This window comes from Pinus tabuliformis, chromosome 9 (assembly GCF_031772625.1).
Source record: "Pinus tabuliformis cultivar Carrire ecotype Pingquan chromosome 9, CPIR1, whole genome shotgun sequence".
Taxonomy (NCBI): domain Eukaryota; kingdom Viridiplantae; phylum Streptophyta; class Pinopsida; order Pinales; family Pinaceae; genus Pinus; species Pinus tabuliformis.
In genome coordinates this window covers 1,914,331,313-1,914,403,401 of record NC_142307.1, presented here as the reverse complement: position 1 = coordinate 1,914,403,401, position 72,089 = coordinate 1,914,331,313, and the positions used below count along the sequence as shown (strand labels likewise).

At 38.5% G+C, this 72,089-nt stretch overlaps 1 pseudogene; it reads left to right on the top strand.

Moving 5' to 3' along the window:
* Positions 1-24,021: 24,021 nt before the first annotated feature.
* LOC149156587 (WD repeat-containing protein LWD1-like) lies at positions 24,022-42,139 on the top strand (annotated as a pseudogene).
* The last annotated feature ends 29,950 nt before the right edge of the window (positions 42,140-72,089 follow it).

Sequence of the window (72,089 nt, the reverse complement as noted above, 5' to 3'; positions counted from 1 at the left end):
GGGACCTCTTGGATGATAACAATCTTATTAGGATCCACCTGTAATCCTTGCTGAGAAATGGTATGACCTAGCACAGTCCCTTCAGTCATCAAGAATTCAAATTTTTCGAGACTCAGGGACAGGTTCATCTCAATGCACTTGGTTAGAACTTTTCCCAGATTAGTCAATGCTTCTTAGAAGTTGGACCCATAAGGAGTAAAGCCATCCATATAGATTTCTATCGAATCATGGACCAACTCAGAAAAGATGCTCAATACTGCTCTCTGGAAAGTGGCAGGAGCGTTGCATAGCCCAAAGGGAAGGACTTGGTAGGCAAAGGTACCCCATGGGCAAGTGAAGGTGGTTTTATCTTGGTCTTTCAAGTTATTTGGATCTAGTTATACTCGCTGAACCCATCTAGGAAAGAGAAGAACTTCTTCCCTGCTAGTCCATCCAACACTTGATCTATGAAAGGCAAAGGGAAATGGTCTTTCTTGGTGGCTTTGTTAAGTTCTCGGTAATCTACATAGATTCTCCACTACCCATTCTTCTTGGGCACAAGCACTAGAGGTGAGACCCACTCACTATCGGAGATAGGGTAGATGAATCCTGCATCCAACAATTTTTGCAATTCTTCTTTGACAACGTCTTTAAGGGCTGGATTCATTCTCCTTTGAGGTTGCCTGACTAGTTTACAATCTTCTTTAATGTATATGTGATGGGTACAGACCGAAGGATGGACTCCTTTTCATCTCCTTATAACTCCAAGCGAAAGCATCTAAATGATTGTTCAGTAAGCTGCACAGCTCCTTCTCCTGGGAGGGAGATAGGGAGGAGCTGATCTTTAAACTTCTTTTGGCACCAAACTCCACATTCTTAACTTTGGGAGAGGTTGGATCAGTCACACAGAGGTCCACTAAGGTGTTGGCTTGGGTATCTTCCAGCAATTTCTCTAAGGACAGTGCACTAGGAGGTGGATTTTGAATCAAAGTCTCAATCAGATCATCCTCGGTTTGAGGGCCTCCCCTAGTGGTTTCTACTGTGCACAATGGTGCAGAGTAGACCTCATCCTCATCTCCTTCTTCCAACTTGAGTGGTAATTCATGTTCTAGCAGAGGTTGGGCAGGAGGATATAGGACTAGCTACTTGGACATAGGCCCATTCTTGATGTCATGCTTCCAGCTTGGCAACTGATGTAAGCATCCGCAGTGGCTAACCAAGGCCTTCCCAAAATGAGGGGGTATCCAGTGAGCTTTGCCTTTGGCTGAAGGACCAAGAAGTCCGTAGGGTACTCCCAAGAGTCAACAGAGACCAAGACATCTTCCACAATCCCTTCGGGAGTCACGGTGGAACGATCTGCCAACTGCAGTACTGTCAAGGTCTTCCTTAAGGAACTCTAAAGGTTGAGTTTAAGCATCGTGTCCCTGGTCATCACATTAATGGTAGCCCCTAGATCAATCAAGGTATGGGGGATTATGGTGCCATTGATGTGGACATGAACTACAGGACTCTCAGGGTCCAAATACTTTGGACAGATTACTTGCCCCAACATTAGATCGAACAGTTGTTCGATGACATTGATAGTAGAGGCATCTCTCTTTCTCCTGCCTGGGTGCATGAAACACTTCTCCTTAATCAATTTGTTGTATATAGATACATCTTTGATGGCCTGGAGAAGTGGTATTTTCACACACAACTGTTTCATTTCTCCCAAAAGTTCAGTCTCCTCTGGGTTTGGTTGCGTGGTTACTGTTAGTCACTCAGGAAAGAGTGGAATGGATTTGGGTTCACTTTCCTGTTTCACCTCCTCATCCTCTGGGGGAGGAGGTTGGCGATATGGAGGGGTCTTCCCGGATCGCAGGTTGATCTCCTGGATCTCCACAGCATAGGTAGGACATGTTGTCTCCCTAGTGTATACCTATTGGGCCTGTCGGTTGTTGGGGTTTGGGTTCGGTTGAGCAGGCATCTGGGGTTGTCTTGGAGGAGCAGGAGGTAGTGGTTGTGGCTGAACCGGTGGTGGATGCAGAATGGCGGGAGGAGAGTTGGATTGGGGCGTCCACCCCGGTTGAGGTGCATTCCACTGAGGCTGTGGTTGGACATGTGAGTGAAACGAATGAGCAGTGGGTTGAGTATGGTATTGAGGTGGATAAGACCACGGAGGAGGTGCAGACCAGGAAGGATGAGCAGGGGGACCCAAAGAAGGCATGTGAGCAGATTGGTTGGGGCTATAATAAGCTTGGGATGTCCCTTGCATCCCCTGCTGGTAAGGTCTAGGCCCATGCGGCCTCCTTTGGTTGAGGAAGTAGAGAGGTTTAGTGGTTGCCTCAGTCCCTTAGTACATGGCTTTAAATCCAGGCAAGGTTGGGCATTGGTTCGTGGGGTGGTTCTCCTCACAAACAAAACATACCTCTACTGAGTGCAATGGACACTCGTTCTTAGGGTGCTTCCTCGTACATCTGGGACAAAAAATGGACAAAGCGCTCTCAGCTTCCTCTTTCTTTTGTTTGATTTAGAAAGTATCAAGTTGCATGGCAATGGTTTGTCTCATCTCACTTTTGAGGTCTTCCATCTGATTAGCAAACTCATGCTTGGAGAAGGTAGTACTAGCTGAAAGTGGATTCCCCCTACCTCTTTTCCGGGCTGCCCTAGAGTGGTTTCTAAACACAATCTTTATGTCCTCATAAGGTAGTTGGTAGATGTCTCCTCCAGCTAGCATGTGAAGGGTATCTAGAAGGTCTTCAGGGACTCCTCATAGCAGAACCAGCTTTAGAGATTCAGGGTCAAGTGTGCACTTGGCCCGTTTATAGCTAAGTTGGAACCTTTCCTCATAGTCCTCTAAAGACTCATCATTTCCCATGGTCATCTGAAATATTTCTCCCTTGGTTTCCTTTGACCTACAGTAATCTTGGTATTTGTTGTTAAAGGCTTACTACATCTGAGCCCAAGTAGTGATACTATTTCCAGGTAGCCCCATGAACCAGCGTAATGCTGCATCCTTGAGGGTAGAGGGAAAGAGTTTCAACTTTTTCTCGTCTTTTACATGGTCATAAGTTCGACAAAGGACAACAAACTCAAACAGGAAGGTATCAGGGTCTTCAGTGGTCAATCCATGGAAATGAGGTAAGGCTGAGGGACTTATGTTCTTCATTTTCATGTCCTCGTTGGTCTCTCAGATGGGGAAGGTACCTTCTATTCTCTCGTCAATGTCTCTACTGTTTCGGTTTTCAGCCATGGTCTCAAAAGGAATGTTTTCTTGCTCTTCTTCTGTTATAGGATCTTCGTATATCTCAGGAGGTTCACCTATAGGTTCTTCTGGGTCACTGCCACCAAAGAAGAGAGAAGGGTGACTTAGTCAAGTGGTGGGGGTGTTGGGTAGGAATTTTTCGGTATTATCTCTATTCCTACGAGGCATGAAAATATTTTTGGTTGCTTTTTCTTTTTTTCTGCTTGTACCTGCAAAACTGAAACAGATGGAATTGCAACTAACTAAAATCTATCTTGCAGAAATGAAAATGCGGAATTGAAATGAAAGCAGGAAAGGACTAATCTATTTTGCTAAATCAAATTGCGAGAATGAAATGCTAGACTACGCTTGCAGAATTGAAATTGTGGAATTGAAAGGCTAATCTATGAAAGAAGGAAATGTCTAATTTACTTTTGGAGAAATGAAATTGCAGAATGGAACTGAAATAAACTACTTAGCAGAAGGTTAGAGTAGGAAAATAGGAGAAAAGCAACAATCACAAATACTCTGACGCTTCCCCGGCAACAGCGCCAAAAAGAGTGGTGAGCTCCAGTATTGTAGCAATAATGCTGCAACTCCTGGGACTCCCTTCTTTACTTTTATCAACCGGGTAGCTTGTAACAAACTTGGAAGCGACAATGCTGTATGCACAAGTACTAGCTCTTGCCACAACTGTCACTTGGTCAGCTGGCACAAGTCCGCTAGGAGCTTAAGCCAACTTCTATGAGCTATGACAAGAAGCTTTTTAACTGATGGACGAAAGCTAACTCAAAGAAGGCTAATCTACTTGTAGAAAGAAACTGGAAAGCTGAAAGAAACGTAAACCCTAGCAAACCCTAATTTTACCAGCTATCCCTACCGATGCAAGAAAGAGGATGCAAGCTAATGAAAGAGATGCCATTGACTTCTAGGAAGGTAAATACATGTATCTAAACTACTTCTACAGTAACATCTAAAAAAAACATCTTTTTCTATTTTTGAATAAGTTGACAGAATTATCATGCATGCGATTTGATTGTTTTGACTGTGCAAAGGTGGATTGGCGAGAGGAAATGCTTGGAGGAGGTCGGGAAGGTTCAGAGAGGGCCTAAGGGGTCCCTAACACCCTTCTAGAGAGTTTCAAGGAGTTTGGCTATCAATAAACCTCATTCGTGAGCTTCTATAGGAAGTCTGCAAGGGTTCTACAGGATGTCTGTAATTTTCTACAGGTTGTTCAGAAATGGGATTTTGGAGGATGGATGGAGAGAGAAATGTGCAGGAGGGAGTATGGAGGTAGGATAAGGGTTTGAGGTGGTCCAGGACTTGGTGGATGGAGTTGAGGAAAGATGTAGATGGTTGGATTTGTTTAAGGAGGACTGAAGCAATGTTGCACAAAAATTACGGTTATGTTAGAAAATGGCAAATGTAAGGCAAGAATATGATTTTAGGGATGGAGCAGATGGGTTTGATGGAGTATGGACAGATAGAGAATTGGTACAGGTGCTCTGCAAGTTGTTTTTCCAACTGAACCAACAAAGACTTGTAAAATCAGAGACCTAGTTACATTGACCTAATCTGATCTAGCTGACAGTAAAGAGAATGAACAAAAGTTTGAACTGCAATGAAACCATGTATACTAACTATGCAACTAAGAAAGTAAGAATCTAAACCTGTAACCAACTTCTGCAAATGAAAATCAAACACTAGTGATTGCATGGCAAAGAAAAGTCAGTGTTTTTGTGGGCAACAAGGTCACCTTGATCCCAGCTCCTGATCCCACTGAAGGAGAGGTTAAATCAGAGGTGTTTGATGGCCCTTTTTTGAGATTTTCCCTGTTAACAACCTATCAACTCAAAATCTAAACATCAAAAGTATTTCTAATCATCAACAGTGACCTAGATAATCAACAAGATTTAATCTACTTAACAGAAATGAGTTTGCAAATACATAAAGAACAAATAACAATACATAAAGGATGCCTTAGCACTCGGGTTGGGCCCAACCCCAAGAGTTGCAAGATCCTATAAGGAACTCAGATCTGATGCCAAGTAAAGCTTCTTCTCATTATTCAAAAATAATCATCACAAGAAAGTTATATAGCAGTAGCTAAGAAAAACGAGCTAAGAAAAGGACAGCACTATAGTGCAAATACCAACAGTTCCAAAAGTAAACTATGAAGGCTGAGGCCTTCCTATTTGTACACTACGAGGGGCCTAGCAGCCCTCCTATATTCAAGGGACTCGGCTGTTCCAACTGCTAGTAAACAGTCACTCTTCCCAAAGCTGCTCGATTGCCTTTAGAATTCGTTTTGGTGGCCTATTGAGCTAGGAGTTGAGGATGGAGATTTCGAGGAAGGGTCATTTAATGCCAAAGACAACCTTCCTACAAATCCTCACCTCAAGCTTGGTTGTCACCTGGGCCATAATTGCTTGGTTTTTCTCCAAAATTTGTCCAAAAAACCTGAAATGACCACATATTAGCCTCCTTGGTAGAGTGACCACCCTTATTCGTTCAAATAACATAAACATACTAAAAAAACATGCATAATATATTAAAAATGGAGGATTGAACAAGGACAATTAGGCAAAATGAGCCCAATAAGTTACCCAATTCATGGCTCATCAAGCTCACACCTATAAATCCTGATTTCTATATGTTTCTTGTATAGGTACCAGTCACCTATTCTGTACTGGTTGGAGAGTTGGAGGATCTTCTTTATATCACTACTGATCCTAGGAGGGGAAACTCCTGTCAACAAAGTGGTTGCAGGATGCACAAATAGATCAATGAAATCATTGTAGGTGTAAGGAGTCTCAAGGGATTTACGGGAAATGGGACTCCAAAAGATAACAGACTTTGGATTTCCTTTGGTGTCAAATTTCTTGACGCGAAAAGGGAACTTATATGGTGAAATAAAGACTGAATTTGTACTGAATTTGGCCTTTTTCTGTGAAATTTACAGTGCAAAACCAAAACTTACAGGGTTTCGGTGGAAATTGGATAAATACCTATATTTGGGGAGTGAACAGTGCAGTGACAATTGTTGATGGTGGCTAACAGGTTTCGGGCTATGTCGTCTGTGAGTTTCTTAGCGAGGCAGCAGTTAGAAGACTTGGATAATTGGCTTGGATTTCCTTTGCATGGGAACACAAGTTCGCAGTATAAAAAATGAAAACGACATTTTGTTTGTTTTATTTAACAAAGTCAAGGTTGGCGGGATATTTTGGTTATCGGGTGGATGACGTGCATGGGGGAATGGCGTTTTGTCATATGTGGAGGGTGGTAAGCGGTATGGGATCGCACCACTTTTGGGAGCGGGTGGTATTTGGCTGAGAGATAGTGATCCCACTGATTGTATGATGCGTGTTGGAGTTATGGAGTGAAAACCGCTTGGTGATCATGCGTTAACGTGCGGTCACCAAAGGGGGCGCGATATGAATAACAATCATCGGATGATGGGGGCGCAATCGAATGGTGGATGGGCGACGTGATACAGTGGAGCTTTAACTGTGGCAGGCCCAATATAATTAGCAAGTTAATGAATTGTATCGGGGGTGATAGGATTGGTTGGGGAGGTTCTTAATTAACCATGAGGGTTAATTAATCCCTTGCTAATGTAGCAGGAGATCAGGGCTATTAACTAGTTACAAGTTAACTAGTTAATCCCAGTTAACATGTACTTATGGTTATAACTTAACCAATGGGGCGGGATACATAGTAATTTGGGGGTTTTAATATATTTAAATATTTACGAGAAAGGGTAAAATTGTGCGGGATTTATATAATATAAGTTAGAAATTAATATGAAACAATGTAATGAAAAAGCGCTAAGTAAAACATTAGAGTGTACATTTAACTTAGGCTTAAGTGAAAAAGGGGTTTTTATGTGATATTGTGTATTTTTCCTAAGTAAAATAGGATTTTACTTAGGAAAAGACTTATGAGAGTGAATGAATGATGGTTTTAAGTACTTAGGCTTTTGAAATTATTGGGTCGAGGGTTCGGTCCCTCCAGAAGTCAGAGAAATGCTCTGAGCCCCTCCAATTTAGCAAATACCTTAGTGCTTAGGGGAAATTAGTGAATAATTAGGGAAAATGAGAAGGGGAGTTAATCATTGTGACTTTGCTTTGCTTGTGATGTCTTCAATGTAGTGTATGCCTTGGCCTTGCAATGAAAAATGAAAGATTAACACCTTCAGAGACATTATTCAACACATGTATCATTCTGCAACATCATCTACCTACGCTATCTACTTTAACCTAACATTTTTTCTTCTTTATTTGGGTACACTTAGACTGGCTCACCCTCTTCAACTTCCTTTTCTTTTACATAATTATTTCTGTCTAAATCTACACTTATTACATTCAAGGGCTTAGATTAAACTATTGAGCTCCTTTTATTTACTCTACCTATCTACTTATCTGCCAAGATTACACTGTTTGGTCAGATATTTATTCTCTATTTCTACAACATGAAATTGAAAAATGAATGAGCCAAGTTTAAACAATTTGACTATTCATGAATTGTGGCATAAGTGACAAGCTACACACAATTGTTTATTACAGAAAATGAAAAAGTAGTGGCATTTAGACTTGCACACTTTCCTGGTCTATTTTTGTTTGGGGTTCATTTTTTCTCATTTTTGACCATCTTTATTCTTTTTTACCCTTTGATTTTTCTTTTAGGGTATACCCTCTTTACATTTTTTAAATTTTTTTATTTTTTTGAAAATATGGAAAACCTTTGCAACAAGAAAAGGTATGAACATATTACATAGCTCATCAAGCCAATCATGACATATGACACCTATTGGTATAGGTTTCTCTGAATTTTTAAATGCAAAATTAAACAAGAGGTATGATTTTAGGCCTAGGCCTAGTCCTGGGAGACCTCCAAAGTAAACTCCAATCATTGAACCACGTACCAAAATTGCTGAAGCTCAAACAATTTTTATTCAACCCTTAGAGCAATCATTGATACTACCCAAACTGGTAAAAACATTTTGACTACATTTAGTGTTGAAAAATAATTAGAGAGGGTTATGATCCAAATTCCACTGTTAGAACTTTCTAAAAGCACGAGTTATAAAAGCCAAGTCTCAAAATGGATACAAAATACCTCGGTTGATGCTGAAGGTGATGTCATAAGTCTGCAAGATGAAATACCAGCAGTAGTTTTTGGCCCTAGTTCAGACATGATAGATGAGATAGTGCCTCCTTTCTATGTAAATCTTAAAACAAATGATTCCATGTTGTATAATTGTATGCTTGATTCAGGGGCATCACACAACCTTATGCAAAAATCCATCATGGAACATTTGAAGCTCGACATAACTAAATCCTACCATGACTTGTACACCTTTGATTCTAAAAGGGTGCCCTGTTTAGGACTTATCAAGGATCTAGTGGTTACCCTTGCCCAAATTCCAGTGAAAAGTGTAGTACTTGATATTATTGTCACAAATATCCCTGCCAAGTTTGGAATGCTCCTTTCTAGGTCTTGTTGTGCCAAATTAGGGGGAACTCTATAGATGGATATGTCATATGCTACTATTCCTGTTTATGGAGGAGAGAAATTAATATTATATAGAGAGGTAACATTTGTACATACTATTTATAAGACTGACCAACCAATGTTAGGCCCCTATACTACTAGTGTAACCCCTTATTGTTATTAGTACAACCCACTTATTATATTGATGTACCCATGTAGTGCCCATATTGTCAGTATTGTGCCCTGTAGAAGCCCACTATTGTTATTATTGTGCCCTTACATTATTATTGTTATGTCGGCTCTAATTATGTTATGACCCCTTAGACTCCTATATATAGAAAGGAGGTCTTTTCATTTGTATCATCCAAGAATTGTTCATTTATGTAATGTAAAGGAGGTTTCCCCTTTGAAGAGGCTGAATTCTAAGGTGTTGATCTATCTTTTCTATCTCTTCTTGAGCTGGTTTCATAACATTTGATATCAGAGCTTTGGATTCTAGGGTTTCGCTGCTCCAAATAGGTCATCATGGAATTTTTGCTATAAATTTTTTCTACGACGTTTCAGAAGCTAAAAAAAAACCCATTTGAGAATAAATCACGTTGAATCTCGAGTCCAAATTTTAGAGCTTTTTGTGCTACATTTGTGGAGATATGATCTGAGGAATTTGGTCTTTTTGTAGACTCTTGAATTACATTCCAAACAGGTGACCTGGGGAAAATCGTCATAACTTTTTCTCTGAGCATCGGATTGAAATTTCGTAAGAAGGTATAGAAAGAGGACGGACTATAGTTTCTTTTATATATGTTTCAGAGCCAAAGGTCGAAACATTGACACTTGGCACTTCATACAAGTTCGCTCTTCTAGAAAGGTCTATAATCAGGTCATCTTGGGAGATTGTGCATAACTCTTTCTTGGAGAATTCAATTTGGGTCAGACTGGTGGCATTGGAAAGAGGACATAGAGGGCTACTACATAATGCAATTTCAAAACTTAAAGGTTCGAAAGTACAAATTTATAGTCATTTCAAGATTGAGCTCCTAAAATCAAGAAAAAGCAAGATGAGGAAGTTTGATGCCAAGGATCCGGTAAAATGGATACTCCAGATGGACCAATACTTTGATCTACATGGTGTACCATTGTTACAAAAGGTATGTATTGCATCTTCATATTTATATCTAGATCAATTTTTATGGTATGAAGGGCTTTGTTCTTGTAAACAAGTTGTTACGTGGTCAATTTTCACGAAGGAAATGATAGCACAATATGAGGATACAAAGAGTAACACCTTCTTTAGAGCAACACCACAACAATTGGAAAGAGGAAAAGGGCTTTGTGACATAGTGGAAAGCAAAATTATGAAAACCAGGAAGCATACCCCTCACAACTATAAAGATGGAAGTGTTGTTTCTCCTAGCCTTCCACAACCTACAAGGGTTACACCACAACAATTGGAAGAAAAAATAGAAAAAGGGCTTTGTTACAATTGTGATAGCAAATGCACTAAAAGTCATAACTGTGCTGAGAAGAAATTATTTTACATAGAATATGAAGAGGAGGAAGAAAAGGATCAAGAAACATCGAAAGAAGAAGATATATGCTAGGACCCCATCCCAAAGAAAGAAGAAATGAATCAAACCATATCTTGTAAAGCATTGGCAATAATTATGACTCCTCAAACTCTCAAGATAGAAGGACATATCAAGAAGAAAAACGTGCAAGAAGTGAAAGATCACATCGAGAAAGAAGAAATGAATCCAAACATATCTTGTAATTCATTGGTTGAAATTAGCACTCCTCAAACTATCAAGATAGAAGGACATATCAAGAAGAAAAATGTTCAAGAAGTGAAAGATCACATCGAGCATCAAGAATGAATCCGACCATATCTTGTAAGGATTGGAAGAAATTACCACTCCTCAAACTCTAGAGATAGAAGGACATATCAAGAAGAAAAATGTTCAAGCAGTGAAAAATCACATCGAGCATCAACAACAAGTTCTCCAACTTTTAAAGGATAACGCCACTTCGGTGCAAAATCAAACAAAACAACAGGTAGATAAACATTGTAGTGAAAATTTTTTTGATGTAGGTGATTGGGTATTTTTACTGCTACATCTCAAGCAAGCTATTTATGAGAAGGAAATGTTGGCAATACTACATGCACTTAAAAAATGGCAACCTTACCGAATGGGAAGACTCTTCAAGGATGAGGATGTAGAAGCATTGTTTTGTGCTATTTATATTATCCAACCAGATTGAATAAACGAAGCAAGGGATGAATGGAAGAAAAATGAAGAAGTATGGCCACTTATTCAAAAGTTGCAAAAGATCCAATTCAAACAATATTGCTAGAAATTGAAGAGGAAGGAAAAATCATATTGGAACCTGGAGCAGTCACAAAAAAAGAACCCGACAGCTACGAAATCGATCAATGTCAAAGTATCTCATCAAGTGGAAGAACTTGCACACTGAAGATTCTACATGGGAGGTCAAGAATTTTATACAAAAGCATCAAGAACTACTCAAGCATTGAGGACAACACTTTTTGAAGGAGAGGGGCATGTTAGGCCCCTATACTACTAGTGTAACCCCTTATTTTTATTATTACAACCCACTTATTATATTGACGTACCAATGTAGTGCCCATATTGTTAGTATTGTGCCCCCTAGAAGCCCACTATTGTTATTATTGTGCCCTTACATTATTATTGTCATGTCAGCTCTGATTATGTTATGACCCCTTAGACTCGTATATATAGAAAGGAGGTCTTTTCATTTGTATCATCCAAGAATTATTCATTTATGTAATGTAAACGAGGTTGTCCCCTCGAAGAGGCTGAATTCTAAGGCGTTGATCTATCTTTTCTATCTCTTCTTGAGCTGGTTTCATAACAGCCAAGGAACCATCCAATTTATGCAATAGATCAAGACTTTAGTGTTTTCAACTCACTTCAAACGAACACAAAACTCAAGTCAAAATTGAAGAGGTAGTTGAAAACCCTGAACCAAACCAAACTGATATTTGGAAACTGTTCTTTGATGGCTCTTGCATGAAATATGGGGCAGGAGTTGGAGTAGTTTTAATTTCACATAAAAACGAAAATATAACCCAATCATGTAAATTAGACTTCGAAGTTACAGATAATGTGGTTGAATATGAAGCTTTCCTTTTAGGATTGCAATTAGCCAAAAGGTTAAAAGTTCAAAACTTAAGTGTTTTTGCTGATTCAAAACTTGTTGTTAAGCAAGTAAGAAATTCTTGCCAGACCAAGCACCCTAGACTTAGGTCATACTGAAATGAAGTATGGAATTTAGTTGAAAACTTCTTTGATGCTTTTAGTTTGACTCATATTCCTAGAGATCAGAATATTCATGCAGATGCCTTAGCTGTCTCTGCTAGCTCTTTTAAAATTCTTGATCATACTAATGTACTCTATCAAATAGAAGTCAAATATAGGCCATCTATCCCAGATAATCTAAAACATTGACAAATATTCGAATATGATGAACAATTGAAATCATTTCTGCAGGTAATAGATGATTTTTCATTTCTACAAATTGATGAAGATAGAACTAAAACAAATGAAAATGAAGATGGAAATGATACTTCCGATTTTAAAACTGAAATTGTTAATCATGACATTATTCAATTATCTTTATTCCAAAAGGACTCATTCCTTTAGAAAGATTGTTTGATCAAAATGATGTCCTCCGAAACCCTTAGTCAATTTCTTCAGAAGATGACATAGAAGATACTAACATTGGAACTGATGAAGATATCAAAAACATCAAAATATGTACATCTCCAGACCCTGAGTTCAAAGCTCAATATCTTAAGTTACTGCAAAATTATATGGATGTTTTTTTCTTTGACTTATGCTAATCTAAATACTTATGATACCTCATTAATACAACATAAGATTCCTCTGAAGCTAGAAGAAAAACCTTATCAACAGAAAATTAGAAGGATAAATCCAGCCCTTCTACCAACTGTAGAAAGGGAGATTAAGAAAATGCTAGATGCTCAGATCATCCTCCCTCTTAGATACTCTAATTGGTTTGCAAATCTAGTTCCTATTAGAAAGAAAAATGGATAAATAAGACTCTGTGTGGATTTTAGAAATTTGAACAAGGCATAATTAAAAGATAATTATACTTTGCCCAAGATGGATTTGTTACTTCAAATGGTTTAAGGAGCACAAAGACTTTCTATGCTTGATGGTTTTTCAGGTTACAACTAGGTAAATGTTGATATAGCAGACAAAGAGAAGACAACCTTTACTACACCCTGGGATACATTCATGTACGCTAGGATGCCATTTGGCTTGACCAATGCTGGAGCAACATTTCAGAGAGTTACGGACATAGCTTTTGTGGGTCATGTAAATAAATTTGTGGTTATTTATCTTGATGACATAACTGTTTTTTCTAAATCTGATTAGAAACATCTAAAGCAGTTGATGAAGGTTTTTGACAGGTGTAGAAAATTTGGAATATCATTCAACCCTAAGAAGTCCGTGTTTGCTGTTAAAGAAGGAAAACTGTTGGGCCATATAATTTCAAGGTAGGGAGTAGTAATTGATCCCAAATGAGTATCTGCCATTGAAACATTGACCTTACCAAGAAACAAGAAGGAGATTCAAGCCTTTCTAGGCAAGATTAATTTTCTAAGGAGGTTTATTCCAAATTATGCAGAGATTGTAAAGGATATAAATGACATGCTCCGAAAGGACCATGAATTCAAATGGACTCCCACATCTAGACATGCATTTGAACAAATAAAAAAGGCTATCTCTGAACCTCCAACCTTAGCCAGCCATGATTATACTAAACCATTTAGTATTTTCTCTTTTGCCTCTGAAACAGCCCTTGGTGTTGTTCTATTATAGAAAAATGAAGATTTCCATGACCAACCCATAGCCTTTTTCAGTAAGGTTATGAGAGATGCTAAGCTTAAGTATGACATCAATGAGAAGCAAGCATATGCCCTCATTCAGGCCCTAAAATCATTTAGGATGTATGTCTTACATTCACCTATTACTCCTTATGTCCCTAATAGTGCTATGAAAATTGTCCTAACCCAACCAGACACTGATGGGGAAAGAGGTAAATGGATCACTCAAATTCTGGAGTTTGAATGTATGGTCAGTATTGATGATTGGTGTATGGTCAGTATTAAAATCTACATTCCAATCAAATACCATTTTATTAGAGAGAAGGTGCTTGAAAAAAAAGTTACAAATCCACTTCCACGTGATTCCTTTGAATATCTCACACAAAAATTAGGAATGATTCTTGCTTCATCACACAATTAATCGTTCTAACATTTATATCATATTTAGGGGGAGCTATAACTGTAAATTACTACGTTTTACTTTCTATATGTCGATGGTGTGATGGATAGTCATGTATATACGTGATTCCCGAGTTAGACATACGCGCATGCATATTAGTGATGTGTAAAGAGGCACAGATTCAGGGGGAGCTTCCTATATGCACTCATCATTTCATGTTTGGTATTCTAGTTCTAACATTGGTTTCTTGTATTTTTTTGGTTTAGGGGTAGCATATTTTATGGACATATAATTCCTTGTTGTAATTATGGTTTCCTGAGAATGTCTTGTTGCATATCTTTACTAATGTTTGGATGTTTCTATTGTTACTTTTAAAGATTTTTATGTTGTTGTTATGTTAGAGTTTATCAATGATGCATGGATTCCAAATGATGAATGTATGGTCAGTACTGATGATTGTTGGTTGGAGATTCTTGGTATTTGATGCTACATTTCCCTACCTTACATCTATGTTGCTGCAATCAAATGTTCATGTTGGAAGACCCTATATGGTGTATGGTGGTTTCTAATGACTATCATAATATTACTACCTCATTTTTTAGGTCCTGGTTTTCATTATAAATGTCATGTATGTCTCTTAATGTAAATTTCATGTAAAGACCCATGTTGTAAATCTTTGTAAAATTCAGTCTTATATGGGCTATTGGGTTCAAGTCATTTATGTATGTAATCCCATTATTTTGTGAAATTGATGTAATGTTGGGTAAAATATGTAACGCTAGTGTGTTGGGTGTTTGATGTAATCTTGAGCCATTGGTTATAGGAAAGATCATAATTGCTTGAGTAAAAAATCCTTATGCTTTTATTGTATATCTTTAGAGGGTCCAACATATGCTCAAGGGGGAGCATGGTGAGTATGCAGTTTTCATATTCAATAGATCAGACCTACACTGATCCTCTATACAAAAGGGGAGAGAAGCCTTCTTTCAAAATTGGTCGCCATTTACCCTTGATGTCAAAGGTGGAGAGAATATTGGTTTTTGGAGAATAATTCTTTTTTAGGAGACTCTATATTTCTAGGTGTGTTTGCAAGTATTTACAGGTGATGAACACACACCAAAGTGGTTTCCATCCAGTCCAAAGGGGGATATTGTTGGCATTATGGCTAATGTTTTGTCCTTGATGGAAACCTACCTGATAAATATGTCAACATAATTATAATAGCATGTTATATAGAGTGATACAAATGGTACAAGTGATATGGACAAAGGAACGTTAGTTTGGAGATAGATAGATCGTAAAGGAAAATCTTGAGAAAGTATACGCAGGTTCTGAGAAGCAAGGTTGTGTACATACATAGGTATTATGAAGAAAATTTATGCACTGAATCCGCACCATGGTAATCTGGATACCATAGGTCTTTATCATGGTATTGGCCCATAGTAATGGAAGCGACAATGGTTATTTGATCTCATCAAAGAATACCATCGACATTAGTAAGGGATTGGCCTCAATTATTGGTTAAGGCTAAAGATATATAAGGAGATGGAGATCAAGGTGTGAAGTGTTCAAGTAATGAATTATGTATGAATGATTTGATCTGAAACAAATGTCAATTATGGAGTAGGGAGAAGACTCAGATCTGAAATATCTGAAAATATTTTGGCATATATGCTTGATTGAATTAGTTATCAAAATAGATAATTGTTATTATATTGATGTTGTGATCTAAATGAATTATTCAGAAGTCTGTAGTATTGACAATAAAGGTTGCAGATGTTGAAATTGTGTTTGCAACGAAATTTTCCATATTTTTACACAGGTGTGTTTGGGAATCATCGCATACATACACAGATTCATCTTTGTAATATCACATATATTTCTATGAAATGGTTTGTAGTATGTGAATATTTGTACATGGGTGGTGTGTATGGTAAGTGTGTACATATGCAAATATTCCTTGTGGAAACAAAATATACAAACTAGGGTTTCAACTGATGCTTGATGTTTACAGTTGATGATGTCTAGTTTATTTGGTAATGATGTTATAGTATGATCTATGATTGGTTCAGTGATTAATTCAGTAATAGTGACTGCTTCAGTAAATGATTCAATGGTTGATTAAGTGTTATAGTGATTCAGATTCAGTATTCAGTAAATTGCGATATGTACGTGGAATTTGTATAGAGGAACCATGTACATATGTGAGAATTCTTCAGAATAGTAGTACATACATTCTGATGTATGTCTGATCAGGGTTTACAGGAACAACATTTTGTTTCCGTGATGGTGAATAGTGTATTGTTTAGTATAGTGATAAATGGTTGTGCATTGGCATGATCTAATATCTTATATATTTTATGGATTGGTATTGGTTGATTGAGATTCAACGTTTGGTTTGTTGATGATATATTGATTCAGTTGGTTTAGTGATTATATTTTTATAATCAGTATTCAGTTTGGTATTGAGCTTAATTATGAGTGTGGGTCCAGTCTGAAAATATAATGAAAAGTGGCATATAGGTTTTTATCTTTTGAGTCAAGTGGATCCAATATGAAATATTATGAAATGCGGTCAACAAAGGTGTTGATGGTTGAAGCCTTTAGTAAGGGAGTGAGAGCTTCCTTCCAGTGGTAGATGGTAAATATGTGTAGGGGGTAGGTGATCCTGATCTAGGAGGATGGATCCAGGATGATTGATCCAAGAGAATCTAGGTGGATATCTAAAAAGTAAAAGTGGCATGGTAAGAAAGCTCAAAACTTCAAAGTGGCAAAATCTTGATAAAATTATCTTCATATCGAAGTGATGATCATCCTGATTCCAACGATGCGAATGACACTCAAATCAAAGCTCATATGAAGAAGTTAGGGCAAGTCAAAATTAAATTTTGACTTGGACCGATGGTAGAAAGAAAAATGACATGGAAGAACTTCAGCGAATGGGAAAGCACCAAGTGGCAGGCCTCCATTGGCCCCGCAATTCACAGATGGTAGAAGGAAGAGGTCCACTGTTAAAGAAATCAGCCCCTAGCACTACTGAGTTGTGATTTGCAATATCGTAATTACAGATCAAAGGTAGGTCGGTAGTAAAGAATCGACCCCAGAGCAAAGCTGGAGTGCAATGTGATATCACACATTCCACATCATAAGGAACAACGGTTACAGAATTAGCCCCATGCATTCAGCGTTGCGATTGCAATACAGTCACATATCACACAATGAAATTTCCGTTATATATGTATGCCTGGCTCCGTTGATTGTGATGGATCCCAGATGCGATACGGTTACGGGTTACAATTAATAGTTCTGTCGAGTCTATTGGTTCACACATTGTCCATTGCATAGTGCAGTGACCATTATGGAGAATCACCCCTGGTTCTAATGATTGCAATTTGTGGTGCCAATAGACTATGGCCATCGATGATAAAGCCATCAGGTTCGGGGTAATACGTTGATTCTCTATATTATTCCATCGGTTAAGTAGTAAAGTGCCAATTATTTATATTATTCCGCCGGTTTAAAGGATTCAATGCAAAAATTTTGTCAATTGTTTTCGATGGAGGTTTTTCCTTGTTCAGCAGGCTTGTTACCTACATACTATTCCAGGCCCGAGACCCTCTGTTGGGAACAAATGTGATATCTATTCGTACTAATATGCCGATTGTTTAAACAAACCACTTGCTAAACTTGTCCTTTATTGAAACTACCTGGTTTATGGAGGAATTTACCCGCTAGAATATAAAGTGGGCTATCTGCACAACGAGAGTGGGAGAGTAGCAGAGAGCAGCATAGATTTACAGAGCAAAGCAGCGAAACCTACTCCTCGCAGGTGGTTGGAACCTTACCTCGGAAATCAGAAGGTTCCGAGAAGGTGCAGGAAGCCCTTTTATCATAATTGGATATTTGGATAAGCGATTTTGCACGACGTTTTTCCATGAAGTGAGTGGTGTTGTTTGTTTCTAGAGCTGGGCTTTCCTTTTGTCATCTATCTTCTAGATTGGAGGTATAAGGGTATTTATGTAAAATATGCTTGTACTTCTTCTCATTTCATGCCATTTAATGAATGAAGGACTCCTGATCCAGGTGGATATTGGTGGCCACCTGCCAAGTCCACCTGGACCCCCACCATTGTTTCTCTCAGCATTTTCAGTTTCCTTAATTGTAGCACAACTTACTATTTTTTGCAGTTTGTTGGGTCCTGAACTTCTGGAGCCATTTTGAGGCCCTAAACGACATTTTTTGGGAAATTTTGGGGCAAAATCCATGGATCGATGTTGCCCTTCCCAAAGTGGTAATGCTCAGATAGACCTTTCCAATGAGGTATTGTACGCATCAAATGGAGATCGTATGCCAAAGTTATGACCCTGGGAAGTTGATGTACCAATTTATCCAAACGGGGCCCACAGTTTGGCATTTCATCTTCTAGGGTTAGGTTTTGGAATGTTAAGGGTTTTCCATTGTTTCTCAACAATAAGTAGGCCTTCGAGCCTCATTGTAACATAGTTCAAAGACATGTAGCCACCACATCTCTTCTCAGAGATAAGCTACCATCGCCCTAGCTAGTTTATTTCCATTACTATTTGTAAGCATATTTCAATATTCTACATTAATGAACTGAAGTATTATTTCTGTTGCATATATGTGTTTATGGTTATCTCTGTAATTTGTTGCGCTCCTGTTTAAGTCCGGATCTGTGGTATCAGAGCGGTCTACTTTTTCTCTGTTTTTCTTTGCATGTCCCCAACGAGGTCAGGATATAAGGAGTTAGGGATTGAACTGGTCGAACTTTTGCAAGACTAGCCTCACAAATCTTGATAACCTCCCATGGCAGATGAGAAGAAAGACAAGGGGGCAGGAGATCCTATCAAAATCTTGCTCGAAGAAGCCCTCGAGTGACAACGGAATGCGATGATGGACAGCTTTGCCCAGATCCTTCAGCGGCTACCCAAAAGCGACGCATCGGCTTCCAACAACTACTCTGGAAATGCCACGCCCTTTAAGGTACAAGTTAATTTTGAAATCCCCATATTTGAGGGTTAGATAGACGCAGATGGTGTAGATAAATCACTAAATCTGCTAGAGGGTTATTTTTTTGTTCATGAATTTTCGAGTCAGGAAAAGATTGTTTTCGCTCTTCTCAAAGCAGCCCCCATGTCAAGGACTAGTGGGAAACCTACTGCGAGCAGAAGGATGAAAATACTGGCTCACTATTTTCAGACACACCCACCTGGAATGCATTCCAGGATGCCATCAAGGAGCAGTACTACCCTATCAGAAGCTATGAGGATGAATACATAAAGTGGACCACGCTGCGGCAGGGAAGGGACCAAGATGTGTTGGAGTTCACCAATCCTTTCCATACCCTTCACACAAATTTGGGAATCAAGGATTCAGAGCAGCATTTGATACTCAAATACCGCAGCTGCCTACACAAGTACATCCAGGAAGAAATAGAATTCTTGGACATCTCCTCGCTCGGCATAGCATACCGATATGCTGTCAAGGTCGAGCAGAAGTTTAAACAAAAGAAGCGAGACTTTGGATTTGTGAATCCGAAGCAAGGGAAAGGTACCCCTAAACCACATAACAAAGGACAAAGCCAAGGCGGGGTAGCCCAAGCCAACCCACCAAAGCTGCAAGCAAAGAACAGTGTCGCGAAGCTGAAAAGGGACACGGGAAAATGGTGTGAGTTCCATAAGAGCTCCACTCACAACACAAGTGAGTATCGGGACAAGCATTCATTGGTGGCTGAGCTAAAGGTTTCAAAATAATATGCATGTTCCGACTTTGAGTCAGAACCTAACAAGGGGAATGACAAAGGGAAGCAAATCATTGGTGCAGATCCCAACACCATTGTTGCTACTACCAAGACCCAGAAAAATGAACCTGAAGATCCAAAGGAGGAGGAGCGTCTCTTCCACTCCCAGATGTGGGTAAAGGGCTCCTCGCTATAGTTCATTGTCAATAGCGGGAGCCAAAAGAACCTCATTTCGGCAGAGGTCATGAAGCGGTTGGGCTTACCGACCACAGCACATCCACAACCGTACACCATCGGGTGGCTTCACCAAGGACAGGATCTTCGCGTGAGCCAACAGTGTCACCTTCCATACAACATCAAGCCCTTCACAGATGAGGTATTATCTGACATTGCTCCCCTTGAAATCTGTGATGTATTATTAGGAAAACCATACTTGTAGAAGCGACATGTTGTGTACGAATCAAGGCCCTGTGCTGTTATTATTACATTGGGAAATAAGTTGTACAGGATACCAGAGGTAGCACCGCCTATCGCCATCTCTTTGATTACTGCAAAACACTGTAGTAGGCTCATTTCCAAAACCGAGAAATTTTTTTTCTTGATGATATGCCCTCAAGGAAAGAACAAGACAGTGGCCACGACCTCTAGACAGGGCCCCTTCGCACAACAACTATAGATGGATAAGGTCATGGAGGATTACGAGGACATCTGCACCTCCCCCGCGGGGGTTCCTCTACACTGTCAAGTCAAGCACTCCATCGATCTGACCCCACGTGCGCCGCTACCCAATGGACCAATTTATCGGTGCTCCATTCTGGAGAACAATGAAATCAAGAGGTAGATTCAGGAGTTGTTATAGAAAGGTCACATCTGTCTGAGTTCATCACCTTGTGGGAGCCCGATCGTGTTGGTACAGAAGAAGGAAGGGACTTGGAGACTCTGTATTGACTATCAGGCGTTGAACAAGATCACTGTCCATAATAGGTACCCGATCCCATAGATTGATGACCTCCTGGACCAACTAAAGGGGGAAAAATATTTTAGCAAGATCGATCTGAAGTCAGGATATCACCAGGTACCAATCAAACCCTCTGATGTGTGGAAGACTACCTTCAAGGCCAAGGAGGGCCTTTTTGAATGGTTGGTTATGCCTTTCGGATTGACGAATGCTACTGCAACCTTCATGAGGCTAGTGGATGACATCTTTTGGCCATTCACCAACTCATTTGTAGTGGTATAATTGGATGACATTCTGATCTTCAGCTAGAGATGGGAAGAGCACCTCCACCACATCCGACAGGTTCTCCAAACATTGCGGCAACACAAGCTATGTGCCAATTTGGAGAAATGCACTTTTGGCATGACCCAGGTTCAGTATCTGGGATACATTATTGATGAAAAGGGGGTGCATGTGGATCCAGCCAAGATCCAAGTCATTCGGGATTGGCCATCTCCAACCACTCTGACAGAGCTCCGCAACTTTCTAGGTCTTGCCAACTTTTACCGCAGGTTCGTGTTGGGGTCTTCTCATATCACTTGGCCCTTGAGTCAATTCACCAAGGGAGGAGTGAAAGAGAAATTATTTTGGTCTGAATCTCAATAGAAGGCATTCATAGAGTTGAAAGATTGCCTTTGCATGGCACTAGTGCTCGCGTTACCAGATTTACAACAACCATTTAAGGTCGAGACAGATGCCTCTAAATATGCTATTGAGGCAGTCCTTACTCAACACGGGCATCCAATGGCATATCACAGTGAAACACTTTCAGACACAGTTCGGAAGTATCCCACTTATGATAAAGTGATGTATTCCATTGTGCAGGCCTACCGACAATGGAAGCATTACATTTTGGGGAAGGAAACAGTCATCCACACAGACCATCGGCCCCTACAGTTCATACATACCCAAGGGAAATTGCAGAATGATCACCATCAGAAGTGGTCTACATAGCTGCAGCAGTTCCATTTGAATATCAAGTATAATAAGGATAGCACCAATAATGTTGCAGATTGCCTCAGTCAACCAGCGATCATGGCGTTAACCACCGTGCCCAACTCTTGTGGGCATGAGACTTCTGATTGGCCACTTCTCTACAAAAGCGACCCAGAATTCGGCCACACATACCAGACACTCTTGGAGGGTCAGCATGTTCCAGATTTTCACCTCTAGGATGCCCTATTATGCCACCTGGGTCACCTTTGTGTTCCTTCAAGCGAGCGTGCCAAGATGATTTGGGAAGCACACTACAGTCGGGCTGTTGGGTATTTCGGGGTCGAGAAAATGGTGGCAGTACTGCAAAAGTATTTCTATTGGCCGAATCTTTGACAGGATGTTGAGAAGTACATCAGATCATGTACTTCCTATGCCATTGCCAAACTGACCATCAAGAAGCAAGGCCTCTATACCCCGCTGCCTACCCCTAGTCGACCTTGGGAATCCATCTCCATGGATTACATGTCAGACCTTCCTTCCACTAAGCATGGAAATGACTGTGTTTCTATGGTCATCGACAGGTTCTCGAAGATGGCTATTATGTCGGCCTACAAGAAGTATATCACAGTAGAAGCCACTGCTAAACTCTTCTTTGAACGAGTGTGCGTGCACTTTAGGATCCCATAGTCTATCATCTCAAATGGGGATAGTCGGTTCCTCAGTACATTTTGGTCCAGTCTCTGGTCAATTCTGGACACCAAACTCACTAAGTCCACAGCCTTCCATCCTCAAACTGATGTCCAGACAGAGGTTGTCAATAGGACGATTATACACATTATGCGCATGTACAACTCAAAGCATCCACGCACATGGGACGAGAGCCTCCCCTATGTTCAACACAGCTACAGCCGAGCTCTTCACAGCTCGACTGGCCATAGCCCTTTTCAGGTGGGCTTGGAATTTTGGCCATTATGCACCATTGATGTGGCCATGCCACTTACAGCTACTCACACAGATTCGGCTCATGTCCAGTTCGAAACAAACAAGGCAACCAGCTTCATTGAGCACATCCAACATATTCGTAAGCAGGTCCATGACATTCTGGAGAAATCAAATGCCAAGTACAAGTAGCGAAATGATAAACATCAGGTGCCACACAAGTTTTAGGTGGGCGACAAAGTCTGGTTGCAGTTGCAAAAGGAACGCCTTACTGGAGCCTATCGAAAACTGAGACCAATCCGCTATGGTCCTTACACCATTACTAAGGCTATGGTAGACAATGCATTTGAGCTCAGCATTCCCCCATTCCAGGTGGATATTGGTGGCCACCTGCCAAGTCCACCTGGACCCCCACCATTGTTTCTCTCAGCATTTTCAGTTTCCTTAATTGTAGCACAACTTACTATTTTTAGCCGTTTTTCGGGTCCTGAACTTCCGGAATTGTTTTGAGGCCCTAAATGATGGTTTTTAGGAAATTTGGGGGCAACAGGTGTCCATGGACTAATGTTTCCCTTCCCAAAGTGGTAGTGCTCAGATAGATCTTTCTAACAAGCTATTGTACACGTCAAACGGAGATCATATGCCAAACTTACGACCCTGGGAAGTTGATGTACCAATTTACCCAAACGGGGCCCACAATTTGGCGTTTCATCTTCTAGGGTTAGGTTTTGGAATGTTAATGGTTTTCCATTGTTTCTCAACAATAAAAAGTCCTTCGAGCCTCATTGTAACACAGTTCATAGGCATGTAGCCACCACATCTCTTCTCAGAGATAAGCTACCATCGCCATAGCTGGTTTATTTCCATTACTATTTGTAAGCATATTTCAGTATTCTACATTAATGAAATGAAGTATTATTTCTACTGCATATATGTGTTTATGGTTATCTCTGTAATTTGTTGTGTTCTTGTTTAAGTTTGGATCAACTCCCCACTATTGAGCAGGTCCTGGAGATGTAGTCCAAATTGGATGAACTTCGTAATAAAATCTTCATGTCTTGATCTCATGCATGATTATGTTTTTTTATCTTCATTTTATATGCTTATGTTCAATGGTTTTTAAGTGCTCTGTTACATGTAATTTGGATGCATCTATAAGAAAAAAAATCTTAGATCAAGTGGTATCAGAGCAGGGCTTAGTTGATGTGAATTGCATGAGTATGCTAGCTAGAGATAATCCTCAGGGGACGTGCATCACAAAGAGGAGACATTGTGGATGTTGAAGCTCATTGGGAAGAGAAGCAATCCTGTTGCTGTTAAGAGTTGAGAACGTGAATGAACGAGTGTGCAACCATGGTGAATGATAAAAAAATGCACAAGACCTTCTTTGCAAATGTCCAAAATGGTGGACATCATGTATGAATCGTATGGGAAGAGAGGAGAGGATGAGACGGAGAGATCACAGAGCGAAGCGTAATCCACACCTCTCAGTGCTTATACATCTTATTCATCACCTTCCTCGAATGCGGAGATTAATGAGAGACCTCAAGAAGAGAATGTTGAATTAAGAAGGTTACTGCAAGAAGAGAGAGAGGAGAAGCAACGATTACAGCTTCAGTTGCGAGCCACAGATGAGGGCCTGGAAGAGTTGAAGCACAACAACCAGAGTCTTAAAGAAGAGCTTGCTGAATTAAGGAGGCTTCTACAGGAAGAGAAAGACGAGAAATAGAGGCTTCTACGCTAGTTGCATGCCAAGGACGAGGCCTTGGAAAGGCTGCAACGTGACCCCCGCGAGGTAAGAAGTAATTCTTCGACTCTATGTATATTTGCTGATGTCAATTTCTATGTTTTTGAAAATCATACCACAGGAATCAGCTCCAAATTGTTAAGGATAATGGGGCATGAGGGGAAGGGCCTTGACATTAATGGCTAGGGCATCATAAACCCCATCGAAATAGAGGAATTACCCTATCAGGCACGACTTCGGTATGTCAGGAAGGAGGTTGGGAAATGCACCAAAACAACCAGTGAACCACCAACGACATATGATGAGAAGCCCTCATCAGGTCCTTCCAAATTGATATTGGAGGTAAAGGATGTTGATTTCTCTTCAGTTTCATCTTCACATGGTATAATTTCTATTGGAACTATGGAAATACTCATTACAAGGACAAACATGAGACTCCTTACTGAGAAGAGGTACAAGGAAGAAGAAGGGCTTGGTATTAATAGCCAAGGCATAACTCAACCATTAGAGGTTAAGCAAAGACCTCGATTCTCAAGGTTGTTGTTGGGGCCTTCGTTTTAATTTTGAAATATTTTGGAGGTACGAAGAAGACGAAGTAGGTGGCAGTAGCAATGTTCAGGTTGCAGAGAAGATAGCTCAGGATGAAAATAAGAATAGGAAGTTGCAAGATGGTCACGACAATGTTTCAGCAGAAAGAAAGGGTATCCAAGCGGACAAGGCAGACGAGAGGCAGTCAAGGAAAGAAACAACCAAGTCAGAACTGGCAGTGCAAATGACAGAGGTGAATACAAAAGGAGAAGGCTGCAAGAAGAAAGAGGTTGGTTGGTTAGTTGAATAGTTCTGGTCACGGATGAGTAGCGAGGAGAATGCGAGCTATCAGAGAATCCAACCTGAATGTTAGAGCGGAAACTGAGAAGCGGGGTGAATTTTGTTGCATTCAGTCGGGTCATGTAACTGGGTATTTCATGCAATTGTCTAGGGTTGAGGACAATTTTTAATGTATGTTATCCTATTGAATTAGTATAAATGAAGAGTCAGACTGGTCACTTGGTATGATAAATGTATTTGATTGCGTTATCTGGACCCACTAAAAATTTGAATGCATTATGAGTCTATGCTCATGGTAGATTGATCTTCATGTTGATATGTTGTTAAGTATGAATATATGCACCAGGCCACTCATAGAGGAATGGTTAAAATATCCCTGACCCTATACTGAACCCTTCTTACTTTCGGTCGTGGCATGCCTCGGGTGAGACTCCTTATCCCTTAGGGTAAGGTGAAAATGTTGGCATTGTCCTAGACTACAACGAACCATTGTTGGCTCTTTGTGCTTGAACCTAGGGTCTTTCTGTGATGTAATTTTTATGCCAACAAATGGTTCTATTGCCAGGACCTGAAGCTATAAGAACCAGTTTGGAATATTGTGTCAAGGATATTTAAGAAAGAGATTAGGGATTGGTGGGATAAAAGAGTAGACCAATTTATACCAGAAAAATCTATTGAAAGAGGTCAACCTATTGCCAAAGTGAGTAAAGATACTTTGAACGCTGAGGTTGCGAGTGAGCAATATCAGATCTTTTGGCGTAAGTTCCCATAAGACTTGTATAATTGGTTAAGGAGGCTAAAATTTGAGAATCGATAAGAAGGAACAACACGAGCCTATCGTGACTGGGCTCCCTCAAACCTTGTATGACTTCGACACTTGGATATTGATCTAACAAGGGTAGTAGAATTTTGGGTACAAACTATAGTAGAGGGGTACATAGTAGAGTTTTCCAAAGAGAACTGTTAGTCCTTTTCAAGGGAGGAGGTGGTGTTCAAGTCAAGATTAAGAGGGAAGTTGGTGAGGGAAGTGTTGTTGTGGATTAAGATGTTCATGGTGGAAGAAGGGTTGCTACTCTTATCTAGAGCAACCACGGTAGCATAAAACCCTAGTACTGGGGGAAGGACCTAAGGGGAGGATGCTATTAGTTAGGGAATAGAGATGATAGTGAAGGAATGGATGTAGAAGGATTGTGGAAATATAGAGACGTTAGGGTGCAAAGGAGAGCACTATTAGCCGACAAGTGGTAGGCGAGAGCGGTTAAGACTTTGAAGAAGAGACGAATGGGACCCCACCAAGTAGGAGCAGTGTCGGGGAGCTCAGAAGAGGGAAAGAGAATGGAGGAAGATGTAGGATAAGACAAGAATTTTGATGGGAAGAATAGAATCGAGGAGAATGACAAGGACTCTCCCTTATAGGTTATGGGAAAGATGGCCGAGAGAAAAATTTGGAGCAGTCATGAAGAGGAAATGGAAGAGGAAATGAGTAATGTCATGAGAAGGTTATTTGCTGAAGGTGAAACATCCACAAGAAATTAGCAGCAAAATCCCTGAAGTACAGGTAGTATCCATCCCGACCTTCCCCTGGTGCCTTACAATAATCCTAAGAAACTTGTTGCTAAGTTAGGTAAAGCGATACGAGTACACAATGTGCATGAGAAATATAAGGTCAGTTTTAATACAATAAATAGCAGTGGAATTAGCTGTATTAGTTAAATCGGGCTGCAAGGATCTCAGCAACCTAGAAACAAAGGATTTGTGTTGTTGGCACATACTCAGGTAACCATGGCAAGATCTTTCACTAGATACCCTGAATTTGTTGGTTGAGGAAATGAAGATGTAGAACAACACTAGTACCTTTGTGAAGCTATATGGAGAGCACGTCAAACACCAGATAATGTTAAATCAATTGAGTTCCAGACCATGTTGAGGGAGATATCTCTACATTGGTTTATAAAATGGGCAGAACAGAACCAAAATCCCATAGTAGATGATATCAAGAGAGAATTCGTGCAAGAATTTGAAGTACCTCAAATTGACCAGCATGGGTTATATGAACTATGGCAAATCAAGAAGAAGGAAGGTGGAAATGGTTGGGAACTGATGTAGAGATTTAAGGATGCTATTTCTAAGCTGAGTTACACCCTAGATCCTAGTCACCAGAGAGACTGGTTCATCAAGGCACTCTTACCCCTTACGAGAACGTCATTGACACAACAAATATTGGGACTCTCCAAGACGCTTTAGAACAAGCATCGCATATAGAGGCCATGGCAGGATACCCGCATGAGTATCGGGGGGTGGTAGGGTTGCAGGACCCATCAATCATGGGCCTACAAAATCAAATCACCAACTTAACAAAAAAACTAAAGGATCTACAACCAGTTTGGCCAGCTAGACCCAACGTATGGTGTACACATTGCATGGTGGAAGGACATGTTGTGATAGAATGCCCAAGGTTGAGTGGAATCAACCATTTAGGGGGGATTTTAGTACCATCATGAATCTCGCCAACATCAGGAGTTGTGGTAGCAGGGGCGCAAGGAGCTTCCCCAGGATGAAACACTCAAGAACACTATGAAATTTGTAGAACATATGAACATCTACCACTAGTATGCCCAATACTACAAAAGTACTCTAATGTTCTAAATAAAATCTATTGTGAATTTTGTGGATCTACAACGCACCGCACTAACCAATGCACGACACTAGATGCTTTAGCAAAATGGTTGGATAGGTCTACAATCAAAATCAATGAGTCTAACAGGGGAGGACGAGGGAGAAATATTGGAGGAGGAAGAGCTAGAGGTAGAGGTCCTGTAAGGTGCTATAATTGTGATCAGGACCGACATATTGTTAGCAAATTTCTGCTCCCCATGATACCATGGTGTTTGCAATGCAGAATCAATATGCATGTCACAGAGGATTGCCTTGAGCTCATTGCAAAATGGGAAGAAAGAACTAGACAGAGATGGGCTAACTTGATCAACAGAGAGCCTCGTATAGACGACACTCTTACTATAACTAATTATATAAATATAGTTACAAGTGGAGGAAAGAAGACCAAGGAAGATCGGGGCATGGTGGACCTGCCCTTGATTGTTAAGGTAGTGTCTCTGAAGAAATCTTACAAACTCATGCAACAAAAACAATATTATCAAGAGGCAACTAAATTGTTTGAAGGGATGACCGAGACAAAGGAAAAATAGAAACAGGACAAATGCGCATTCAAAAATGCTCAACCAATAGAAGAATTTCTTAAGTTATTTATGTAGATCATTGATGATGAGCATATGTTGAAGGAGTTGCACAAAAGTTTAAAAGCGTTATTTCCAAAAGTAAAAGAGGAAGGAGAACTACCATTTTCCAACTTACCAAAAAGACATACAAGAAGAGTGCAGTAGAATAAAAAGAGAAGTGGAAGGGAATTATGAATCAATGCTCAGATTGCAAGGTTCCATATCAAAGACATGATGCTAGACCTGGGGTCAGATGTAAACATTTTTCCCAGGAAAACATGAGAGGCGATGAGAAATCCGCAACTTAACTATTCACCTATACAATTGAGGATGGCGAATCAGTACTGTATCCTACTTATTGGAAGATTAGAAGATGTAGAGGTGGATGTGGTGGGAGTAAAAACATACACTAAATTTGAAGTAATTGTTATAACGGGTGACAAGGAACCGTAACCAACATTCCTTGGGATCAACTAGGCATATGAAAACTATCTTTTCATCGACCTAAAGAAAGAACTAATGATATTTGAAGCAGAAAGGATGTAGATGACGCAACCCTTGGACCCATATCAGGGACCCAGGTTCACGCAACCTGTGCATGACAAGGACAAGCTGGGAATGCTAGACAATGTATACACATTAACAACATGAAAGAGAGAGGATTATATAAAGCCTAAAGCGGGAAGATCTGTTAGCTGGAGTAGTATTCAAAGCTCAAAAGCTTGTTCAAAATCCACGTGGGGTGCATGGAAGAAAGGGGGATACAAACTTGATACCAAACATTGCATGAAGATATGCAAGATAAACTAGATAGGGGCAGAGGTAAGTGACTATCCCAAATTCCATGACATTGAATCAGTAGACATTTTCTTAAACAAAGTAGATAGACAAATAAGATATGATCAAAAGGTTCCATTGCTAGATATAGCATTACATGCCACCCCGACAAGGTGGTGGAGAACGCACCGCAACACATTTTGTGAACGGGGAACTATAAAGTGAGCCATGAGAGAGAGGTTCAGTCAAGAAGAAGACCGGCTGTAGAATAGAGTGAAATATAGAGGCAATTTAGACCCTAAGAAACATTTAAAAGACTACATAGAAAATTTGGAAAGGGAAAGGCTTTCGAAAGAACTTTGGGTGCATGTATTTATAAACACCCTAGGCACCATCTTGCAAGCACAATATGTATAAGAGGAGCTTCATAAACAAACAATGGATTGGGATGTCATGGCTAGCTAGTTTATCAGTAGCTTCTCATTCAAAGATGTTGATTGACGCATGACTGAAACCTTATATGTGATTAAAAGGATCATGTTCACCCCACGACAGTTATGGGAAGGTTGTGTTGATGAGAATTTCTTACAACATCTTTATGACACGGGTTATCCAGAATATATGCCCTGTGACAAAGTAGACGCAGAACCATATGAAGATGGTTTAGAAGGATTGAGACACCTGACCTTTGAGGACACAAAAGATATTCAAGAAAGTCCCCTAGGATAAGTGGCACACCTACTCCTGGTGAAATTAAGAAAGAATAATATTAGAGCAGATGATAAACCTAAGATGGCATCTGTTGGGGATTATTGGGAAGAACAGACAAGAAGGGAGATATTTAACCTGTTGCAAGAATATCAAGGCTTGTTCCCAACTTTGGTCCTAATCTAAAAGGTATAAAGGGGGACATAGGGGAGATGAAGATTATTCTGAAACCGAATGTCCATCCACTAACGCACAGGCCATATAGGCTAAACCCAGAGTGAAAGAAAAGGTTAAGAGTGAGATCGAAAAAATGCTAGAATCTGGAATTATATTTCCGGTGGATGAAGCAAAATGGATTAGTCCAATAGTCATACAGAACAAGAAATATCCAATGGAGATGAAAGTCTGTGTGGATTATCGAAGTCTGAACAATGCATGTGTCTATGATCCCTTCCCAACACCTTTTAGCGATGAAGTTCTGGATAATGTAGCGGGGAATGAAACATATTCCTTCACTAATGGATTTTTGGGCTATCATCAAGTTCGAATAGAAGAAGAAGACAAGAGAAAGAAAATTTTCACCACTGAATGGGGGTCACATGCTTATCTTGTAATGTCGTTCGGGTTGAAGAACACACCTGCTGTTTTCTCAAGGATCGTTATAATTGCATTCAGAGACTATATTCATAGGTTCTTGGAGGTATACATGGATGACTGGACAATATACAATTTATTGAAGAAACACACAAGCTTACTAAGGGTCATGTTTGAAAGATGTAGACAGTTGCAAATCTCCTTGAATCTAAAAAAATGCATCTTTGCAGTTCCATTTGGAACACTGTTGGGCCACATTGTTTGTAAAGATGGAGTGTGTGTAGACCTCGCAAAGGTTGTGACAATTGTTAACATGGAACCACCACATAATGTAAAATAACTTCGGTCCACTCTAGGCCATACATGGTATTATCGGTTGTTCATCAGAAACTACGCCTCAATTACAACCCTGATGGAGAAGTTACTGAAAAAGACGAAAGCATTCACTTGGTCGGAGGACTATCAAGAAACATTGAATAAGTTGAAAGAGAAATTGGTAAGCACTCCTATCCTTGTATACACAGACTAGAACAAGAAATTTCATGTACATATTAATGCATCAGGGATCACATTAGGAGCAGTATTGGTGCAATTGGGAGAGAGAAATATCGATCACCCAGCGTACTATGCCAGTAGGAAACTATCAACTGCAGAAAGGAACTATATGAAAACAGAGAGGGAGGCACTAGCCATGGTTTACTCTCTGCGAAAATTCAGGCATTACTTGCTAGGAGCGCCGTTTAGTTTTTTCATAGATCATTCAACACTAAAGCATTTGGTGAACAAACCAGTATTAGAAGGTAAAATATGTCGTTGGTTATTTTTATACCAAGAATTCATTTTCAAGGTAGTCATCAAACCTGGATGGTTGAATGTGGGACCGGATCATCTGTCACCACTAGAGATTGGAGAGAATGAAAGGTCATTAGATGTTCAGTTACCTGATGCCGAATTATTCAGAATAGAGGTAGTTCTAGATTACTTAGAAGCAATTGTTGGGCTATTAAAAACACGGTACTGCCCAAAGGGGTATACACCAACACAAAAGAGACATCAAATAGTGAGGGCAATAGACTATCAACTAATTGCAGGACATATCTATATAATGGACTTGGATCAAGTCCTGAGACATTGTATACTTCAACATGAAAGAGAAGAAGTTCTATGGGAATGTCATGCTGGAGTCGCGGGAGGCCATGTGGGAGGAAAAGCCACCGCAAGGAAGATACTGCACACAGGATTATGGTGGCCAACCATCCACAAGGATTCTAAGGAATACGCTAATAATTGTGATGTCTGTCATAGGGTTGGAAAGCCATCACGTCGAGATGAACTCCCTTTAAACCCAGTTCATACAGTGCAAATTTTTGAGAAGTGGGCAATAGACTTCATTGGGCCCATAACACCACCAGCGCAACATTCACACGCAAGATACATAATAACGGCTACATAATATCTCACACGATGGGCAGAAGCAAAACTAGTCAAGGAATATACAATCGACACTTCTGCAAGATTCATTTTTGAATACATAATATCAAGATTTGGATACCCTAAAATCCTAACAAGTGATCACGGGACACATTTCATTAATGAAACTATTGAGTCTCTTCTCAAGAACTTTATGATTCAACATCATAAAAGTAGTCCATACCACCCAGAGGCCTTCGGGACTGTTGAAGCATTCAATAAAATACTGGAGAAAGGTCTCACTAAAATTGTATCAACCAATAGGGACAAATGGGATGAACGCGTGCCAGCAACTTTATGTGCATACAGAACAAAAGTGAAAAGAAGACATAAACAAAAACCATTTTAGCTGGTATATGGAAAAGAAGGAGTGCTCCCAATCGAGTTCATAGTGCCCAACATGTTTATTTCTCAAGAAAAAAAGATGAAAGATGATGCAACATTAAAAGAAAGAATGAATCAACTGATGGAACTAGATGAATCTAGATTCCTAACTGAATTTCACTAGTCAGTAGAGCAAAGAAGCAAAAAAACTTGACATGACAGGTAGATCAGAAAGAAAACCTTCCAAGTCGAAGATCATGCATTGTTATATGACAACAAGTTCCAAAAGCTCCCGGGTAAGTTGTAGATGCACTGGCTAGGCCCGTTTATAGTTACTGAAATCAAATATTCTAGAGTGGTAAGGCTAGCACAACTAGATGGTGGAATGCTACAAGGATGGGTAAATGACGCACACTTGAAACCCTTCCACATGTCAAAAGACACACAATCAAGTTAAGGGGTCTTGGAGATGAGCCTGCAAGTAGGTAGTAGTCAATAAAACTTAGTCAAGTCATTACAAAGTTCATTTGAAGTTTATGTCTTTTGTGATATAGTAGTAAGAATAAGAAAAGGTGTTAATAAGGTTGCGGCAAAAATGTCATGATACGTAACGCATTTGTGGTCAGGGGGATAAGTAGACATTCTTGTTAGTCTTAATAGTCACATGGAGGTAGATGCTCTTTCAGCCTTAATAGTCACATGATTTGTGAGTCATTTCCACCGTACGAGTAGCCATTTCCATAATAAGTAACTAATCATACAACTGTCAGATAGAAGCCATAAAATATTTTCCCGTTAGGGACAAATTTAGTTAATAAATACCCACTCTATCCTTCCTAATTCTATGTCATAGATGTCAGGTCCAGGTTAGCCAATGGCGGCAAGTCACAATTAAAAGATACATGCGGAAAGTTTCCATTGTAATTAGTTGCTAAGTCCAATCAGAAAACGTTGTGTCAATTCTGGCTACTTAATGTGCATGACAATGTAGGAAGCTTCAAAATTTCAAGTGCAGGTAGCAGAAATACTCCAAACTTGCTCTGAAGAACAAAAATAGTTGAAGTGAAAAAGTTCAAAGCCTCCAGTAATGATTGTATATCAGAGACGAAGAGAAATGGAAAAGGGAGTTATTTCAGTCCCAGAGGATAAACTTTATGAGCAAATTGTCTTGCTGGAAAATCCATATGGTAAATACAATAAATCTACTTTGGTTGACAATGATCTTACAGATTGTTTCTAGTTTCCAACGCTAAAGAGGGAGGTGTATACAGAGGAAGTTCAAAAGGAAGATGGCATGAGCACAACCAGAGTCAAGGAATATTTCATAGGCCTACAACGATCTACGCTAATCAATCTGAGGAGTCTACCAGTCTTCGACACACAACTGGCTGTGATGCAGTGCACAAAGTTGCTAACCAGCAGAATGCATGGGGGATCCTTGTGGCTCGATAAGGAGTATCGAATTCATGTATATGATAGGTATCATCGCACAAGGCTATCAGTAGGAGGAAATGCAGTGAATACAATGTTCCAAGGAGGAATGAAAAGAGCAAAGAACGAGGGAGAAAATGATTATTATGGAAAATATGGAACAAAGCACAGGGGCAGGGGAGCCAAGATTGACATTATTAGAAAAATTGAGATAAGGTTCACTTACCACATCATAGCAGGCAAAATAATGAGACACTTCACAAGAAATGAGTGCACTCTGGAAGCAATCTCGGTTGCGGAGCACTCCTGTAGGGGAGAAGTGCTCAACTGGTCCGCGTTTGTACTAAATGAGCTCTTCAAGGTCCGTGAGGATAGCTACAAGAGGAGTACCAATTTTTTTTTGGATGCATATTGATAAATTTGGAAATGTGGAAGTGGTGGCCACTAAGGGACACGGAGATGATGCAAATTACTGAAAGACAACCGATAGTAATTAGGTATGAGCCATGGAGAGTTTCGAGAGACCTGAGCAGCAAGGAAATTAATGAGGCAACTTTCATTGAATGGTATGAGATGATGGATATAGTTTGGTCGACGAAGAGAATACCAAAACCACTTCTTGATGAATTTTCAGAACACATCTAGTTTGCAGTCTCACTTGGGCACATGTATCTTAGACCCATATAACATGAAAACCAAGTCAGAACTGGCAATGCAAATGACAGAGTTGAATACAAAAGGAGAAGGACACAAGGAGAAATATGTTGGTTGGTTAGTTGAAGTGTTTTGGTCACGGACAAGCAACAAGGAGGATGCAATTTGTCAGATCATCCGACCTGAAGGCCAGAGCGGCAGATGAGAAGCAGGGTGAAGTCAATTATAGTCAATCGCATCATGTAACCGGGTATTTCATGCAATTGTCTGGGGCTAAGGCCAATGTTTAATGTAATGTTATCCTATTGAATTAATATAAATGAAGACTCAGACTAGTCACTTGGTATGATGTATGCATTTGGTTATGTTATCTGGACCCACTAAATATTTGAATGCATTGCGAGTCTATGCTCATGGTAGATAGATCTTCATGTTGATATATTGTTAAGTCTGAATATGCCAGTTATAGAGTAACGATTAAGATATACCTCACCCTATACTAAACCCTTCTTACTTTCGGTCATGGCACACTTCAGGTGAGACTCCTTATCGCTTGGGGTAAAGTGAAAATGTCGACGTTGTCCCAGACTACAATGAACCATTGTTGGCTCTTTGTGCCTGAACCTAGGGTCTTTCCATGATGTCATTTTCGTGCCAACAAATGGTTACATTGCCAATGTTTAATGTAATTTTATCTCCAACTGTTGAAGAAATTCCCCCAAATCCATATACTATTCCACCTCTTTCACAGGAACCTTCTCCCCACATGGCCTCCACCTCTGTAACCCTGTCGGAAACCATCCCCTCTGGCACAAGACTAGTGACTAAATACATGGAAGTAGATTCGACAGAGTAGCCTAGAGGGACCACCAATGGAAGTGGTGCACAACCAGCCTTGCTAGTATCATTACTATTTGGGTCAGACCCACTTTAGGGGGAAGAACCAATCATGACCCTTCCGCAATTAGTGGGGAATGAACAGAACTACCGAATATTCCCTATAAATTTCCTGGTGGTCCCCGATGCTAATATCATTCCCTCCACTCTCTAGTTCACCCCACAATCATAGCTAGTTCACTCTCCCACCTCCCATTCTAAGAAATCCATTGCCATCATCCTACCAATTCATTAAAATTTCCCAGATCCGAGCACAATGCAAACCGACACCTTGCAGCACTGGTCATCGATGCAGCTGTTTTCATTCATGTAACAAGTTGTGCAAAGAGACAATAATGTGATAGAGAAATTCCGGTCACTATGGCCGACAATCATAGATGTCAACATAAAATCTCCAAAGGACATTGCAGCATGCACATTGACGAGTTGCTATGATCACATTCAAGCAGCATGTTCAAATCTCGTGGCAACAAACGCTGATATGAAGAAGAAGTTGGAAATAATAAGATCAAAATTACTGGACCTGGTAGAAATATATGACAGAATGATAGATGAAAAAATCTATGAAATGGAAGGCAAGAAACAAGCACTCGTTGAAACACTAGCAGATAGATACATCCTAATGGATAGAGTTCATGACTGGCCGAGAAGCCTCGTGCTAAAGAATCAGCCAATATATCCTATGAGAGAGAAACTCCAAATATTGTTTGCCAATAGTAGGGAATGCATGGACTCCAACCAACTCCAAAAGATCGACAAGCAGATTGCCGCCATTCAAGCACATGTTGATCAAATTGAAGAGGATTTGACGAAAATAAAAAATATAATCCAAGACCTGCGAACATCAATCTGAATATAGGTTCTGGCTCTGAAGGAAGTCTATAGTAACAGTGAAGAACTTTGGGGCCACCTACAGATTCAAAGGCCAAGTGAAATAATGTCCAACACAATAGAAGACTTTACCCAACATGCTAAATCGATCATAATCACATGGGAATCTACCCTCCACAAATACAATGAATTCAAGTAGATAACGACCAACACCGTTCTTGAGTTGGGGCCTTTGTTGGGGAAAGAAGGACATTAGGGAGAAAAAGGAGCTGTTGGAGTAGAAATCACCTAGCTAACGACAGAGGATACAACGGGAGTAATAGCTCATGAGATGGTAGAACTAGCACAGCCACCAACAGAAGTATCTATAGAGACAAGAACAAGACCCGCAATGCTCGAAATAGATTGACTCAAGGATGAGTCAAAGAAATGTGGTCGGGGCCTGTTGGGGCCTTTGTTTGAATTTTAAAAAATATTTTGGAGATACGAAGAAGAGGAAACAGGTGGTGGAAGCAATGGTCAACTTGCAGAGAAGACAGCTAGGGAGGAAAAAAGGAACAGGCAGTTGTGGGACGGTCGTGGCAAGGTGTTGGAAGAAAGTAGGGGCAACAGAGGAGACAAGGCGGATGAGAGGAAACCAAGGAAAGAAACAATTGAGTAAGAACAAGTAGTGCAAATGGCAGAGGTGAATACAAAAGGAGAAGGTCGCAAGGAGAAAGAGGTTAGTTGGTTAGTTGAAGAGTTTTGGTCACAGATGAGCAGTGAGGAGGATGTGAGCTATCAGAGAATCCGACCTAAAGGCCAGAGAAATAGTTGAGAAGTAGAGTGAAGTCCGTTGCGGTCATTCGAGTCGTGTAATCGAGTATTTCATGCAATTGTCTGGGGCTAAGGCCAATGTTTAATGTAATGTTATACTATTTAATTAATATAAATGAAGAGTTACATTGGGCACTTGGTATGATGGTGTTTATGTTATCTTGACCCACTAAAAATTTGAATGCGTTGTGAGTCTATGCTCATGGTGGATTGATCTTCATGTTGATATATTGTTAAGTCTAAATATATGCACATGGCCACTTATAGAGTAATGGTTAAGAAATCCATGACCCTATACTGAACCCTTCTTACTTTTGGTCACAACATGCCTTGGGTGAGACTCCTTATCCCTTGGGGTAAGGTGAAAATGTTGAAGTTGTCCTAGGCTACATCGAACCATTCTTGGCTCTTTGTGCCTGAACCTAGTGTCTTTCCCTGATGTCAATTTTGTGCCAACACTTGGGGTGCACTAAAGGACAGTGCTCAAATGTGTTACAATCTTCCCCGACCTTGTTGAAACCATCAAGGAAAGAGAATAATGGGAATACATCACCATCAACCTGTGGAAGTATGCATTGCAAAGAAAGAGATGAGGCAAGCTCTCACTCCCATGATCATACTAGAGACCAACAAGAAATGTTTAACAAGTCTCAGTATTCCATTGTTCAGTTTTATTACAACCATATTGTTAATAATGAAAGAAAATCATGGCATAGAAGAACTTGCAGCTTTTGTGGATTGCATAACCATGTGTTTGCTGAGTGCTAGAGGAGAATAGAAACATGAAAAAGGATGAGGCGTGAAAGACCCTCTCAACAGCAAGAAAAGAAGAATGTAAAGCAGATATGGAGGAAGAAGGCTTATTGTAGTCATTTTAACATAGGTGGTCATCAAAGAGCCATGTGCTGGAGGCTCCATCAAGATCAACATCGCAAGGATAAAGCATCCATGCATGAACCAGGTGAAATAGTTGTTCGACCAATAATGACACCACAAGAGATTGACCGAGTCAATTTGATAAGTGAGAGATAGTTCTTATAGGTGTGGTAGAATGTCATGACCTTATTTTTGCAAATGATTTGTTTCAATTTAAATTGTAAAAGTGATGATGTGTTTTCCATCACTTGTTGCAACAAGCAATGATGTTTGGCCTTATTTTGTGTTGCATTTTGAATTGTGAAAGTGATGATGTGTTTCCATCACTTGTTGAAGCAACAATAGTGTTTGCCCTTATTTTTGTAAATTATGTGTTGCAGTGATGATGTGTTTTCCATCACCTGTTGAAGCAACAAAGATGTTTGGCCTTGTATTGACAGTTGGGGTATTGTTTCCATTTTTGTGTAAACTTTACCATATAGTATGTTCTCTAAACTCGTGGCAAGTATGGGCTTCTTGGGTCATTTTTTGTCATATAGCTAAACATGTAATTTGAAAGATATTGTACTACAGGTTTGTAGGAGATGCAGGCATCGAATCATCACTTATCGCTTCGAAGGATAAAGGTGAAGGAGAAGGGAGGATGACATGTTAGGACACTTGTGGTGCAGAAAATGTACAGAGTAGTTGCAGATTATTTAATGCTTTTGGAGAACCAAAATCTTCTCTTAGTGGGGAGGATTGTTCTAGGAGGATCCAGGAGGATGGATCCAGGAGGATTGATCCAGGTGGATCTCTAAAAAGTACCAATGGCATGGTAAGAAGGCTTAAAACATAAAAGTGGAAGAATCTTGATAAAATTTTTTCCATATCAAATTGCTCGTCATCCTAATTCCAATGATGCGAACAACACTCAAATCTGAGCACATATGAAGAAGTTAGGGCAAGTCAAAGTTCAAGTTTCACTTCGACTGATAGCAAGAAGAAAAATGACGTGGAAGAACCTCAGTGAATATGGAAGTGCCAAGTGGCAGGATACCATTTCCCCCGCATTTTGTAGGTCGCAGAAGGAAGAGGTTTGTGGTTCGAGAAATCGGCCCCCATAACTGCCAGGTTGCGATTTGCGATATCGCAATCGCATGTCGGAGGTAGGTCAACAGTAAAGAATCAACCCCAAAGAAAAGCCAGAGTGTGATGTGATATTGCACATTGCACATCGCAAGGAACAACGGTTACAGAATCAGCCCCCAGGCAGTCAGGGTTTCGATTGCGATACAATGGCATATCGCACAGTGCAATTCCCGTTATATATGTACCCCCTAGCTCCACTGATTATGATATGCGATGGATACCAGATGCGATATAGTTATGGGTTGTAGTTAATAGTTTTGTCGAGTTCGCTAGTTCGCACATCACCCATCGCATAGTGCAGCAGCCATTATGGAGAATCTCCCTTGTTTCTGTTGATTGCGATTTGTGGCATCGATAGACTATGGTTGCCAATGATAAAGCCACTGGGTTCGGGGAAATATGACGATTATCAGTATTATTCCGTTGGTTAAGGAGTAAAGCGTCGATTCTTTATATTATTCCACCGGTTTAATGGATTCAATGTGAAATGATGTATGAATTGTTTTCAATGGAGGTTTCTCCTTGTTCGATAGGCTTGTTACCTGCATACTATTCCAAGCTCGAGACCCTTTGTTTGAAACAACCGTGATCTGTGTCTAGACTAATATGCCGATTGTTGAAACAAACCACTTGCTAAACTTGTCCTCTGTTGAAACTACCTTGTTTATGGAGGAATCTTCCCACCAGAATATAAAGTGGGTTATCCACACATCGAGAGGTGGGGATGAGTAGAGAGCATCATAGATTTAAAAAGCATAGTAGCGGCACCTGCTCTAGGCATGTGGTCGGAACCTTACCTTAGAAATTAAAAGCTTTTGAGAAGGTTCAAGAAGCCTTTTTTATCAAAATTGGGTATTTTGATAGGCGATTCTGCATGATTTTTAGCCAGGAAGTCAGTGGTGTTGTCTGTTTCTAGAGTTGGGCTCTCCATTTTTCATCTATCTTCCAAATTGGAGGTGTAAGGTTATTTATTTAAAAATTTCTTGTAATTCTTCTGTTTTCATGCCATTTAATGAATGAACGCCTCCCCGCTATTGAGAAGGGAAAGAAGATGTATTCTAAATTAGATGAACTTCATAATCAAATCTTTGTGTCTTGATCTCATATGTGATTATATCTTTCTATCTTTGTTTTATATGCTTATGTTCCATGGTTTTTAAGTGCTCTGTTACATGTAATTTTGATGCATCTATAAGTAAGAAAATCCTGGATCAAATCACTTCGAGTAGGAGTTAGTAAACGAGATCAGGGGGTTTTAGCTCCCTTCCAGTGGGTGTTGGAGAATAAGAGAAGGTGGTAGCCTTCTGCATGATCCGAATGGAAATTCACCCATCGTTTTTAACCATGGTAATTTAACTAAAGGCTATAAATAACTCACCCATTGTATTTTCTGCCCATGGTAGTTTCCCAGCCATGGTATTTACCCATGGTGATGTAACTAAAAAAGGTTATAAATAACGAGCCTCTTTTTGTAAGAGGGAAGATTTTCCAACACAATGTAGTTGCAATTGTCATGTTCTGATCTAATAAAAAGTTAATTCTTGATTTTGTTTCTTGTTTGGTTTACTTTTGTTTTTTTCCTAATGTAGAAATTTCTCAGATCTTGAGGTCCACCAAGATCTAGATCAGTGGTATCAGAGTGGTTTATGAGTCCATGGCAATCATGTTTTTAAGTGTTTCCAACATTTCGATCTAATCAAGCTCATGCAATGTTGTGGTGTCTTATTTTTTTAAATTTTATTTTAATGATGGCATATGCCTCTATGTTGTTGGGAGAGTGCCAGTTCATAGGGGGATAGGTTTTATGTGATTTTAAGTCCCATTTTAGTCATAATATTTTTTTTATATTTTGTTCTGGAGTGATGAAAAATTCATAGGAATATGATTATTTGAGGCTCACCCTCTCTTCATAGGGGTAGTACCACTCAGAGTCTAGCAGAGTTCATTCTATGTTTTTCCCACACACCGAAATCACCATCAATGGTCCAGTGTGGTGGCGAACCATGATTTCACAAAGCCCACATGAAGGGTGTCTTGGAAACCTTGCCAGTGCAAAACTATGGAGGAATGTGCACAAAATCATTATGATACTTAGCCATGATAATGCAACTAGAAAGCACAAAATATAGGCAGTCTGGAGTAGTATAATCATTCAAAGATATACACATACGAGGCAACATGACACATATATGGCATGACCTAGAGCATTCGCAATGACAAGAAGCACCAGCTGAAGATAGCGAGTCTGGTGGAGCACTATAGCAATAAAGTGGAGATCATTCAGTTGGACGATGAGAGGGGAAACATCAAGGCTGAATCCAAGCTTTCATTTGAACATTTGTAACTGCCCACTAAAATGATGTTCATAACTGAAACATAATTCCAAAAACTAGGCATCCTGGCCACCTCCACTACATATCTCCGCATTTGGCACATTTTTTATTATTGCATCAAGGAAAGGAGCCTCTTGAAGAATAAAAAGAACAATGAGTTTTGCAGTCCTCTCACTTCCTTCAATTCAAATGAGCAAGAACCCAAGAGGATCAACACTTCTAGAATCAACACCACCTATACCATTTGGGACATCGACAAGAAGTTCGTTGACACCTAGTTGATTTCCCATGAAAAGGGGATATACGATATTTCCTTAGGGGTGTCGTTTTTTTTCCTCTATTAGGGTGGCGATGGGTTTGTAAATTTTTTTATTTTATTTGAGGGACAAGGAGTGATCTACACTTATCTATGAGAGTTCTCATCCCGATACTCCCCTAGTCAGATTGGGCTAGAATAAGAAAGAACCCAAATACATGGTTACCATCATCATGGAAAGCCATCATAGTCTTTGATATCATACATGGATACCATCATCATAGCCTTAGATATCATACACGACTACCATCATCATAGTATTGGATATCATATATCTAATCCTGATTGTCGCAAATCTCTAGAGGCACTAGGCTAGTGTCAATGCCCTTTATTGGGCACCCCATAGCTCCTACCGCATCTACACTGCTAGAGATGACTTGCAAGCCCGCATATGAGATCTCTCCTCCATCATAAAACCTGTAAATGACCATATTGATCCTATTATTTCTTACATTGTTGGGGTCAGGATCAAGAAGTTGCAGTGGTCCTCCACTCAGTGCAATTTGGTTGAAATCATCTTCTCCAACAAGTTGCAAATATTTATTTTTTGAAAGGATAGGTCACACCAAATTGATATTTATTGGAAGGAAACAAGGGAATTTGATTTACAGTTGATCTTTGTCTTGTTGAGGTTCTATTTCCTGAGCAATGAGGATACCATACATGATTAAGAACCCAAAATGTGGAATTATACTTCCCAAAAAGATGATTATGACGAATTGAATCCATTGAAGATTCAACTCTTGGTCATCACCAAGTCCCAACGTCATATCCTAGCACAAATTCAGAGGTTTTTTTTTGGCCCACATGGAAGTCAGAGCCAAGGAAGACACCAATATAAACATACAACCTATGCAGGGCATCAACAAGCTTACACTACTTCCCACTCACATCATGGAGAAGCGTCCCTTCCATGGCGAATTCCTAGACCAAGGAATACTATTTGTTTTAAAGAATTGGCTAGAGACCCTCCGTAACTAATCGCTGCCAAATGTGACCCTACACACAACGTTTCTCAACATCCTCACACATTTTTAGAATGACACTGATGATTTTGAAAGGCAAGAGAAACTTTAAAAAAATGGACAGGGGAGAGTGGTCATGTTCTTATCGAAAGCAAATGAACAAAATTTTGGCAATATAACTCACTGACTAGAATTCATTTTCATCTTATCATAGAAATTGGAATGTAATGTTTTTTTTTCATTTTTCTTACCTAGGGATTCTACATTGATTCTCTCTCGAGACAGTTTGTACATCTATGTTGGTGATAGTTGGAGTTTTGTTACATTTTCTTAAGTAGGAGGCACTTAATGTTAGGTAAACTTGACTTGGGATAGAGTCAAAGTTGACCAGGTTAAACAATGATGGTTTTGGGGCGCATGGTATTGTGCACCCATAGTATTCTGCCCGTGGTATTATATGTAATGGAGCTTATAAAAGGCTGGAAGGACTTCATTCTAATGCAAGACCTGGAGGTGAGCGGTGAAGGTTCACTTGGTCGGATTGGCCAGGGTTTTGGCCAATGCTAATAAGATCTTATTAGGTTGGCTTTTTTCTGGGATTTGGGGTTTTCCCGGATAAACATCTATGTTTATGTGTTTATGGTTGTCGCTGCTTATTTTTATATTTATTTTTACATGGGTACACATGCCTTACCAGGTCTTACAGTAGTATGACCATTTACATGCAATAATTTTGACTTCATTAAAAAAATTTCTTTGTTTATTGCTGATGCAATTTTGACCCATCTTCTCTCAATTTGATTTTCTCAAAAACTTCTATCAAACCACTCCAACTGCGAGCCTGACGAGAACCTCGTAGATTTCAGCACCAATAGCCTCACGTAGCAGAAAATGAACAATTTTCGAAGCCGCATGAACAATTTTCTTCTGCTGACCTTCTTTAAATAGCCGCATGAATCTAGAACAATTTGTCAGCATGTTCCAAACTAGTAAATATTGCAAATGCACTCCGATCCCTGATAGTTATGGCACTATCTTCCGCACATTCTCCTCGAGGTTCTTCCATGTATGATTGTTCCACCATTATTTTCAGACCCAGATCTGTAAAAGGGCTACATTGATCTCATCAGGCACTATAAACCTGTGGCATCAAAGAATCCCTTTGAAGCCAATATCTGGCTCTGATACCAGTTGTTAAGAAATTAACTGCATAACGTAAATAATTACTGAGAGGAATAAATATAAAAATAACCAGCAACAACCATAAACACATAAACACAAATGTTTATCCGGGAAAACCCCAAATCTGAGGAAAAACCCAACCTAATAAGATCTTATTAGCATTGGCCAAAACCCTGGCCAATCTGACCAAGTGAGCCTTCACCGCTCACCTCCATGTCTTGTATTACAATGAAGTCCTTCTAGCCTTTCATAAGCTCCATTACATATAATTCCATGGGAAGAATACTATGGGTGCACAATACCATGTGCCCCAAAACCATCACTGTTTAACCTGGTCAACTTTGACTCTATCCTGAGTCAATTTTACCTAACACTTAATCTAAGTATCCAAGGATTTTAAATTGTGTGGTTCGTTCTCCATGAACACTATTGATCTTATAGATCAAATCCAACAGCATATTTTATTCCTATCTAGATGAGATGGTACCACCTTCACACATGTGCATGCTATATGGAAAAGCTAAATGAAATCCAAGGTGCTTTTTCGAATAATTCCCAATAGGTATACAAATACTTGGAATGGAGGGAATTGAAATTAGAAAACAATAAAACATTTCCCAGTGAAAGAGCTTCCAAATCATGAAAAAAATAAAGAAGGTTCAATAGATGGTTGGGAAATCAATGAAGTATTATAAAATTGGAAAGATTATATCATCTAGCTAAAGCACTGAGCTTTATAATTCTTCTCGGATATCAGTTTATGTGCTTGAGTTTATATATTCTGAATATAATTCTCTTCTTAAATCATAGCAATGGGAATCATAAATGTGATAATTGAGTGCTTGGAGGAAGTATTTACAACACCTCATTGGATGATGAGAATATACCATATCTCTAACAAATAAATTGACAAGTGATCTGAAGTTTCGTTATAGGGTATCTCTATCCTTGAACCCTCGTTCATCACAGTTATGGGTCAACCATACAAAACCATTTTCTAACAAAGTCCATTTTCTTGGATACACACTTTCCATCTAACAGTTGGCACATAAGCATTACAGGGTATCTCTAGGTTCTTCATTCATCACGGTTATCGGTCAACCATGCAAAACCCTTTCCATCGAAATCCATTTGCTTTGCTAGACACTGTCAATATCATAGTTGGCTCACAAGAATTACAAGGTATCTCTATCCTTGTATCTCCTTGCATCATGGTTATGGGTCATCCACAAAACCTCGGCTATAGGTCAACCATGCAAAACCCTTGTCCTCGACAACAGTTGGTCAACCACAACTCATTTTCTACAAAGGCTTCTCCAGAGGGAACTTCACGCAATGAGGACCATTACTTCTTAAGAAGGGGGGAATGATCAAAATGGAAATTCACCCATGGTGTTTAACCATGGTAATTTAACTAAAGTCTATAAAGAACTCGCCCATGGTATTTTCCCACCCATTTTATTTACCCATGGTAATGCAACTAAAAAATGTTATAAATAACGAGGCTCTTTTTGTAAGAGGAAAACGTTTCTAGCATAATGTAGTTGCAACTGTTAGTATTTTATCTAATAAAAAGTTAATTCTTGATTTATTTTATGGTTTGGTTTACTTTTGTTCTTTTCCTTATGCAACAATTACTCATATATTTCGGTCCCCCAAGATCTAGATCACTACAGATGGGTGTTTGCGTGATGGTAAGTGTTTGCATCAATACAAGATTGTAAGAAGTTTTCTTAATAATAAAAGAAGAAGGCAGAGATGACGGAAACACCAGTTTTCTACCACATTGGGTTTCCACCTAAAAAGCTTGGCATTATCATGTGTTGTTTCTTATGTATGATGATTTATTCTTCTTTTACTCCTCATGGTTACTATTTAATTAATGAACAATGAAGTAATGATGCACTGATTAAAGATGAAAAATTGATGAAATATATGAAAAACTATTTAACTAGATATACATTATTTTCCTTTACTGAAGTCACATACGTACACAGGTTGCATGAATGACAGTAGAATATAGAAATAAAAATACGGAATGAAAAATTTAGAGTGAGTTTAAAATATTGATTCACGTGCCCCCCCCCCCCCCCTTTAGTATTTTTCCTAACGATTGGTACTAGACTTCGGGTTAGTTGGCTCATTTGAAAAAATGAGGGTGTAGCTCTATAATACCCATCTATGGAAATTATGCTCCTCCTTGGTTGAGTTTTGGGCACCTAGGATTTTCTTTGGGGATGCTATAACCATTATGTTGATATTAAGGAGACCATTGATCTATTTTAGGAGAACAATAGTTATTAATAACATTGTTTTTTGTTCATGGCTTGTAGTTGAACATGGCTATTACATTTGGAGCTTAGGAATGTAGGTTTTAACAATGTACAGAAATTACCTATAGACGAATTCTAAAAAAAACAGAAAATAAACAATGACGAGAATATAAAACAAATACACAGAGATTTCCCCTAGATCCCAAAACCTCCACTACTAAATTGATTTTTCATTATGTTCCTTTCAATGTTACAATACATACATACATACATACATACATACATACATACATACATACATACATACATACATATATATATATATATATATATATACATGTCGAAGCATTCATAAACCCCAATCCATTAACCCTGGATTAGAACATAACCGTAGTTCCCTTGATTGGATCTACAAAATACCATGGGAAGAAAACCATCATGCCCAAAACCATGTGCAAAACCCATGCACAAAACCATAGGTAGGTTCGCCCACCCAATATAGGGTCCAAAAAAAGTTTCTCGGGGCATTGCCCCAGACCCCATGTAGGGGGCTACCGGCCCCGTCAAACCCCCCGACAGGAGGGGATGCACCCTGTATAATGAAAATACGAGACTCTTAGCCCCCTTGTGTGCGACTAGTTTTGGAATGAATATAACACACACACAACAGGGGATCATTATAAGTATTGTGATTTTTTGTTCTAATGATTCAGAATTTCCATTGCACTAAAGCTAACCACCTTTTTTTTCCTTTTGGAATTTGATGATTAATTACAAAATTTCTCTTGGGTTGCTCTAGTTGTATTATATCCCTTACCTAGCTCTGGGCATGCATTTTTATTTGTACGTAGTTCTAGTTATCCTTGGAGCGACATATACAATTATGCATTGTGAATCCTATCATGTTCCAAATTTGGTCGCATGTTATTCTTATACACTTAGTCCCCTATTGACTTGCATGGTTTTTAGCATATTGGCATTGCCCTCTTATATATAAATCTTCATATGTCATTTGTCTTATTATTTTCAGATTTAAGCACCCTTAATTCAACACAACATTTTAGGAATTTTCTGATGCCTCATTTCACTATGGAGCTTGTGATATTTCATTCTTCTCTTAAAAATGTTTATTTTATTCTTTAGGCTAGTTAAAACATAGAGATACTTTTGATCTTCTAGATTTGGTATGATCATCTCCTTTAGTATCCTAATTTTCTATTATTGTCAATTTCTTTATCACACCATACTCTCCCCTTAATTTTAGATAAATAATATTTTTAACATTTCCATTATTCTCTATCGTGGCCTCTTCCTCAATGACCTAATGGTTTATACAATATTTGTCATCTTTATGCCTTTGCCAGTTTAGTCATATGTTGTTTTGACTAGATTTTGAAGCAAACTTTGGAAGCTCCTCGTCTTCTATGTTGTTTATTTTATTCATTTACATTAACTACTTAGTCATAGCAATGCTCTTAATGGTTGAAACACTCACTTTTATGAGGAACATAGGATAGGATGTATTTCCTTTAACATTAAGGTTATAAGTTATAAAACTCTTTTGGATTTACTTCATCTTTCTCCATGATTTTCTAGAGATTTTGTGGCTTGAAACTTCACAACTATATAAGATAATGAGAGCAATGAGATTCTCAATAATGATTCGTTCTAATCCCAAAAATAAACTAATTTTAAAACTATGCTAAACTTCATCCTTTATTTATCTTTTTTCTCAATATTATACTTCCAATTGAACTTATATTGAAGATCAATTATAATATATTTATAAATATTTCTAATAATTATTATCATATATGAAATTTGTATAAGTAAACTTTTTCATTTAATTATAATAACTTTCATATTTTCAATCAATAATCTTCAATTATTTGTGGTTATTAAAAACACTTACTAAAAAACTAACAACTTTTCTAATATGCTCCGAATATTATTTATAAACGCTAGAAATTAATATTAAATTAATTATCTATAAAAATAATATTAAATCATCACATAATTATGAAAATGTCGAAATAAGTAGAATTTACTTTCAATGATTTGTAATTCAAAAGCTTATGACATGGTATCATTTGCGTGCTTTGATAGAGATAGTAAGTTTTCTGTTTAATGGGAGGCAAGTTTCGAACAAAATCCCATGGGAAGGCTTGTCATTCAATTATTTCTAGTTTGACTTAAAAATCAAATAATCATAAATAAGGTTAGCTTTATACAATTAAATTAATATATTTTTTTAATTTTTAAATATCATTTATTTTAAATTTGATTGGTTTATAAGACTTTATTCTTATTTTGTAATGATGCAATGTACCTTCTGACCATTATACTGGACATTTGCTGAGTGTATCTTACCTTCTCATATGGTTTCGGTTTAATTTTAATTTTAATTTTTTATTATAGTATTTCCTCTCTGAAATATATCATTATTGACGGGTAACACAATTAACAGTTTATGAAGCAGAAAAAATTCGTAAGTATTATATTAAATTTAAATAAAGGAAGGTTGTTTTCATTGCGTGCATGGACTACTAAAATTCCCACGCCTCAATCTTGATGAGATGGTTTTATTGCCAAGAGTTTTATGAGATTATTATATTTAATATGGTTTAATTTTCCTTTACATTGCCAAGTTTTTAATGATATTTTTATATTTAATATTATTTAATTTATTCATTAATCTCTTATATGATTTAAAATTAAATGACTACGTATGGTTAATTTTTTTTAAAGAAAGTGTAATTAAATCAAAATTAATTAATTGATTTATACGGTTTACTTAACTAACAATGCTTATTCACACCAAATCCACACCAAATTAACGTAGAATTCTAAAGAAATTCAATTATAAAAAATTTAAAAGGAAAAATAAAATTCAGAATTTTATATTAAAAAAACCTTATAAAACAAAATTAACACCTCCACAACAAATTAATGCAGAATTCTAAATAAATTTGATTATAAAGAATCTAAAAAATAAAATAAAATTTACAATTCTATATAAAAAAATCTATAAAAGAAAATTCACAACAAATCAACGCAGAATTCTAAATCAATTCCCTTATAAAGAGTGAAAAAAGTAAACTATGACAATAAAATTTTCTTTAAAACACTTATATGATATAAATTCTACAATTTTATTGTATCTTCTAATTTTATGATTAATTCAAATTTTAATTATGTAAAAAATATTATATTTTAATCTTTTAATCAAATAAAAATATTAACAATACAAGCATTTGATGTAAAAGACATAGAATAGCTTCAGGTTAGAATTAAGCCACTCTTAATAAGGTAGAAACATTTATTGGTTTGGAAGTATTGTTTTAGGATTTTCATTCCAACGTCCAGATACTATAAGTTCGAGGTCATTGATAGTATTGTATGGCTACTGAAAAACCATTGTTAATAAGGTAGAAACATTTATTGGTTTGGAAGTATTGTTTTAGGATTTTGATTCCAACCTCTAGATACTATAAGTTCGAGGTCATTAACAGTATTTTATGGCTGCTGAAAAACATTGATACTGAAAAACATTTTGTTCGTCCATTTATGTTATGTATGTCTTCATTGTTATTGACTGTAACTTAACTATACTTAAACTAAGCAAGAATATCTAGAATAGAGGCCTTGTTCAAATCTGACATTTAGTTCATACTTTTCAATTTTCAATAATTAAACTAAATAACAAAGAATACTAACTATACAATATTATTATAATAAGTTTAAAATAAAAATCATATTTTAAATTTAACCCATGTAGAATACCTAACATACTAAGCGTGAATATATGCAATCCTAATAATTAAAATATCAAACAAAATCGCATTGGAAGACTTTGTCATTCAATCTCGAAAGATACGAGTATTGTCTCAAAATCATGTGTCAATCATTTTTAATTACATTAATACATTCCATAATAATAAATGTCATCCTTGTCTAGAAATTAGAGACAGTTCCATCTCTTATTATCATAAATATTTGACTAAGCACATGTTTAGATTTGACCCTGTAGATGTGTTTGTTTCAAGGAGACCTAACATGCTCAAGCCTGAATATATACAATCCCAATGATTAGAAAATATAGAACAAAATCATATTAGAACGTTTTGTCATTCAGTCACGAAGGATGCCAACGTTCTCGCAAAGTCATGTGACTCAATCATGTTTAATTACATAAATACATCCCATAATAATAAATGTCATCCATTTCTAGAAATTAGCGACATTACCATTTCCTATTGTCATAAATATTTGACTAAGCCCATGTTTAGATTTGACCATGTAGAGGTTGTTTTTTTATTAGACCTAACATGCTTAACCCTGCATATAGGCATTTCCAATAATATATAAACCTTTCATAGTTTACAATGTTTCTAGTACAATATTGTGCGAAATTAGTATTAGCATTTCCATGGCCCAAACATGGGCGGAAGCCCCATGTTCTTTTTTATTGAAAATACAATAAAGACAAAATGAGGCCCACTTTACCATGAGTAAAATCAAGCACTGGCACCATAATAACATGCTTCTTGTTGATAAGATCGACAACGTTATATCTTAATACATTGTTAAGACGGTCATTTTTCCTACTATTTCCTCATTATTTAATTTTTAATAGTTCCTTTTAACATATATTATTACAGTTGGAATTTAAAAATAAGTATATAAGAAGATATTAATATAAAAAATTTCTTTATACTCTAAAACCTTTTTAAATTTTGTAAAATTAAAATAATAAATATATTTTTCTTTATTCTTAATGTAAAAGTGATAAGGTGTATAATAAATATTTTTTAAAGAAACATCATTATATAAAATATATTATATAGTTTCTCCTTAATCCTTACAATATTAAAATAATAACAATGTTTAATCTTAAGTCTTAAATTATTTTTAGTTGTGTATTTTTTCCTAATAAGTTTTTAAAGTATTTTTAGATGGTGTGTTAATCATTTTAATGAGGGGTATTAATGGCTTAGATTCGACGGTTATTTATGTTAAGGGGTGTGGCTCACCTACAACATGCAAGAGCATCCATGCATGTACCAAATGGCTTTCACTCGATTTAAATGCATCTTCGTGATGGAGTTTTGGGCATTTGACGATGAGGTAAAAGGAAAAGGTGAGGTCGAGACCTTGACCTCCCTGTTGTTGTTGGTTATCTTATTATGCGAGGTGTGGGTAATTTCACTTGGGCTCAAGTGTGGTGGTGCGATGAAATGGACCCGGCTTGTTGGTTTCCATTGTTTGAAATGGTGGGAGAGTGAAAAATTTGGGCACATAGAAGCAAGATCAAAGATTTGTCTCCCAAATGTCAACAACTTGTGGAGTGCCCCATCATCGAATCTTGGTGCAGTGGTGCAGGTCGTATCCCCCCTTTTCTTTATTTACAACTTTAATTCTTGTTTAGGGCTTGGGTTTGTGAATTCTGGTAATTTGTCTCTGAAGTGGGGCTTCTATGAGAGGTCTAGGTATTTGTTGTTGAGTGGTTTTAAAGAAATTTGGTTGATGTTTGGTCGTAAAAACCTAGGAATTGGAATGTATGGTTTTTTCTTTGAGGTTTTAATGTTTCTATATGAAGATTTGGGAGTCTCGGCATGTGTCTCTTTTTGTTCTTAACTCTTTCCATTTTTTAGGGTTCTCTATAATTAGTGGTTGTCGAGATCCTTTTGGTTATATTTATGGTTAATGGCGTTGGGGCATGGGGCTTATGTGTCTAGGGTTTCCACATATGTGGGGAAATTACAGGAAATCCCACTTGCTGCATGGTTTGTGTCATGAGCATGGGTGATGATATTGTAGGGTGGTATGTAAGTCCTGGGGAGGTTGTGTCTAGTGTTCCTTCTGTTGAAAAATGTAGCAAGAATTTCACAATTTAATTTTTCCTTGATTAAAATAACAAAATTCAAATTTCCACATCAATATACAACTTGGATGCAGTTAACTTATGTGACATGGCTTGTATCACCTAGTTTACTCAGTGAATTTGAGTTGGAGAAGTTAGAGTTCTGTTAAGCATGTTTGATTGCTAATTTGTAGCAATCAAAGTAATTTATCTCAAGTATTTTTTCCATTAAAATATTTCTAATTGTTAGAGGAACAAGTGGAATGTTAGTTGTTTAGTGGGAAAACTCAGTGATCATCTAGTTAAATGATCAATCAACTCAAAATAGCTAGTGAATGCAAATAATTTCAGTTACCCAGTTGAGGTGGATATTCCAAGGAAATGTAACATCATTTGTAGACTATTCCAGAGTGTACAGGTGTTGCATGCAACTTGATGATCAACCTCAGGAATTACAAAATCCATTTTGGAGAAATTAAATAATAGGGACCTAATTTCTCAAGGAATTGTGCAAGGAAATAGGGGCTCAAGGTGAAGCAAAAATTGACTATGTGTGGGTTAGAGCTTCTCATTGATCAGAGAGATAGGTTATTCACTTGCAAGGTGTACTCAGTTGAGGAAAGAAATTGTAATACATCTTTATCCATTATATTAATGTAAGCAGGCATTGGGGTTTTTAGTAGATTTCTTTCCCAGGAAAAATAGTATTTTCATGTGTGTGATTTCTTATTGCATGTCTAAATTCTTGTTGAAAATTGTGAATTAATGTCCGCAAAGTAGTAGAGTAGATTTGTGTCTTGTGATTTTGATTAAAACTTAATGAACAGTTGCAAATCTACATCACAATTTCTACATGGTATCAGAGTAGGATTCACATTAGAGGAGGAATTTCAAAGTTGTTTCTCACAAGGTTCGAATTTGGAGGTCACTGTAGCATGATCTATTTAGAGCGGAGAAGATAGCCTTTGATGTACTAAGACTAGAGTATGCCTTGGAGGGCACCACTAATTTTATTGCATGGAAGAATCACATGGGGGCAGTATTAGATGACAATGGATTGCTATACTACATCAAGATAGATGTTGCAAAACCATAAGCATATGATGCCTAGAACCTTCCTCAGTGGAAGAAAGACGTAGCCAAGGCGAGGCGAATAATATTGGAGGGAGTATGAGATCACATTGTCTCAAATATCCATGGAAAAGAAACTCCTATTGCAATGTGGAAAGCACTGATAGAATTGTTCGAGAATAATAGTGACCACAGAAAGCTGGCTATTATGCAACCAACTCACAAAATAGAAGAAAAGATAGATCAATGACTTCAAAATCAGCCTATTTGAGGGGGAAACCTCCTTTACATTACACAAATGAACAATTCTTGGATGATACAAATGAGAAGACATCCTTTCTATATATAGGAGTCTAAGGGGTCCCAATATAATCAGAGCCTACATAAGAATAATATTGTAGGGACACAACAATAACAATAGTAGGCTTCTATGAGGCACAATAATAACAACATGGGGACTATATGGGCACAATAATACAATAAGGGGGTTTCACTAATAACAATAAGTTGTTAAAATAGAGATATAGGGACCTAACATGCCCCTCTCCTTAAGAGGTGTTGTCCTCAATGCTTAAGTAGTTTTGGATGCTTCTGTATAAAATTCTCATCCTCCCATGTAGAATCTTCAGCAGGTAAGTTCTTCCACTTGATGAGATACTCTGAAATTCATCGATTTCGTAGCTGTCAATTTCTTCTTTCTATGGCTGCTCTAAGTTCCAATATGATTTTTCCTTCCTCGTCAAGTTCTGCAAATATTGTTTGAACTGGGATCTTCTCACCTATAACCTTCTTTAAGCATGAAGCATGGAAAACTAGGTGCACTCAGGAAGATGCAGGAAGCTCCAATTTGTATGCCATAATACCAATCTTTTGTAACACCTTGTATGGACCATAATACTATGGTGTTAATTTATTATCGTTCTTAGCTTGCTTGAGGGACATTTGTTTGTATGGTTGTAGTTGTAGAAATACCCAGTCACCTACATCAAAACTTCTTTTCGCTGTGATGTTGATCTACATGTTGTTTCATTTTATTCTGCATCAAAGTGAGGTTATCTTTAAATATTTTTGGAAATCATTGTTGATGCTCGATTTGATCTTCCACTGCTTGAACCTTAGATTTTTATTTTAAATATTATGTGATAGATGGTGGACTATATCCATAAAGTGCCATAAATGGGGTCATTTTTGTTGCAGTGTGGAAGGAAGTGTTATAACACCATTAAGCTAGAGACAACCACTTGACCCATTTTTTCTATTTATCATATACAAAGAAATGAAGACATCCTTCCAGACATTTGTTCACGATCTCAGTTTTCCCTTTGGATCGAGGATGATAAGATGATCTATGAGCTAATTGAGTACCTAGACAAGAACATAATTATGTCCAAAAATTTCCAGTGAAAATGGGATCTCTGTTGCTTACAATAATATTTGTGTTTCCATGTAGCTTTTGAATTGTTTCCATAAATGAAATAGCAACTATGTTGGCTTTAAATGGATGATATAATGCACAAAAGTGTGCATACTTGGTAAGCCTATCAACTACCACAATGATGACACCCTTTCCTTCGGACTTGGGTAAACATGTGATAAAATCCATTGAAATCTCCTCCCAACATTGACTTGGAATGGATAAAGGTTGTAACATACCTGGGGTCTTGATTGTCTCAACTTTATTTTGTTGGCAAACCAAACATTCTGCCACAAACTTTCGAATATCATATTCAAGACCATCCCAAAAAAAAAACCTTTCTTAACCCTGTGGTAAGTTTTTAAAAATCTTGAGTGCCATCCTAAGGGAGAGGTGTGCAATTCCAGAAGAATCTTTTGTTTGAGTTGGGAATTCTTATATAGTTATAAGCAGTCTTTGTACCATGATGAATCAATTTTCCAGCTAAATGTATCATATGTACTTGGATCTTGTTACAACTTTTGAATGAGGGCCCACACTTCTTCGTCATTCTTCCATTAATCCCTTGCGTAGTTTATCCAATCTAGTTGGATAATAGAAATGGAACAAAACAATGCTTCCACATCTTCATCCTTTCTTGAGAGCGGATCTGCAACAACATTTTTCTTCCTTTTTTTGTAGATGATTTCAAAGTCATAACCCAACATACCCATTTTTTTGTTCTTCAGAAGATAATATTTGTTCTAAAAAGTATTTAAGACTATCATGATCACAAATAGGTGGGAGGCCTTTGGAAGTCTCAAATACCTTGGAATAACTGTCTAAAACATTTTGGAGATCTAGGGAAATATATGATTTCGATGTGGGAACCTCTAGTGAATATAATTGTGCAATTACGCCCCATTGTTCTTTTATTAGAAGATTTGTCATGCTGTTACAGTTGATTATCTTCCCTGGTTTCCTTGCGATACCCCTTAATTCAACTTCCTTTCCTTCCCAAAAAAAATTCAAGAAAAGTTCTTGAAAATTAAAAGCTATTGTACCAAAAGATTGTAGCCATTGGACTCCCAGCACAACATCAGCACCACCCATTGGAATGGAAATCATTGAACTAATCATTACATATTCTTGGATAACTTGATATTATGGAACTTTCCAGAGCAATTTATGGTTCCGCCATTTTCAACCATCACTTGACACTTTGGTTCTAGATATAGGAAGCAATTCAATTCCTTGGCTGTCTTACAATGAATAAAATTATGGGTACTACCCGAATCAATTAAAACTATTACCTTTTTATTCTTGATATTTCATTATATCTTGAGAGTTCGAGGAGTGGTAATTCCTGCCAATGCATTACAAGATATGGTCGGATTCATTTCTTCTTTTCTATAGGGTTGGTTCCTGGTGTATATCGTCTTCTTTTGACATTTCTTGTTCATTTTTTTCCTCCTCTTCACAATCTCTGTAAAATAATTTCTTCTCAACACACTTATGACCTTTAGTGTATTTGCTATCACAACTATAACAGAGACCTTTTTCTCTCTTTTCTTCCAATTGTTGTGGTGTCAACCTTGTACGTTGTGGAAGGCTAGGGAAAGAAACACTTCTGTTGAGTCAAATTATAGATATAATTTGATTAACATAAATCATCAACCTAGGGCAGGTAAGCTTGTGAGATGTTGCGTAAAATATATGTAGGCTTAACATTGTGAGTGTTGATTAATCTAACTAGTCAATCATACAAAAATAATGCCTCTTTTTTGCATCAATCATTTAGCAGCAAAGGCAATGGAGTGGATTGATTAGGAAAAGATAGAAAAATCAAACTTACAACAAACTAAGAAATTCACTCAACATTATAAATCAAATCTTAATTAAATGAAATACACACATTAACATGAAACTTATTCATTCAATCATTTGTTGTTGATATATCAGAAAGAGTACATTAGCTATAAGAACATATTATAACTACGTAACAAAAATAAAATGCATACAAAGTAAACTATGGGAGTTGTGAGTAAAAGGGACCCTCCCATACTCACAACCCCTTAAAATTAGAAGAGAATTCTCAATGAAATAGATAGAACATATAATATTGTATTAATATGAAAATGTAACATTGGAGTACAATCTGATATACAGTATCAGCTGAAGCCTACCCAACAACCTCCTACCATATAAACTAGAACATAATTTATATAAATACAAAAGCCCATATGTAGCTTTAAGGAATGCTTAAGGTTAAGGTAAAAGACACTTTTCATGTTAATTTGCATACCTTCAACATATGGCACCCTTTTGGCAAAAACCTAGGTATTATAACCGAAATAGGCATAATAGGGTTAAAGATAGTTCAAAATGCGAGAGGCAAAGTCTAGAAAGGGTGTCAAAATTGAGCAAAACCAAGCCACAACATCTCCCCCACACCTAGATTTGTGCATGCCCCTTATGCAAGCAAAGATGTTGCACCTTCCGCAAAAAGAAGAAAGAAAATGAAATCATTCCTTGTCCTAAGTTGCAACTACTCCAGCCAACTGATCTGCTACCTCTACCAACTGGTCCAACTGGTTACCACTCGATTCTATAGGAATTGGACCCTTGTATAATTCATTCTTCTTTGTCAGATGATCAATCTGAGCCTACTTGTTTTTCATAATTCAGGCTGCTTTCTGAACCCACTCCTCATGTTCTTTTTGTATACACAAGTTGTTCTCTTTCAGGGTCTTGTTTTCCTTTCTCAAAACCCATTCCATAACGGTGAGCTCGGTGATGATTTCCTCCAATTCCTACAGTGACCGCTTCTTCTAGGAAGTTACATCCCCTTCGTGATTTCCTTGGAGATATTGAGGTGAACCAAGGTCGTCCTTTTCTTATTGTTCTCCTACTATGTCATTCCCACTCCCATGCAGCGGGTAATCTTAAGAGGACATTGCTTCTTCGCCGATGAACTCAACTGACTCTATCTTCTCCTTACCTTTGGGTGGGACGTGATGTTTCTCCTTTTTTTCAAGTGTCTCGGGAAACACTTCTGCTTTTGTGGTATCTTTTATAGCTAGCTGAACAACTTGGCTCCTGGTAAATCTCTTAGTGGAGGTGGAAGTGGCATTCTTCGACTCAGGATTTTTTCCCATAGTCTCTCCTGTCACCACCACTTCTTCGTCCTTTTCATCTTCCTTCGTCTATAGATGAAGGATCTGAGGATTCTTCTTCATCTTTTCTGCTGGTGTTTCCTCCATTGAATTTGAGGAATTAGAGTCTTCATTCTATGCAAAGTAATTCTTAGCGAAGAACTCCTCCCATGTCCACTTCTTGCCTTTCAAAACCTTTACCAGGATGATTTTCACCAGCCCATGGTGACAGAATTTTTCCTCTAAATTGGCCCCCCTCTACTTGGTGGCCATCGAAATCTTCATCAGAGGCATTCTCAAATAATACAACGAATTTAACAGCGTTTCATGAAAATGGGCGAGGAACCGAATGTTAAACAAGAATGTGAGCCCAAAGCAACCTTCAAACGTTATATATTTTTGCAGGAAAAATAACAAGTGCAAATACTTACTTTTCAAGAAATCCTATGAAATCCCCTCGCTCCAGTCAGGGTCCGAATTCTCTTTCCCTTGTTGAAATGCTTGTTTTTAAACCATATCTCTCCTTATTATGAAATTCCACATGCCCACCACACCAAACCCTCGGTCAACCTGAACTGGGCATCCCAAACTTATTTGTCACCATTCAGATTCAAGGCAAAATACTTCGTTATTGTTATAGACATATTTAGGCACTTCAACCCCAATATTATTTGTCGACAAACTAGGGCTCTTTAACCCCTAAAAGTGTTGTTTCATACCCTAAAGGATCATGGTTAATTGGTTACATCATTCCCCAAAAGTTTCACCTAAAAAACCATCCAGAACTGGCCAAAACAGGACCATACTGACTGCTCCACTGTCAGGGTGCGATGCATACTGACTCCTACACTAGCCAGGTGCAATGCATATTGATGAGGCCTTCTGTAGGGTGTGATGAGCGAGGATGGACAAATGTCCGAGACAGTTTGCTAAGTGGATGCTCATGGAATCTTCTAGAAACTTCTCCTATGACACTTGCCTCTCTGAATTCACTCAGGTTTGAGTAAGAGATCCAAGACATCTCTAAGTGGAAACAAAAACAACAAGTGGAATGACACTAATAAAAACCCCAAAGATGACTCACACCCTTGCACACATCTATAAATGGATCCCTCATTTGAGAGATCTGGAGGCTGGAATTTTGTAATTTGCAAGGAAGTGCTGATAGTTTGTGGTTGAGAAAGAGCATTGTATTGTTGGTGTGATCTTGCTTTTCATGAGGTGAAGAGGGCTTTGATGCTGGGAGGATGATGCTGGATCAGACAGCTGGGTTGTAATTCTCCCTTCTATTTAATAAAGTTCTTTGAGTTTTCTTCCATACAACTGTGCAATTGTGAATGTTATTATTTGTGAATGCCATTGTATGTTCATTGTATTTCTAATTCTGCAATGCTTATGATATAATAGATCAAGATGCTTTGACGGTGTTTTGTTACTATGTTTCTACAGGTATTCTCTAAGCAGGATAAGTAGGAGAGGAGTTGCAAGCTCTGTCAAGGGGGAGAGAGATCAAGCAAGGAGTTAAGCGGAAGATCCAGGTTGGTTCCTTTGCCTCTCTCTTATATATCATACATAGAAGAAATCCCAAATTGCTTTGATTGTTTGTTTCTAGGATATCTGCCAATCCTAGAGGGCTAATCGATCGAAAAGGCACTAGTTTTCTCGGAAAGAAAATGGCAAATCCACTGGGGATCGAATAGATGTTTGTTGGCTGTTGTTAGTTGCTTTATAAACTATAGACGGAACCTAAAGTTAGCAAGATAGCCTTCAAACTACTCTTGCTCTGCAATTGCATAGTAGATGAATGTTGCTTCAGTAAATCTCTGGTTTAGTTTATGAATTGAACATTTGACTTACAAGAATTCTAGATGCCCTTTTGGTAGCTCAATAACCTCCCAAGATCATTCCTCTGTACTTTTCTCTTTACTGTCCATCATATCTCAGCTTAAATCACTAAAATCAGCTGCAAATTTGAGCCAAAACCCACCTCAGTTGCACTCCCTGGCCCATAGCATTGTCTATCACTATCAACTAGTATGCATCACACCTCCCGAGCCTGAAAAGTGTGATTCATCCCTATTTCTATGAAGCCTGGGTGCAATGACTAACTCAGCCTATTTCCCTTCTTGAAATTTCGGTTTTTTGTCCTTGTTTTTAGCTATGTTTAGTTGATTTGCTGCTTATGAACAATGCCTCATTACTGAAGCCTGCTTGCATTACATAGATCAACCTCCATTGATTAGTATTAGTAAATTTTTTTATGTATTTGTCCATCATTTACAATCCTTTTTCAAAAAGTTGCTTAAATCGATCTATCGTTTTGGTACAAAAAGTGTCGTAACTGTCGTTTTGTGGCAAAAAAGACAAGTGTTGTGAAGTCTTCCTTCTCTGAATAGTTGATTGAACTTTTTGTCATGTATTTGGTTTGATTTGTTGTTATTTGAAGTGTTGAAAGCATTTTTTATTCGAAATTGAAAAGTGTCGTTTAGTCTTCCTTTCTATTTTGAAAAAGAAATTGTCGAAATGTCGCTTTGAACGAATTATTTCAGATCTTTTCTATACTCAGTTTTCCTTTTTGGCATTTCTCACATTAAGGAAACGAAAAACAAATACATGAATTTGCATTTGCATTTAGCTTGTGTGTGAAAAATGATTTAGGAAAGTGCATTTAGTGTGTGCTCTTTGCTCTTTGTTTGAAAGAATCGTAATTTTCTTTCCCTAGTGGCTAGGATTTTCATTGATCAAAATAAACAATGATTGCTTATCATTGTAGATTGCATTTTTAGGAATTTCAAATCAACATCACGCAGTGAACCATTGAAAGGCAAAATTTTAAACAAGATCAAATCTAAAATAAATATCAATGAACCTAACAACGCTTTGGAACCTAATGCAACACATCTAGAGGTCTAGGCTAGAGATGTGTTCCGGCGTTGTAAAATCTAGTATCTATCATTTTCATCGAAGGTTGGGTGATTCCTCCTCTTTGATATGGTAAGTGCTAGCACGGACTTGTGCTCCCTGTACCGTCAAGTATATATTGGGAGACCACAATAGGCTTACATCCTTTATCCATAGGAAGCCATGTTTGCTGCCCTATCGATCGCAATGCACTGAACACAACATTTGGGAAGATTGACTACCGTACATAAGTCCTTGGTAATTTATCTTTAATTTATCACCAAGGTGTATACTGCAGTTTTGTGATTGGTTTGGTAATCCCTCTGTCTAGATGTCTAGAGTAGTCACTTTCGTTCCTTTTCGACTCTTTAAAAGAAAAGGTCCATCTGAGCACTTGTCACTTAAGGTTCATTAAAAATCGAAGGGGACTAGAGTCATATTTAGCTTTTTCTCGACTCTTAAAAATTGAAAAAAGAAAAGTTGTGTCAAAGCATCTTTAAAATTTATTTAATTCGGAATAACATCAATTTCCCCTTAATTTTGAGTTGATCAAGTAATCCACAATCATGGAAGAAAGTCAATCAAAACCTCGTCGTTCATGGAGACTAGCGAGTCAATCATCTTTGACTCTGGAAATGAAACCGTTCCAGACAAAATGGTCTCGTTTAACTGAGTCCAATTCGTCTGGTTTATTTGAAACTTTTGTTTCAACATCATCAGAGACTACAGTTACTCCGATAATTTCTGGTACATTTACCTCTAGGGAAGAAGTTCCATAGTTGCAAGAGGACATTAGAATTGATCCTAATGTAACGGTAGAAACTTCTATACCTGAAACAACTCTGTCTAGAGTTGATCTAGAGACTAAAGTTCACTGACCTGAACATCTGGAAATTGAGTTTCAGAATTCCGAAGGTGTCACCCCCCAATATCTGTCACTGCAGAAGCTATACCTTCGTCGGCTCCAGAAATATTTTATGAACCTGATGGTCTACCTCTTTGTTAGGCCCCTATACTACTAGTGTAACCCCTTATTGTTATTATTATAACCCACTTATTATATTGATGTACCCATGTAGTGCCCATATTGTTACTATTATTCCCCATAGAAGCCCACTATTGTTATTATTGTGCCCTTACATTATTATTGTTATGTAGGCTCTGATTATGTTATGACCCCTTAGACTCCTATATATAGAAAGGAGGTCTTTCCATTTGTATCATCCAAGAATTGTTCATTTATGTAATGTAAAGGAGGTTGCCCCCTCGAAGAGGCTGAATTCTAAGGCATTGATCTATCTTTTTTATCTTTCCTTGAGCTGGTTTCATAACATTTGGTATCAGAGCTTTGGATTCTAGGGTTTCGCTGCTCCAAACAGGTCATCGTGGCATTTTCGCTATAAATTTTTTCTGTGACGTTTCAAAAGTCGCAAAAAAAACCCATTTGAGAAAAAATCATGCTGAACCTTGGGTCCAAGTTTCAGAACTTTTCGCGTGATATTTTCGGAGATATGATCTGAGGAAGTTGGTCTTTTTGCAGAATCCTAAATTACATTCCAAACAGGTGACCTGGGGAAAATCGTCATAACTTTCTCTCTGAGGATCGGATTGAAATTCCGTCAGAAGTTATAGAAATAGGACGGACTGTAGTTTCGTGTATGCATTTTTCAGATCCAAAGGTTGAAACAGTGACACGTGGCACTTCATACAAGTTCGCCCTTTTGGAAAGGTCTATAATCAGGTCATCTTGGGAGATTGTGCATAACTCTTTCTTAGAGAATCCAATTTGGATCAGACTGGTGGCATTAGAAAGAGGACACAGAGGGCTAGTATAGTTCACAATTTCAGAACTTAAAGATTTGAAAGTACAGAGTTACAGTCGTTTCAAGGTCTAGCTCCTAAAATCAAGAAAAAGCAAGATGAGGAAGTTTGATGGCAAGGATCCGGTAAATTGGATACTTCAGATGGAGCAATATTTTGATCTACATGGTGTAAAACTGTTACAAAAGGTATGTATTGCATCTTCATATTTAGAACCAGATCAATTTTTATGGTATGAAGGGCTTTGTTCTCGTAAAAAACTTGTTACGTGGTCAATTTTCACGGAGGAAATGATAGCACATTATGAGGATACGAAGAGCAACACCTTCTTTAGAGCAACACCACAACAATTGGAAAGAGTAAAAGGGCTTTGTGACATAATGGAAAGCAAAATTATGGAAACCAGGAAGCATACCCCTCACGAATATAAAGATGGAAGTGTTGTTTCTCCTAGCCTTCCACAACCTACAAGGGTTACACCACAACAATTGGAAGAAAAAAGAGAAAAAGGGCTTTGTTACAGTTGTGATAGCAAATGCATTAAAGGTCATAGGTGTGCTGAGAAGAAATTATTTTACATAGAATATGAAGAGGAGGAAGAAAATGATCAAGAAACATCAAAAGAAGAGGATATACGCCAAGACACCACCCCAGAGAAAGAAGAAATGAATCAGACCATATCTTGTAAACCATTGGCAAGAATTACCACTCCTCAAACTCTCAATATAGAAGGACATATCAAGAAGAAAAAGGTGCAAGAAGTGAAAGATCACATCGAGAAAGAAGAATGAATCCAACCATATCTTGTAATTCCATGGACGAAATTACCACTCCTCAAACTATCAAGATAGAAGGACACATCAAGAAGAAAAATGTTCAAGAAGTGAAAGATCACATCGAGCATCAAGAAATGAATCTGACCATATCTTGTAAAGGAATAGAAGAAATTACCACTCCTCAAAAGATAGAAGGACATATAAAGAAGAAAAATGTTCAAGCAGAGAAAGATCAGATCAAGCATCAACAACAAGTTCTCCAACTTTTAAAGGATAACGCCACTTCGGTGGAAAATCAAACAAAACAACGGGTAGATCAACATCGTAGCGAAAAATGTTTTGATGTAGGTGATTGGGTATTTTTACTGCTACATCTCAAGCAATCTATTTATGAGAAGGAAATGTTGGCAATACTACATGCACTTAAAAAATGGCGACCTTACCGAATGGGAAGACTCTTCAAGGATGAGGATGTGGAAGCATTGTTTTGTGCTATTTATATTATCCAACCAGATTGGATAAACGAAGCAAGGGATGAATGGAAGAAGGACGAAGAAGTATGGCCACTTATTCAAAAGTTGCAAAAGATCCCAATTCAAGCAATATTGCCAGAAATTGAAGAGGAAGGAAAAATCATATTGGAACCTGGAGCAGTCATAGAAACAAGAACCCGACAGCTACGAAATCGATCAATTTCAGAGTATCTCATCAAGTGGAAGAACTTACCCACTGAATATTCCACGTGGGAGGACAAGAATTTTATACAGAAGCATCAAGAACTACTCAAGCGTTGAGGACAACGCTTTTTGAAGGAGAGGGGCATGTTAGACCCCTATACTACTAGTGTAACCCCTTATTGTTATTAGTATAACCCACTTATTATATTGATGTACCCATATAGTGCCCATATTGTTACTATTGTGCCCCATAGAAGCCCACTATTGTTATTATTGTGCCCTTACATTATTATTGTTATGTAGGCTTTGATTATGTTATGACCCCTTAGACTCCTATATATAGAAAGGAGGTCTTTCCATTTGTATCATCCAAGAATTGTTCATTTATGTAATGTAAAGGAGGTTGCCCCCTCGAAGAGGCTGAATTCTAAGGCATTGATCTATCTTTTCTATCTTTTCTTGAGCTTGTTTTATAACACTCTTCCACCTGGAATGATTGCTATAGAGGAGATAGTAGAGGATCCTCCATCCAGTACCCCGTTACATTTTGGGACTAGGATTAATCTATATCCTTCTACTCCTGAAGTTGATTCTTGTAATCATCCTTCATCGTAAGTTCCTGTTGAATGGCTAGGAAATCTTTTGGATAGACTAAACATTTCTGAGCAACCATCAACATCTAGGACTGTGTCATCAGATACAACCATAGTAGAAATTCCTATTGCCACTCCTACGATGTTTGTTGGTATACCATCTGTCCCAGCTAGTTATCAGTCACTAGCTGGAGTCCACTGAGGGGCTGTTATGACAACATGGTATGTTCCTATTTATTCATATGGAATCCCATCTGGTATTTCTTATGTTGAAACTCAGCAAATTGATCGTAGAGGCCAGTATTAATTTGGGCAGACCAGTCTTCAATGACCGATATACCCTTTGAACACTGGATTGCCACCATATGGAGGGCAGTATGCTTTTTCATTGTTCCCTCCTAGAGAACAACCATATGAGAGTTTACAACAAAATTTAGGTCAAACTAAAATTACATCCAGTGGTTGGGTACCAATATTGCCTTAACAACCAAGGGTTGTATATTCAATGGAACATCGACCCAACCTGTGTCGAATATTCCCGCTACCCTTGTTATTGTGACTGTGTCGCAAGTACACGCACTGGCTATTCTGTGTCAACCTCAAGTCTCTTAGGTTGCAATACAACAGCCTCTTGTCTCTATAGCTCAATCACAACCTCAGGTTAGTGCTTCCTTACCTGGAACGACTCAGGCTCATGACTCATTCAATGAGACCATGCAATGTAGACCGACCTACACCATCTACCACTGTTGGATCGTCGAGCTGGCCTCCAAGCCGTAGATTAAGGATCCCGAGGCGATAGCGGTGTTGGGCAGCGTTGCACCTGCCATGTACAGTGGAAGAGGAGACATTAATGAAACATACCAAATCAATACCAGTGGAGTGGTGGAATCAACGGTCTCAGGCTCATGACTCATTCTCCCACACCCAATCGATGACTTGTAGCAAACCTTTCTGTAGCCAAAGTAATTATTGAGGATTGCCATCTTTGTTGGGAGATGGATCCTTGTACACATAGGTGGAAAAAGGATTAATTTATTTGAAATTGCACACGTTTGATATAACACACCAAGTGAAGTAATGGTATGTGAAAATGTGAAGATGCAGGTAATGAATAGTGACGGGTTACATAGGATGTAAATGCTGGTAATTTAAAAAAAAATTGTTTCGGGAGTTATGACAAGTGGTATCAGAGCCAAGTTTTCAAAACTGTGGCCTCTGGGAAGTAACTGATTGACGTAAATTTAATATATATATATATATATATATATATATATATATATATATATATATATATATATATATATATATATATATATGTATATATAGATATTCTCTGCATTTCTAATATATCTAATGTCGTGCTAAACCTGTTCTCTACCCAGATTGTTAGGCCAAGACAAGGACGAAACAACGGTCAGCAAACATGAGAAGGGCAAGCAGCAAACCACACAGATTTGTAACGAGACAGGGACTTGCAACAAACCTGGGAGATAACCTAGAATTATGGGTACAACTCGGAGAGGAAGCTCGCAATACAAACTAGGCTATTTTGGAGATCGTGCAGGAATTAAAAAATGAAATGGCCCGGTTACGTGAAGATAATGCACGACTAACAATGGAACAAGAGAGAATTATAAAAAGCCTGTCTGACAAACAGAACCAACCACCAGCTAATCCCAGCGCGGAACAACGAAGAATGTCTGAGGAACAGAACTACCATACAGAACCTGAAGGGTCGGAAGAGAGGGAGGAATGATCTGACAATGCATCTGAACAACAAACCTCAAAAAGGCAATGGATAGAGTTGCAAGGAGATTTTCGTAAGATTAAACCGCCGCACTTTGACGGGGAACAAGAGGAAGCAGCTGAGGCATGGTTGATTAATATGAATAAATATTTCTAGCTATACGAATATGATCACAATCTTAAGGCACGGCTGGCCATTTACCAACTGCAGGGAAAAGCCACCCTGTGGTGGTAAGATGTTAAGATCGTAAAGGGAGTAAGTGAACAGACCATAACCTGGGAGAGATTTCAAAGGTACTTCAAAGAAAGATACCTGACTGAACATTTTTATGATGAAAAGGCAAGGGAATTCCATGATTTGCGGTTGGGGCAGCAGACCATAGACGAATTTATCACTAGTTTTACTTCCTTGCTTCGTTATGTGCCTTATATTAGAGAGGAAAAAGCTAAGGTGCAAAGATTTGTCAGTAGTTTACCCCTGTATATGTGAGAAAGGATTGAGTTTGACAATCCCAAGACAATGGACGAAGCCATATGTAAAGCCAGGATTTGTTACCAGCAGAGTAAACAGAAAGGGGAAGTTCTAGGTAAAAGATGGAATGATAAAAGAGGTAATAAGTCAGCTGGGAATAGTAAAGGAAATCGCAGTAGTGGAAGCAAGGGAATTGGCAAGGGGCAGAACAACAGAACTATACAGAAAAACTCATTCAAAACCAAGCCAACTAGCGAGTCCAGAGTCGGCGAACAGCCTGCAAGATTGGACAGCGAAGGGACAGCAAGACCCCCAGTATAGTGTTGGGGTTGTGGAGGGCCTCACTACGTCAAAAACTGTCCGCAGCGAAAGGGTACCGAACAGTTATCCAAAATTCATGAAGCATCGACAGTCGGCGACGTAGGACGTAGCCTACCGAGGATTAATGCAGCACTGGACAATCGTCAGGCGGAGTACCAGCCGACCATGGTGGAATTCGAAGGTAAAATCTCAGACCTTACTGTATCTATTTTAATTGATCCTGGAGCCACATTAAGCTATATTAGTCCTAAGGTGGTAGAACATTGTAAACTACAACCTGTTAAATTCAAAAATCCATGGCTAGTACAGCTGGCTACGGGGGCCAAGAGGCGGGTACTTGCAAAAGTCAATAACTGCTCTCTAAAGATTGCAGGGCAGCCGGTAATGGCAGATTTAAATGTGCTTCCCCTCGGTTCATATGATGTTCTGATCGGTATGGACTGGTTAGAAAAGCACTGGTCACTGGTCAATTGCAAAACAAAGACTATTTACTATAAGGACGAACATGGAGCAAGGCAAGAGATGCAAGGAATTAAGCAGCCAGTGCAGGTTCGGCCAATAACTGCATCTCAGTTAGCGAAATGCATTAGAAAGGGGTGTCAAATTTATGCCATTCAAGTGGGCTATGCTAACTCGAAAGATAAAACAACCACGTTGGACAACATCCCTGTGATACAAGACTTTGCTGATGTGTTTCCAGAAGAGATTCTCGGCTGCCGCCTAAGAGGGATATAGACTTTACTATCGAATTGGTACCAGGGGCAGCACCGGTATCCCGAGCACCCTACAGAATGAGTATACCTGAGCTGATAGAGTTAAAAATGCAGCTACAGGAGCTGTTAGATAAAAATTATATTCGCCCCAGCGTGTCTCCCTGGGGGGCTCTAGTATTATTTGTTAAGAAGAAAGATGGGACCCTTCACATGTGTATAGATTATCGTTAGTTGAACAAACTGGCAATCAAAAATAAGTATCCTCTACCTCAAATTGACGAACTTTTTGACCAAGTGAAAGGAGCAACTGTATTCTCCAAGATCGATCTGCGATCATGATATCACCAAATCAGAATTAAGGAAGAGGACATAGCTAAGACAGCTTTTAGGATGAGGTATGGGCATTACGAGTTTGTGGTGCTACCCTTTGGGTTAACTAACGCCCCCGCAACTTTCATGTGCCTGATGAACAACATATTTCATCGATATTTAGATAAATTTGTACTGATATTCATCGATGATATATTGATATATTCCCGCACTATGGAAGAGCACAAGGAGCACCTCAGATTGGTGTTGCAAACCCTCCGAGAACACCAATTATATGCCAAATTCAGCAAATGCGACTTCTTCAAGGAATAAATACAGTATCTAGGTCATATAATCACAAAGGAAGGGATTGCGGTGGACCCTGAAAAGATAAAGACCATAATGGAGTGTGTTATAGACATTTTTGGGCACTACAACCCCAAGCATGAAATGTACATAAACCAATGGCTCCTAAGTCCCTAAAAGTGTTGTTCTAACCCCTAAAGGAACAAGGTCAACAGATTACAGCTTCTCCCAGAAGTTCTCCATGAAAAACTGCTCAGAATTTGTCAAAACAAGATCATTTCAGCTGCTCCACTGGCTAAGTGTGTTGTATCTCACCTAAATACACTGTGAGGGTGCGTTGCATTTCAAAAATCCCTTCTATGGGGTGCGATGGGCGAGAAATGACAAATGGCAGTGTCATTCCGCGAGGTGGAGAGGCAATGGAAGCTTCCAAAAACTTCTCCTGTGACACTTGCCTCACTGAATTCGACCAAGGATGAGTAAGAGATCATCAATCTCCAAGTGGAAGCAAGAACTATCAGAGGGAAGACACTAATCAAATCATAAGCTGACTCATCTCCATTACAGATATCTATATATGGATCCCTCATCCCAGAGATCCAGAGGCTGGAATTTTGCATATTGTAAGGAATTGTTGTTGGTTTCTTGAGACAAACATCAGATGGTTGGGTGATCTAAGCTTTGTATGAGGTGAAGAGGGGCTTCTTTGCTGAGAGGTTGATGATGGGTCAGAACAACTGGTTGTAACTCCTCTTGGCTCTTTCTTGTTTATCAATAAAAGCTATTCAAGTTTTCCTCCATGCTCTTGTGTCATTGATGCTTGCTACATTTGTATGGTCAATTTACATCTGATCCTAGATTGTTTATGAGTATAGATCCATGTCTTTGTATAGTGCTATGCTACTGTGATCTTACAGGTACTTTGTGAAGTTGGGCGTGTAAGGGAGCAGGTAGCTAAAGACTATCAAAGAAGAGGGGAATCAAATCAGGAGATTAGCGCAAGACAGAGGTTGGTCTTTCTGTTCCTCTCTATCTATAATTCATAAAGGAAAAAAAAAGTACCTTTTCTTTGTTTGTTTCTAAGGAAGCTGTCACACCTTAGTGGGATAGAGCAGTTCTATATAGACACTTTTCCCTGTAACAAAATGGCGACTCCGCTGGGGACGAATTAGTTTGTTTGTTTATCATTCTTTGTTGTCTGTTTCATAAACTTACAGGTAGCATTCGAACTGCATTTTCCATAGCAAATGCAAAGTAGATAACTGCTACTTCAATCCATCTACTGGATCTGTTTATGATTTAAACAACTGATTCACAAACTATCTGATTGCCCTTGTGATAGCTCTTAGATCCTCCTTAGATCTACCCCTGATTGTTGCATTACTGATTGCTTTTTGCTCGGCCAAAACCCAAGAACTGAACTGCAAACTGTGACCCGGAACCCAGATAGAGTCTCGTTTCTGGCCTAACACAGGTACTTTTCAGAGAATCTGAACTTCAGCGCACTTCCCGAGTGGACAAGGTGCACTGCATTTCAAATTCTCTGTGTTACAGGTGCGCTGATCAGACTAGGTTCTGTGCAGTTTTGGTTTCTGTGATTCATTCTTTCCAGTTCTATTCCTGAATTTTGCTGCCTGTGATCAGTATATGTCTGTCTGAAACCCCTTTTCCTTGCTGTTATTATGCCTCCTTTGTACAAAAGAACTGTAGATGTTTTTGTGTGTTTGTTGAGTCATTTACAGTTCTCCTTTGCAAAAGTAGCATAATCGTACTGTCATCCTTTGATTTGAAACTGTCGCAAGTGTCGATTTCAATCGTAGGAAAGAGTTTGATTGCTTTCGATGGTCGATTATCCTGTTACTATTGCTTTTGGTCTAAATTTCTAATTTTCTATTGCCAAGAACAAGTATTCATTTCAAAATCGTAAGGTGTTGTGATCATCTCCATTTTTTATTTCGAAAAGAAACTTGTTGATATTTGTCGCTTGAAAAGGAATTCAGATTTGTGCATCAACTTTCTTTTTATCATTCATATACTAAGAAAGTCGAAAACAAATACACGCATATGCATTTGAATATAGACAGTCTGATTGGCTTGATTTAGGAAAGTGCATTTAGAGTGTGCTCTTTGCTCTTTGTGAAAAGATTCTGTCTTTATTTTCCTTAGTAGCTAGGATTTTCATTGCACAAAGAAGATAAAAAGTTTGTTTATCATCTTAGATTGCATTTTAGGAATTACATCTACATCTCGCAGTGAACCTGAAAGGCAAAATTCATAAACAAGATCAACTTAAAATAAATTCAATGAATCTACAATGCTTTGGAACTTAACGCACAACATTTAGAAGTCTAGGCTAGAGACGTATTCCGGCGTCGTAAAGCCTGGTAACTGTTGTTCTCACTGATGGTTGGGTGATTCCTCCACTTTGAGACGATAAGTGCCAGTATGGATTTGTGCTCCCACATACAGTCAAGTATATTTTGCGAGACCCCAATAGGCTTAATCCTTTATCCATAGGAAGCCGTGTCTGCCGCCCTATAGATCGCAATGCACTTAACATAGCATTCAGGAAGATTGACTGCCATACCGTAAAAAGTATTTTGCAGTTTTGCGATTGGTTTGGTAATCCCTCTACCTAGATTTCTAGAGCAGTCCCTTTCGTTCCTTTTCAGACTCCTTAACAGAAAAGGTCCATCTGAGCACTTGTCACTTCAGGCTCATTAAAAATCGAAGGAGACTAGAGTCATCTTTTGTTTTTTCTCGACTCTTAAAAATTGAAAAAACAAGTTGTGTCAAAGCGTCTAAAATTTATTTTAAACAGAATATTCATTACCCTTTCCTATGTTGATCTTGGGTTGAGAAAATGGAATCCACCAACCAAGGAATTCCTCTTGGAGGAAATCCTAGTCCCTTCTCCTCTTGGGGAGATGTTGGTGCACCCCATATGGCCACATTGTCGCTTCCAGGACTGACAATTGGTTTGCCTATATGGTTCTTCTCAACCTCTGTCGTTCAGAACACCACAATTCCTGAACAATCGAATCAGCAACTAGACGAGTCCAGAGTTACCCACCAACCTTCTAATTCCTCTAATTCTTCCTCTCCTCCTTCCTCTTCGCTTGACGAGGCCAGTAAAGCCAAAAGTCAAGTACCCGAGAAGAATAAGGAAAATAAGAAGAAAGAGAAGAAGAAGAAGGAGCCAAAAGCGAATGGGGGCAAACGAGCATCGTCTAGCGAAAATCCACACACTGCATCGACCAAGCCTAAATCGCCATGTGTCATTTGCAAAGGAGACCACTATCACAGAGATCGTCCTTGCATCCCTCGGATCTTAAGGGATTGGTCTCCTCGTTTGCACAACCCGGTGTCGTCAACCTCTGATGGTCATGTTGAAAACACATCGTCAACTAGTGAAAATGAAGCCCCAGGACAAAAAGGAAAATATAGATTTCCTTGTAAACTGTGCGAAGGCGATCATGCCACCCACCATTGTCCCTTCTTAGACGAGGCTAGAAGAGTTTTGGACGATCATCCGGTTTCACCGTTACGACTTCCTCCTGGATATAAAAAACTCTTGCCGAGTCCGTCACTAGTTGAAAATCCAGCTGGCCCGCTCAAGTGGTCGGCTGAAGCATCTATCATTGAATAAAAACCATCTGAACCCATACCAGATGAAAGTCAAAAGGTCGAGGCGGCAGTTGACCCGGTCTTGCCTTCAGAGGTTCCATCTTCAGATGATACAGTCACCGAAGAGAACAAGGATGACATCGTCCAAATTCTTTTCATAAGCACAGACTCTAACGAAGATGGGGGCAATTTACCCGTTCCTTTACCGCAGGAAGGAAGTTCGTCAGAGTCGTACCCGGCCGTCTATTCGGTCCCACCTCCAAGCAAACTAGTTGTCTCCTTCGACTGGAATCAACTAAGCAGACCCCGTTTACCAGCTAGTATACCATTCCAA